At 45.2% G+C, this 60,948-nt stretch overlaps 2 protein-coding genes across 15 annotated transcripts in view; both read right to left on the bottom strand.

The window, feature by feature from the left end:
- Nucleotides 1–6,377: 6,377 nt before the first annotated feature.
- On the bottom strand, nt 6,378–50,256 carry HGSNAT (heparan-alpha-glucosaminide N-acetyltransferase). 2 transcript variants are annotated; one of them, XM_059049123.2, is made up of 18 exons: nt 50,055–50,256; nt 42,836–42,951; nt 38,119–38,255; nt 37,783–37,904; nt 35,171–35,240; nt 19,586–19,655; nt 18,574–18,671; nt 17,034–17,110; nt 16,403–16,433; nt 14,774–14,934; nt 13,844–13,959; nt 11,557–11,678; nt 11,066–11,192; nt 9,862–9,948; nt 8,146–8,223; nt 7,482–7,552; nt 7,280–7,392; nt 6,378–6,633 (listed from the first exon to the last, which is right to left on the bottom strand). In XM_059049123.2, exons 1-18 carry the CDS (start codon nt 50,254–50,256, stop codon nt 6,452–6,454), a joined length of 1,980 nt encoding a protein of 659 aa, XP_058905106.1. In that variant the 3' UTR covers nt 6,378–6,451. The 2 variants fall into 2 exon arrangements, with proteins under 2 accessions (XP_058905106.1, XP_066878620.1); XM_067022519.1 differs by lacking the exon at nt 38,119–38,255 and having other exon boundaries at nt 50,055–50,137.
- Nucleotides 50,257–57,431: 7,175 nt separating this feature from the next.
- The window catches only part of POMK (protein O-mannose kinase), an 18,615-nt gene continuing 15,098 nt past the window's right edge, over nt 57,432–60,948 (bottom strand). For all 13 annotated transcript variants that reach the window (XM_067022507.1, XM_067022512.1, XM_067022513.1 and 10 more), the window contains one exon: nt 57,432–60,948. This exon is cut by the window's right edge and continues 333 nt beyond it. In XM_067022507.1, the coding sequence (XP_066878608.1) occupies nt 60,511–60,948 (438 nt within the window). In that variant the 3' untranslated portion in view covers nt 57,432–60,510.

Here is a 60,948-nt window from a genome sequence, read left to right as displayed (position 1 = left end):
AAAACAGGATGGTACTGGCACAAAAACAGACACATAGTTCAGTGGAACAGGATAGGAAGCTGAGAAATAAGTCCATGCACCTATGGTCAATTAATCATGACAAAGGAGGCAAGAACATGCAATGGAGAAAAGACAGTCTCTTCAATAAGTGGTGCTGGGAAAACTGGACAGCTACATGTAAAAGAAAGAAATTAGAACGTTCTCTAACATCATATACAAAAATAAACTCAAATGGATTAAAGACCTAAATGTAAGACTGGATAGTATAAAACTGCTAGAGGAAAATGTAGGTAGAACACTATTTGACATAAATCACAGCAATATCTTTTTGGATCCATCTGCTAGAGTAATGGAAATGAAAACAAAAATAAATAAATGAGACCTAATTAAACTTAAAAGCTTTTACACAGCAAAGGAAACCATATGCAAGATGAAAAGACAACCCCCAAAATGGGAGAAAATATTTGCAAACAATACAACTGACAAGGGATTAATGTCCAAAAGATACAGACAGCTCATACAACTCAATATCAAAAAACCAAATGACCCAGTCCAAAAAATGCACAGAAGACCGAAATGAAAAAATGCAAAAATGCTCAATATCACTCATTATTAGAGAATGCAAATCAAAATTACATGGAGGTATCACCTCACACAAGTCAGAATGGCCATCATCGAAAAGTCCACAAATAATAAATGCTGGAGAGGGTGTGGAGAAAAGGGAACCCTCTTGCACTGTTGGTGGGAATGCAAATTGGTGCAGCTACTGTGGAGAACAGTATGGAAGTGCCTTAAAAAACTAAAAATAGAACAACCATATGATCCAGCAATCCCATTACTGGGCATATATCCAGAGAAAACCATAATTTGAAGAGTTACATGCACCCCAAATTTCATAGCAGCACTATTCACAATAGTCAAGACCTAGAAGCAACCTAAGTGTCCATCAACAGAGGAATGGATAAAGAAGATGTGGTACATATGTAAAATGTACCAGCCATAACAAAGAATGAAATAATGCCATTTTCAGCAACAGGACCTAGAGATGATCATACTAAGTGAAATAAGTCAGAGAAAGAGAAATATCAAATGGTATCACTTATATGTGGAGTCTAAAAAATAAAAGATACAAATGAATTTATCTACAAAACAGAAATAGACCCATAGACAGAAATAGACCCATAGACAGAAAAAAAACTTATGGCTTCTAAAGGGGAAAGGAAGGGGGAGGGATAAATTAGGAGTTTGGGATTAACATATATACATCCTATATGTAAAACAGATAGTCAACAAGGACCTACTGTATAGCACAGGGAACTATACTCAATATTTTGTAATAACCTAAGGGAAAAGAATCTGAAAAAGAATTATATAACTGGATCACTGTGCTGTACACCTGAAACTAACATGACATTGTAAATCGACTCCACTTCAATAAAATTTTAAAAAATAAAATTAGATCAATAACGTGGTTTAAGGAATAGACATCCGGTTTCAGAAAATATTTCAACTAGCTCATTTTAAAGTGCTTATCACTGTGATATGAGTGGATTACAAATATTAAACCATCTGTTGTTTTCACAAACATGGCGTACATTGCCCGTAGCAACTTCCAAAGTAAACACTCTGGCACCTTTTGGTTTCACAAGCCCTTCCCCAGATCGGCCTCTTGGGGGGGGGGGGGGCAGCACACATCAAAACAAGACTGTCTCACACCCACATGTGTAGGGGCCAGATAGAAAGGAACCAATCATCTTTTTTTGTTTTAATTTGGTGTTGCGTTGCTATGCAGAGTTACAGGAAAAGGGCCACAGGATAGAATGGAAACTCAGACCCAGTGTGCAGACGAGGAAGGGCTCGCACCACTGGCGCAGGAGGGTCCGTCCAAGCCCTGCACTCAGAGACTCAACCAAAGGGCAGCCGCCTTCCAGCAGCTTAAGGAGTGTCCCGGGATGACCCCAGCGCCCTTAAAACGTCTGCCTGAGAAAGCTGCCACTGCCAGAATTTACTCTTTGCTCCTTCAGAAAGCTTGCGGTGTTCTCAACCCTCCCTCTGTTCTCTGAGATGTGAGACTGCCACCCAGAACTCTTTCCTCCAGGAGCTCTCTGAAATGTAAACATCTGGGGAGGATGGGGACTAATTCCGTGGGTACCTTGCTTCAGGTGGCACCACCGCCTCCTGCCATAAGGATAGAAGTTTCTTTCTCCTCTGTGAAAGCGCCAGTGAACAAACCCCGGTGGCCCGGTCACGTGGGCCAAGCCCGTCCCAGCTCTCAGTGCCTTTCCAAAGCCAGTCAGCCTTTCACACTCCAGCCTTTTGTTTCAGGAAACCAGTTGCGATCACGCTGGACCCTCTTTCCATTGCCATCACCGCTTTAGCAGCCTCTGGCTTTGTTCATCTTTGACAAGGGCCGGCTTTGCCTGCGATTTGTTAAACTGATGTGAGCTGTCTCCTGGGCAGAGCTCTTAACAGGCAGGATTTGGATGGAGGTACCACTTTACAAGCCAAATGACGTACAGAGTTGAATCAAATAGAAGAAAAACGATTTATCGAAGTGGAAGGGTGTGGCCTCTACTAAGATAAAATGCAAGAACGAACAGCCATGAAAGGTGGGAAAATCAGAAAAAGAACTGACCTCTGTAGAGAAAATCCAGCAGTCAGGACAGAATCCCACCAGGCCCGAGATGGTAATGGACACCGTGGGAAGCCGTGGGCTCGGCCCTGCGGGGAGTGACGCCAGCTGTCCTTACAGCTGCGTTTGGGATGGATTCTGCAAAGGAAAGCTAGCGGGATGCTGGCATCTTTTATCTGGCGCAGTGTCTGCACACACATAATTAGATAAGGGGGTTACAGCGTCTGGAGCATCTTAGGACATGACGCAAGCATCTAGCCTTTCTATCAACTTTGAAATTGGAAATGCATGTAGCCTGAAGAAAAACAATGTTTTGGAACTAATGCCCAATAAAAACTGATTACGGGGAGAAAAATGGCGGCTTGCTACACCAGTGAAAACAGATCACCCAGATAGGCCGCTGAAGACAACCGCTGGTGGTGCGTTTTCCCGCCTAATTTCAAAGTTTAAACAAAAGGTGTGTTTAAAACCTCAGAAGCTGCATCGTTCATAGGGCCATGGCTGCTACAGCGTACTGATTAGGATTTTTAAAGATCTACCCCTAGTTTTTTACAATTGATGGAAATCTTTCTGAAAGGCAGTTTGATCTGTTGAGAAAATTTCTCAAAGTCCATTTGTCGCCCCCATTTATTTGAAAAACAGGACTACATTAAAGGAGAAATGAAGAGTAGTATGTTGACTTTCATTAAGCTGATACTGTCTGATACAAACCAGATTACTGTGCATTTATGAAAGAGGCCCGTTATGGGCCAGAATGAAGTGAGGTGAAGTGTAAGAGGAGCAGTTTATTCACCTAATTATAAAGCGGGATTAGGAATATAAGTGCAAAAAAATGAATAAACAATGTCAATTACATGCCCACTCCAGGACAGTACCTTCTGCTTTGTGACGCAAGGACTCCCCCCTTCTTCCCCACAGGACGCACTGTGACATGGGTTTTCTGCAGCCACCGCCGCACGGGGTTGTCCGCGCCGCCGTGTCCCACTCCACCACTCACCCCGCACACTCCCTGCCCTCCCCTGGGAGGTGCCCGCTGTGCCCGCTCAGCCCCGGGCCAAGCCCCCTTGTCACGGTTGGCTTTGCACAGTCTGGGGAGCGTTTTCCGGCCAGTAACATCACGAGGCACAGAGGGGATGCCCGCTCCCTCCCGGGTGGCGCTGGCTAAGTGTCTCTGTCGTGATGGCAATAGGGGCGGGCATCTCGGCCGTGAAGCGACCCGGCTAAGCTGGAGCCCACCCGCTGCGGGGCTACTCATGTGCGACGCTCTCCTTATAACCCAGCTGGACGGGGAGTTCCTGCTCCGTCCGGCTCAAGACATCCTAACCGACGGACACCCCGACTTGAGAACTGCTTCTGGAGACGCCCAGCTCAGCCTCACCTGCTGAGGTTCGGGATGACATAGCCATGACCACCCACAAAGGTGCACCGCGAGAGGGGTTTCCTCAAAGATGACAGCTCTCCCCACGCACGCGTGCACGCACGCACACACATTAGCTCCAGATACAAAGTTTTACCTATGAAAAGCAAACCCACCACCCCGTTTTGCTTTCGCACGTTTACGTAGCGCCTGCTCCGCACGGGCCACGGCGCCTGCGCGTGAAGAACGTGCCTCATCCTCCACAAGCTCACAGGCCAGCGTGGGAAACTGGTCACGTACCCAAATCACTGTCATACAAGGCAGAGAGCAACAAGTGCCACGAGATTGAGCCCAACCAGATATTACGAGAGAGAACCCAGAGGAAGAAAATATTACTCAGGGACAAGACTAAGAGATTAGAGAAGGTGCCTTAGAAGCAGGGGGCGAATGTGATCGGTCAAGGGCCGACGGGAGAAAATCCAGGGGACTAATCAAAGTCAGGGGCAGGGGGCAGCTGATGGGGCTGCAAGTGGCAGGCTGGGTCCAGGGGGCTGGCAGGGAGCCGAGCAGGTGTGCTGGGCTCAACGGAGGACGGCTCTACCTGCCAGCAAAGCTGTTCCAACTTCAGTGCAAGCGCTTATAAGGAGGTGATGTGAGTCAAGCTCTGTTTATGAAGTGTAATCTGGGGCAGTGGACAGTGACTTTACAGAAGGAGGGACTGCGGGAAGGAGGCCGGTTGAAAGATGATTCCTCTTGGCACCTGGGCAAGAGTAACAGGCAGTGCCCGTGAGAACTGAGACGACTTGGCAATGACTAAACATGGGAGAGGGGGACAGAGGAGGTAAAGCGGGTGAAAGACAGTTTTATCCGAGAGACAGAGGGTCACCTGTCCGCAGAGCTGGGACAATCCAAGCCAGAAAGGCTTGTGTTTGAGAAGAGAGAGCGGGGAGCGGGGAGCCTGAATGCTGGCGGACACCCAGGTGGACGGGTACACGTTGGGATGAGAGTTCGGGTAGAGACGGGGTAGCTGGAAACTCACTATCCATGCAGGGTGATAGCTGACATCGGGGGACGGGTCGAAGTGACTCCGTCTCACCAGGCAAGGATGCTCCAAAGTACAATCTATTGGGCTTCCCTGGTGGCGCAGTGGTTGAGGGTCCGCCTGCCGATGCGGGGGACGCGGGTTCGTGCCCCGGTCGGGGAGGATCCCACGTGCCGCGGAGCGGCTGGGCCCGTGAGCCGTGGCCGCTGAGCCTGCGCGTCCGGAGCCTGTGCTCCGCAGCGGGAGAGGCCACAGCAGTGAGAGGCCCGCGCACCGCAGAAAACAAGAAAGAAAAAAAGTACAACCTGCGGCCCCATCTTCCTTCAGCGTGGAATTCTCACAGAAAATCCCTAAGTAGGATGCTGCAAAACGGGAGTGCTGGTCCCCTGTGTTCTCCTTCACTCCCGAGAAACAATTCTGCAGTCGGGTGATTCCAGACAGGAAAGCTGCCTCCACTGTGGAGGGAGGGTCATTCTGCAGAGTTACTCTGATGAGAGTTTTTTAAACTTCTCATTTATTTTGAAGGGTTTTCTGTAACAAAATTATTTTTCTAAGGATTTCAGAAATGCCACCGATGTCTCCCACCCCAACTGGGTCTCAGAGCTGGAGGGGAGCCGAGCGGGCAGCACCGTGTCCCTCGTTGTGAGGGGACCTGCCTCGCGTCTGACCCGGCAAGGACGCCACAGCAGGAGCCCGGCCGAGACCGTGAGCTTCTCTGTCTTCCTAGAGACAGAGGATGGCCCGGGGGACCAGCTACCACCCAGACACACACAGACAGATAGACAGGCAGGAGGTGGGTGGGTAGAGAGATGGGTATACGCAAGGGCGGCTGGGAATAACACGTCGCCTGTTTCACTTGTTTTTCAAGTGAGGAAAAGGAGAAAATGGCTTCTGATAGAAAGGTTTTTTTTGGGACCCACCAGTTACTTACAGATCTGAAAGGAGATTACTTGGACTTTCTTGAAATACTAAACTGTACGTAACCGAAATATCTTATTAGACTATGTTACTACACACTGTACCCAAGGAGCTTCACAGTCAGGCACAAGAGAAGCGCCGGTATCTTGGTCGGCGTGGACCAGCACAGAAAGACAGTCTGCAGGAAAGAAAATCAGTAAGATCAGACCTTAGGTGGTCACAGAAGCAAAACGGCCTAGTTAACTCCCTTGTGAAAAATTAAAGGAGAAATCCTTAGGATGAAGTTGCAGAGGCATCCGTTTCTACAGAAGATGGAGAGAAAAGACAATTACGTGTCTGAGTCTCACGAACACGGGGTCAGATGAGCCACGTCCAATCACCTAGCCTGAGCACGTCCGCATCTCCCCCAGTAACCTGGAAATACGCGGTTTTATGACGAATGGCTCCTTTTAATGATGCCCCAGGCCCTGTCGTCTGCCAGCAGCACATCTCAGCTGGGGCCTCAGATTTTCCAAAACACCTTCTTCTTGTAGAGAGCGTAAGCGATGAGCACCCAGAGGGCAGTGGCGACTGTGTTCTGAACGAGGTGCTCCTTGTGTGACTGGCTGTTCCCCAGCCGCCACTGGAAGGGGAAGTAGTTGGCAAAGACCTCGTGGCCCACGTACACCAAGATCGAGTTCATCCCTGCGGGAACACAGCTGGTTATCGACTTAACTCTTGAAATTTGCCTTTAGTTCAGTGAAAAAAAGAGGAAGTGCCCACTTGTTATTGCCTACGCCAAAAATAAGTGACGCGAATCTTAGAGAGTTGAGTGTAAACCTTATCCAAAACTTATTAGCAAACGTTCCTCTGGTAAGTGTAATTCTGGAATACCAAATCTGACAGGCAAGCCAGAATTATTAGCTGATATTCTCTACACAGAACACCTGAGGACCCACGGGCGTAACTGTTACTGGACTCGGGGCTGAAACGAGTCACTGAAGTCATCTGCTGTCTCTCGTCTCGGGCAGAACCCGTGCATCTCCGCGTGGTGTCTCTTAGGCACCGCCTGTAGGGCAGGGGGTTTACATGAGAAAGCACGGCCCTGCTTCTGAAGCTCGAGGGACTGGATGGCGTGCCTGAAGCGGCCGGAGGGGTGCATTTATGATCCCACCACCTAAATGGTAAAACGGGGTGGGGCTGCTCGGGAACAGGCCCAGCGACGCCCTGCGTGGACCCCCTCGGACCCCCTCGGCCGGCACCTTGGACACACCCGGCACCCGCGGCCTCTGGCCCGTCCGCCGGGTCCCCTCCTCCGTGAGGCCTGGGGCCCGTTGGTGGGGGGACTCACCCGGGTAGAAGAACGGGGTTCCCGTCCACAGCCCCTTCACGTCCACAACGGGGTACAGGACCAGCAGGATGAAGAAGGCGAAGGAGCTCAGCGTGGTGACATAGGAGATGGACCTGGGGGACAGCGGGCGTCTCAGGGCTCCCGAGAGCACAGCCAATGCCAGCCCGACCGGATGTGACAACGACAGGCTTTCTGTACTTACCAGAGGTTTTTGTTTACTGGAATAAAGCCTTCATTTTCGGAAGCCTTAGTCAAAGCAACAGAAATAAACCCCTAGAAGCGGGGAGAAAGATGTTAAGGTTTCTTACATCATCTCAAGAAACAACTGTGGTTCAAAACTGAAAAACAGGAGTGACTTAACTGCTTAGGAAAGGCTGAAAACCGCACCCTCCGTTTTATTCTTTTAACTGGAAAAACATTTTTAAGATGTGCAACTAAAAGTGTTCTCAAAAAACCCTCTTTTCAGCATTACTCCGAGTTGAAATGAAGGTAAACGAACTGATCAACGGCAGTGGATCCGTGGGGGAAACGTGACTGCCAGGTCGGGGGTGAAAGGAACAGCCGAGCTTATCTTTTGCCCCCAGTGAACCTGTTATCATTGGCCTGTTCCTTCTGGCGAAGGTCCCCACCGGAACCCACACCTCCGCTCCATTTCCCCATATCTTCATTGACTTGTTTATAAAGACATTTTCCTAAGAAAATCACCCTGAGAACTTAGGTGTCGGGACTTTTCCTCTCTGATATTCAAGGGAAGAATGTTACCGACGCGAAGTGACAGCTTGCTGTCTATCCCACGGCCGGCGACTAAACATTTTCTGTTGAGTGTTGTTTTATGTTTTCTGTTATGAGGACCATCCGCTACTTACAAGGAAACAACCCCAGGCAGTGAATCTGATCAGGATGTCTTTGGTCTGATCCTTGTAATACAGGAGTATTTTCCCTGCCTGGGGAAGAAAACGCACAGTATGACCGAGAGAATCTCCTACGACGTGTTCTTACTTCATACTCATCCACTGTCCTAACGGCTCAGCAGGCAGAGTCACCTGCAGGCACTGGGGTTACAAGGGGATGAACGGTTCCCCTGCCCTTGGCTAGTGGAGGCCTAGAGGCACAGGGACCACTGGGGGGGGAGGGAGGGGATGTGTGCAGAGGAGGTACCGCCAGGCTGAGGATGTGAGTGCAAAGCAGAACAGCATGCACAGGAGTATGTCACACGGGTGAAAACGTACCGCCTCCCCGAGGCGCTGAAGGTGATCGGAAAGGCCGGGGGTAGGCAGAGGCGGGAAGGTGGGAGCAGCTAGGCACGAGCTTTCTCCCACAGGTGAGGGGAGCCAAGGAAAGTCACTTTTGCCCCCCCGAAGTGACAAGGGACCAGCTCAGGCTGGCCTGCTAGATGGCCCAGTCTGGCAGGGGTACAGAAGAGGGACAGAACAGGGTGGACCCAGAGGCAGGGAAACACTTTAAAAACAGAAAAACCTGGACTTTGCATAGCCACGCCCCCCTGCAAATTAGGAATTTCTGAAAACATCAGAGAAAGTGTTCATAATAACTTACAATAATTAAAATTTATGAATGTCCCGGTCTTAGGACCTTATGTGAATTAACTTATTTTAAGTGCAACTACTTCTTTAGGTGCCGCTGAATCACAGAGGGTGCAGTAACACTCCTGGGGGTTACTAGCTAGGAAGCGGGGTCAAGTCCAGGCACCGGCGCGGGTCTGTACTCCTCACCACCCGCCCCCGGCTGCTCCCGCAGGAGCAGATTTACCTGGAGAGCATAGCGGGGGATGAAATGCATTTATGAATAAAAGCACCCAATGTAAACACTCTAAAGTGCTGCAGAGAGAAAGGCAGTATCTCTAAATAGGAAATTATTTAATCACCAAAATGTATATGCTGTAGACCTGCACTGTCCCACATGGGAGCCACTGGCCACCTGTGACAATTTCCGTTTAAATGTAAATGACATAAAATTAAAAACCAGTTCCTCCGTCAGACCAGCCACGTCTGAGGACTCAGCGGCCACGTGGACAGCGGGCGCGGAGCATTTTTACCGTTGCAGAGGCCCCCCCAGGAGGCTGGATCCGCTCTTTCCCCTCCCCGTCATCTCCCCTCAAAAAATAGTTTCAAACACCAATAAGGAGAACGTCAGCAAGGAAAATCTAGACTGCTCAGAATCCTGACAAAACCGCATGTGAGAGAAACCAAGAACAACCCGTACTGACTTCGGCATAAAATAGGCATAAGCTGAAACTGTGTCAACTGTACACATGAGGTGACAGATGACCTTCCAAAGACTGCCAGCCCAGCAGGGACCCCTCTCAGCCAGGGGCTGCTGTGCACCCACTGCCAAGATGAGCCATATGAATAACTTCTTTGGAGAATGTAGGAATTATACGAATGTGCTAAATTTTGGCAACCTCTGGTTTTGACAACCTGTCAAATATAAACAGAATTGATTAGGTCTGAAACACAGAAGACGTGCTCCCACTTACTTACTTTAATCAAATGGTTTTTGGATTCGTAATGAATCAATAATCACGAACTGTCAGAAACACGCATTCTCATGAAATGAACAAATACCTGAACTCCTAAAAACGCCATCACGATGGAGTTGATGGTCCCCAGGATGCCCTCTGGGTCGTAGGCCACCTCGGTGTGATAAAGCACCTGACAGGGCAGGACGAGAAGGGGGCACTCACGGAAGGATCACAAAAACCACACAGCAACTCGTCGACAAAATGCAAACTTGGAAACACCCCAGTATTCAACATTTTTGGTTTTGCTGCGGAAATGCACGGCTGACTTATGCGGATGGCGGGCAGAATACTTCTGGCCAAGAAAGCGTGTGGCATGTGACACCCTGGAAGGGAACACAGACGTGAGCCCCGGCGCAGGGCAGCTGCCTGGACCTCAGGCGGCCCGGGGGGCCGTGCTGGTGGGCCCTGTGGCTGGGACACTACGCGTCCCTAAGCAGCTTCAAACACCACACGTGACACCTTCTGACTTTCAGGTTTACTCTTGGCGGCCGATCCTACTGTAACATCGACAGCTTCCTTTCTGCTTTTAAGGCAAATAACGATACGAAAAATGCCTCTGTATTATTTCGTTATAAAAGAAATCGTTACTGTAGAAGTGGCAGAAAGTTGGAAGCAGTCATTGCGGTGGGTGCTGGAAGGCACCGCCCAGCTATCTGGCCCCCGCCTGCCTATCCCACCCCTTTTGCAACTAAAGCGTCCACTCCCCCCGGCTGCTAGATGTGTTCATGGCCCAAAGCTCTCGGCCGCCTCTGGAGTTGTCCCCGAAGAGAGCTGCCCCTCAGGAGTCGCCCCCTGGCCGGGCCATCACATCCCACCAGGGATGTCTAGGGCCTGGTCCCTCACCCCACTGAGAACGACCCCGAGGGGCCGCCCCAGCCCCCAGGAGACCAGCGGGGGCCTGCGCGTGGCTGTGCCCACTGCCCCGTCCTGCTTCCTCCAGCCCCACGCGCGCTGAGCCCCAAAGCACTGCCAGACAGACCTCCCGCAGGGGAAGCTGTCCCCGTACCCGAGATGTACAAGGAGGCACCTCGCTGCACACCTGACACCAGGCGGTCTCACTTTAACAGCCAAAGAAATGTCTACACGCCGCCCACAACCAACATTAAGCCGAAGTCTGTGAAGTCAGCCAACTTTTCAGATAAAAACTTCGTTCCACCCCAGTCTATTTCATGGACACAGTTCGGAGTTGGCCCTTTCCCTTCCTTCCCCTCAGTGTCCCGTTCCAAGTCGGGGCCGGCCTCACTCACGGCCGAGGAAGGATGCTGGTAAAGGTGATGGTCTCCCAGGAGCCGGCGGTCAATGTAGCCAGCAGCGCCTCCCGTGCAATTCGGATACTTGCCCCAGTCTCCGAGGCCCCCGGGGCCCAGATAGCCGCTGGGGAGGCGAGAACATGCACTTCACCCACCAGACTTGGGAGCGGGGGGACGTACACTGGTGATGTGCGTGCCCACAAAGAGCCGCAAACACCCACCAGCCCGCCGACCCCGGGGCGCCACGCGCGTCCGCTGCGGGGCCCCTGACTCGACGGCCGCCCGGGGGGTAAGGTGGGGGCCCAACGCCTGTCCCACCGACCCTGGAAAACCTCACGGAGACAGGCCTCTGGACACGCGCCCAAACCCCCTCCCACACAAGGGGAGAAGAGAGAGAGGAGGAAGAGAGGTCCCAGTGTGGGAAATCCGACAGCTGTAACGCAGGGGCTCGGACTTGGCAAAAAGGGGTTTCCGCAGGGCTGGCTCACGTAGGGCATCCGGGAACAGGTAAGAAGAAGGTCAAGGCCAGCCAAACACCTTCCAGCATCAGGATGAAGAGCCACTGGGGCCAGCTGGATGTGATGTCCAGCAGAGAAAAGCAGCTTCTCTCCTGCAGGGGCAGGGCATAAAAAACGTGAACTAAATGCAAGTGGAATGGGAAACAACGCACAGTGCAGTACACGTGCTCAGAAAATTCTCAGTGACGCTCCTCTTGGACTTTATGGTAGTAACATAAAATAGATGCGTGTTTATTCCATATGTGGTATGTGGTCTAGATGCTTCATCTCTATGATATAGCACAGTAAAACGCCAGTTAAGAAGAAATCAGTGGACAATTCCACTCCTATACCGAAGAGATCTGAAAAGAGATGTTCATACAAAAACTTGCACACAAATGGACATGGAATCATGCGTAATAGCCAGAAAGTGGAAACAGGTCAAATATCCATCACCTGATGACTGGATACAAAATGCGGTACGTTCATAAAATGGAATATTATTCAGAAGTAACAAGGAATCAAGTACTGATGGTATAACATGGATAAACCTCAAAAAACATTCTGCTACACGAAAGAAGCCAGACACAAAAAGCCACATATTCTATAATTCCACGTCTATGACATGTCCAGAACAGGCAGATCTATATAGACAGAGAGTAGATTAGGGGTTGCCTAGGGCTGGGGGACCTGGGGTTGGAGAGTGGCTGGTCGTGAGGACAGGGTGTTTTGGGAGATAACGAAATTGTTCTAGAATTAGACAGCGGTGACGACTGCACGACTCTGTGAATATACTAAATATCCCTCAACTCTACGCCTCAAATGTGTAAGCTTTATGGTATGTGAGTTATTTCTCAATAAAGCTATTATTTTAAAAAGGAATAAAGGGACTTCCCTGGTGGCACAGTGGTTAAGAATCCACCTGCCAATGCCGGGGACACGGGTTCGAGCCCTGGTCCGGGAAGATCCCACATGCGGCGGAGCGGCTAAGCCCGTGCGCCCCAACTACTGAGCCTGCTCTCTAGAGCCCACGAGCCACAGCTACTGGGCCCGCGAGCCACAACTACTGAAGCCCGCACACCTACAGCCCGTGCTCCGCAACAAGAGAAGCCACCGCAATGAGAAGCCCACGTGCAGCAACGAAGAGTAGCCCCCGCTCGCCGCAACTAGAGACAGCCTGCACGCGGCAACAAAGACCCAGCACAGCCAAAATTAATTAAATTAAATTGAAAGAAAGAAATACAGCCATATTTTTAAAAAGGAAAATAAAATTTAAGCTTTTGGAGCTCTTCTGGTTGAGGGAAGGAGAGGTGCAGCCCACCACTCCTGGTGTCCCCCCAGCCCTGGGCTCCACTGTGGAACCCGGACGAGCCTCACAGACCCTCCGGCCCCCCACAGCCAGCAAGGTCAGGTTCACATGTGCATGTGGAGTCCCCGCGTGCCTTCCGTAGCCTACAGCAGAGGGCACGGGTGCACCAGCGGGGTCGGGGGGCGCGGTGTGAAGGAATGAAGTGTAAATGCGCTCCAAGCGCGTAAAACCGAGGGATTGTTACAGGAAAAACCAAGAGAACCTGGGATTCAGTGATGAATTTGCTAGTTACCCACACAGGAAGGAGCTAGACAACAAATACAGCTTTATTAACTTACTGTGAAGTAGGACCCCAAGTGGAAGAATTTAAACATTTCCACCTTGAGTTTTACTTCCGTTGGGGGAAAAAAAATAGCTGTCATCTGAGTAAACTCAACTCAGCAATTTATAATAAGACGGAAAGTAATTACAAACGAGGTGAGATGCTCACATACTTCTTACAAAGAAGAAACAGGAAGCGGCCCAGGGCGGAACTGTCATCTCCTGGCCCGACCTTGGCACTGTCCAAGTTGAACCTCTGCAGCATGTGTACAGACACTGAAATGTTCTGTGAGGTTTTTGTGTATCTTTACCACCAGGAAATTGAAAAACTGGCAGTAAATTCCCCCAAAAGGCTGGACCAGCCATCTAGAAGATGGTGATGTCATTTAACGCCATCACATTCATTTGATTAATGGAAACTGAAATATGTGTTAAGAGGGTAGATCTCATGTTACATGTTTTTTACCACAATTTTTAAAAAGATTGATATAAAGACTAAATAAAAATAACTAATTGAAGAGAAAAAAGAATGTTTTTGACTAACTGAGTTAAAGAGTCTTGTAGTCTCTGGTACTGCACTCAAAACTAAAGAAAGTTCTAGCACCTAAACAGGGACCTCTCCCCCTTCTTTAATGCAGGGTTTCTCACCGAGGTGCAGATCTCAGGCACGGGCTTGGCAAAGAGCAGCTCCAACCCAGCGACCACAAAGTAGGTGCCCCCGAGCCGCTGGAGCACGCCGGGGATGCGCGCCTTCTCCCAGGACACTGCGGGACGCACAGGGTACGGGGGTGTCAGCCGGCACCGCTCACTTCACCCCAAGACGACACCACTGTTTCCTGAGGGGGGAGACAGACTTCCACTGCACCTGAGGAAGTTAAGCTCTTGGAGATGGAAACACGTGTGGTCAAGGGCCTGGCTCACACACAGCAGTGAGGCTGGGCTAAGAGCAAGGGTCCGGCTCTCGGTGTGTGGATAAAGTGCGGACGCCCTCGGCCCTGACGCCCTGCCCTGCCCCGCCCCGGTCTTTCCCATCAGGAGTGTGGATTCAACTCACATCCAGCAGGAACCTGCAGACCCAGCGCAGGCCATGGACTGCCCCTGCCCTGCAGGCTGCGTGACTGTATCGCTGCCCGAGGGTAACCGTGTAAGGACCCCCGCAGTGTGTCCTCCTGGGAGCAGCGGCCCTCTGTTGGGTGACCCATCGAATGGACTTTTCTGTGACACCTTCCCTGAGCACCCCACCTCCTCCCGTTGCCCGAAGCCTTTAGTGCTTCTTGCCTGAGGGGTTCACCCGGCACCTGCCTGGATAAGCAGACCCAGCACCTCACTCTCCCGGCCCCAGGGTCTACCTTCGTACAGAAGGGTTTGACTGGACTTGGTGGCACCTCCCAGGCCTAAAATTCCAAGATAGTAATAATAATAATGCCCGAAGTCATACAAGCATTAGATACGCTTTTCCAGTAACTGTTCTTTTGTGCAGGTACATGAGATGGAGAAACTGCATTTCTTTCAAATTATAACACCTCGTTTCCCTATTTCAACCTGAATACATTCTAACAGAGGGGAAAAAGTACTTACGTGGACCAAGGCAATAATTGGGGTTCACAATGACAATTCCTATGCAGATTAACAGGAAACTCCTCCATGCAATTTTCCCCAGCAATCTGAATTTTGAGCATCCCCGCTGCAGAACGGAAGTCATTGACAGAAACATCGAAGATCCCATAATAAACACAAACCTAAAAAAACAACAGCTATTACTAGGTGGCCACTTCCAACTTTTTTTGTCTCTATGTCATTCGTGTTTTATAACCTACATACATAAGTATTTTATAACCTACTACATAGTATTTTATAACCTACGACAACGCGTGATTTTTGAAAGAAACCGACGATTGAAACCACATCCGGGTTAGTGGTAGAGAAGAAGCAGAATGTTGGGGTGGAAAGACTGTGCACCTTCTCATCCTGTCTTGGGGGGAGATCCTTCGGGACTGACTGCAGCTGCCATGGACAAGCCTTCCATCAAAGACACACAAACCACTAGGTATAAGATAAGCTACAAGAACGTACTGTACAACATAAGGAATACCGATACTTTACAATAACTATAAATGGAGTGTACCCTTTAAAACTTGTGAATCCCTGTATTGTACACCTGTAACTTATATAATGTTGTACATCAGCTGTACGTCAATTAAGACAAAAGGAACTCCTCCCCCACTCAGATAAACCCGAGTTCACATTAGCAGTGAAACACTGGGGACCAAAGACGCAAACCAGTGGCTGGTCCTGCCTATAAATGATGGAGGCAAGTTGCTCAAAGCAGCTCAGCGAAGACACAAGAGCCACGTTGTGCAGGGGCCAGAGTCCCTCAACAGGGGAATGCTCCGGGCAGAGCTGGGTACTCCACTATTATTTTATTTAATTAATTAATTTATTTATTTATTTTTGGCTGCGTTGGGTCTTTGTTGCTACACACGGGCTTCCTCTAGTTGTGGTGAGCGGGGGGTTACCCTTCGTCGCGGTGCGCGGGCTTCTCATTGCGGTGGCTTCTCTTGTTGCGGAGCACGGGCTCTAGGCACTCGGGCTTCAGTAGTTGTGGCACGTGGGCTCAGCAGTTGTGGCTCACGGGCTCTAGAGCGCAGGCTCAGCAGTTGCGGCACACGGGCTCAGTTGCTCCGTGGCATGTGGCATCTTCCTGGACCGGGGCTTGAACCCGTGCCCCCTGCATTGGCAGGCGGGTTCTTAACCACTGCACTACCAGGGAAGCCCTCCACTATTATTTTAAAGTGTACCTTATCACTATCCTTAACTGCCACATACTTATCAGAATTCCCTGATACTGATATCCTGCATACGTTTCAGGAACTAAGATGTTTAAATTTATTTTCAGGATAAGTGGAATATTCAGAATTTATGATTTCCTACGAGATTCCAGGATCTTGTACATCATATGCACACTAATAAAATGTTCCCTCTGAAATCAGCAGTCGTTTATTCTCACGTGTCCTAGATAAGCACGAGGCCAAGTGTCAGAACGGTTCTGGAACCCAGCTTTCAAAAGGACCTCATCACGCCATCACCTGTGGGCAGCACAGGCCCGCAGCCCGGAACTCAAGGCCGGTGCTGGGAAGGTCCAGCATCCACTGAAAACAAAACTCTGCGGATGGGCTACGAAGAGCGGATGGCGGATTTGCAACTCACCACGGGAACACCAGGTCAGCCACCGTCAGGCCTGCAGAAGAACACAAGCACGACAGTGAGGAAAGGACCTGGAACGTCGGCGCTTCCCGACCCGGGACGGCTTCCACCTCACACTGACGGGGCGAGTCCTGGGACAACCTTGTGAAGCGGCACCGAGCTCCGCGGACCCTGCGGCCCGGGGCCAGCCCGGGCGCTACCTGAGAGCACCGCTGCTGCGGGAGCAGCACAGAGAAGTATGCGGACAATCGGGGACCTCAGGCTGGTCTTACTCAAAACCCACCCTAAACCAACCCCCCAGCCAGATTCACAGCCACTATTCAGCGCCGCTCAGACCACCCCCAGCGCCACGGCATCCCCAGGAGGACCGCGAGTCTCGGGGACAGGACGCCCGTGCGGCTGAGGCACAAGGCACACCTAGACGGGGACGAGGATCGTTTACAGCGCGACGGCGGCGAAGCAGCCCGGAACCGGAGCTCAAGAAAGGAAGGACGGAGCTGAAGGCTGACAGAGTGACCTAAGGGGCCTCTGGGGGGCTCGCCTACTGGAACCCCTGGGGGGCGCCGAAGAGCCCTCCCACCTGCGGCTCTCAGAGGGCCCGCGTCAGCAAGGCGACCTCTGGGCGGTGTCTTACCGTTCCAACTCGCGTGCCGGAAGTACCAGTATCTCCCGCCTCCGTAGTTCACGAAGACCATGAGGATGAGCGCGATCCTGCAACGCCACAGAGAGGCGCCCTCAGGGCCTGGGCACGTGACGAGGGTGGCCCGGCCGCAGGACACAGGCGCCGGCGTGATACCGGCAGACACGTAAAGAGCAGGAACCTCCCACTTCCAACCATCACGCTTAGGACCCTGCGCTAAAGTCCTCTCGGCCAACATTTCCAACGTGATGTCTGAAGAAAAACTTGCACCAACACGGAACTGTGCGACTTGAAAATGGTGCAGAACGTTCCCGATCACTCCACTTTGTGCTAAGTACTTAGATGTCTCAGGTTAAAGAACTGTAGTGGGAGGGGACCGTCCTTAGGGTCAAGCCCTGGGTCCCTCTCTCTTAGGAGCCACTGGACCTCAGGCGAGCCCCTCATCAGTTCTCTGTGAAGGAGGGACACCCCTGACCCGGGGACCATGGCACCACAGTGGAGAGTGACGTACATCGTGGCGCCTAAATGGCGCTGGAAACATCTTAGCACTTAATCAACTTAATCAACTCCTGTCCACCTGTGAACATGTCCGAAAGAAAGAGAAATACAATAAAACGGATTCTGCGTGTGCTGTTGTTTGCTGCTGATTTCTCAGAGTGTGGGGAATACAAACGTTAGTATGTCAGTGGGTGATTTGTGGGCACTCTGGAGTCCAACTTACTCAACTCTGTGGCTCAATTTCTTTATCTGTGAAACAGGCGTATTATTACAAGTATATACTTCATAGGATTGCTAAGAGATTAAAGAAATTAAGACAAGTTGGGACAGTGCTGGGCATACCATGAGGACTCCAAACTGTTAGCGGTGCTTATTATTAGTATCGTTACTGTTAGCACTGCCTGGCTTTGGATACACACACAGGAGCACGCAGAGCTCAGGCAGCTGGTCAGAGTTACCAGGTTATCACTGGAGTTTGAAAGGCCTCAGTGGGGGAAATGGAAGACCTGACACCGAGAGACTGCTTTTCAGCCGTACAGTTTTAGACTCTATTTTCAGAGTTTGGTCCTGGCCTTCGTTCTTTTCCCAGAACTGGAAAATAACAATGTACTGCGGGACTCTGAGGATTTGCTATCGGTTGATATCCGAGCTGCTGGGCGGATGGTGGAGGCGGCCGAGGGCTGCCCCGGGTTCCGTTTCCAGACGGGGGCGACGGCCCATCGGTCCAGGGCTGAGTGGACACGGGGCCCTCGGGCAGCTGCTCACACGCGTGAGTGGCTTTCTCAGCAGCGCCTGTGCACCGGGGAGGCGGGCTCCGGCCTCTCCCACCATTGCTCTCCAGTGACACGTCCCCCTGGCTCTCGTGACACTTTTCAAGTCAGGAGAGGCTGCCGATTTCTCTTTAGGGCAGGAAATCCTTTCTAGCCTAGAGAGTAAAAGGCACGTGAAACGCCTCCCGCTGCAAGTGGGTAGACTTGTGAACGTGCCACCCGAGGCCACCTGTGCCCACATGTCACCAGGGAGCCCACGTACGTACCCACGGAACGTGTCCACGCAGCGGAGGCGCGGGGGGGCCGCCGACTGACGCCAGGCCTCTGGTGGGGGGTCGTCCGCCCTGCTCGGAGACCCCAGCTCCTGCCGGAAAAGAGGAGAAAAATGCAAACAGTTCAGAATACAAAAGAGTAAACTACACTTTCCTGTGTTCGAGGGAAGAAATTAGCAGAGTGAAAGCCAACGATCATTGTTCTGGATAATACTTTAATTTGCTTTTGTAAAGACCCCACCTAGAGGTGAGGTTTTTCACTTTATTTGGTTGACGTGCCTCCTGCGGAGCTCCGGTGGCCATGCTGATAAACGACCACAAAGGAGCCAGAGTACCAGCAGGTGTGTCTGTGAGTGGACACAGATACGTCCCTAGTTAATCAATTAACACAGACAGTACGTATAGTCGTCACAGCAGGCCATCCCATGTATAGACTTAATACTGATGTGTCTCTCACTCTTTTGTCTTCATCTTGATACTCTCTACGTAACGCACTGATTCAACACTGCTGGGGCTTCCCTGGTGGCGCAGTGGTTGAGAATCCGCCTGCCGATGCAGGGGACACGGGTTCGTGCCCCGGTCCGGGAAGATCCCACGTGCCGTGGAGCGGCTGGGCCCGTGAGCCGTGGCCGCTGCGCCTGCGCGTCCGGAGCCTGTGCTCCGCAACGGGAGAGGCCACAGCAGTGAGAGGCCCACCTCGCACACACACACACACACACAAACAAACAAACAAACAAACAAACAAACAACACTGCTGCCTGAGGAGTGAAAACCATCTCCACACCCGGCATCACAAAGCAGCTCAAACTCCAGCCTCACAAAGATGGGGTTGGTGGCAGGGGGGGGGTGTCACCCTTCACGGGGCCAGCGAGGACTGTTTACCAAGAAGGCAGGACACATGACCTGGCCTTGCACAGCATGAGATAATTAAGATTACTAAATAGTGGACTGTAAATCTGAATCTAGGAAAACACCCAGAGCACCACGATGTGTTTTAACAACTCACAGAACTGATGAGGCCATCAGTTTCCTGAGAATTTATGGCTTTAGAAATCCAACCATGAAAGTCTTCCAAGCTGTAAATAAATAAAACGCCTGGTTAATTTGTTTTCCTCGGCACAATTTTCAGAATGGTGTCATACTGAAAGGAAATTAATTTAAAGTTCACATTCTATACAAGTCAAAGAATTAAACATTTTAAAGTGTTTTAACGAAACAGAAGTAGAAATCCAAGTACTTTCAAATGCTTCACCCTGACAGCATGGTCTCCTGATGGATGAGACAGAAATAAAGACAGAGCTTTCGTTCAAGGGTGTTGTGAGGAAGATGGCAGAGTACAAGGACGTGCGCTCACGCCCTCTTGCGAGAACACCAGAATCACAACTAACTGCTGAACAATCATCGACAGGAAGACACTGGAACTCACCAGAAAAGATACCCCACATCCAAAGACAAAGGAGAAGCCACACTGAGACGGTAGGAGGGGCACAATCACCGTCTAATCAAATCCCATAACTGCTGGGTGGGTGACTCACAAACTGGAAAACACTTGTGCCACAGAAGTCCACCCACTGGAGTGAAGGTTCTGAGCCTCATGTCAGGCTTCCCAACCTGGGGGTCTGGCAACGGGAGGAGGAATTCCTAGAGAATCAGACTTTGAAGGCTAGTGGGATTTGATTGCAAGACTTCAGCAGGACTGGGGGAAACAGAGACTCCACTCTTGGAGGGCACACACAAAGCAGTGTGCACATCGGGACCCAGGGGAAGGAGCAGTGACCCCGGGGGGGACTGAACCAGACCTACCTGCTAGTGTTGGAGGGTCTCCTGCAGAGGCAGGGAGTGGCTGTGTCTCACCATGGGGATAAGGACACAGGCAGCAGAAGTTCTGGGAAGTACTCTTTGGCGTGAGCCCTCCCAGAGTCTGCCATTAGCCCCACCAAAGAGCCCAGGTAGGCTCCAGGGTTGGATTGCCTCAGGCCAAACAACCAACAGGGAGGAAACCCAAGCCCACCCATCAGCAGTCAAGCGGATTAAAGTTTTACTGAGCTCTGCCCACCAGAACAACACCCAGCTCTACCCACCACCAGTCCCTCCCAACAGGAAACGTGCACAAGCCTCTTAGATAGCCTCATCCACCAGAGGGCAGACAGCAGAAGCAAGAAGAACTACAGTCCTGCAGCCTGTGGAACAAAAACCACATTCACAAAAAGACAGACAAGACGAAAAGGCAGAGGGCTATGTAGTAGATGAAGGACCAAGATAAAACCCCAGAAAAACAAGTAAATGAAGTGGAGAGAGGAAACCTTCCAGAAAAAGAATTCAGAATAATGATAGTGAAGATGATCCAAGACCTTGGAAAAAGATTGGAGGCAAAGATCGAGAAGATGGAAGAAATATTTCACAAAGACCTAGAAGAACTGAATAAAAACACCTAAAAGAATTAAAGAACAAACAGATGAACAATACAATAACTGAAATGAAAAATACACTAGAAGGAATCAATAGCAGAATAACTGAAGCAGAAGAACAGATAAGTGACCTGGAAGACAGAATGGTGGAATTCACTGCTGCAGAACAGAATAAAGAAAAAAGAATGAAAAGAAATGAAGACAGCCTAAGAGACCTCTGGGACAACATTAAACAGAACAACATTGACGTTACAGGGGTCCCAAAAGGAGAAGAGAGAGAAAGAACACAAGAAACTATTTGTAGAGATTATAGTCGAAAACTTCCCTAACACGGAAAAGGAAATAGCCACCCAAGTCCAGGAAGCGCAAAGAGTCCCAGGCAGGGTAAACCCAAGGAGAAACACGCCAATACATGGTAATCAAACTAACAAAAACTAAAGACAAAGAAAAATTATTGAAAGGAACAAGGGAAAAATGACAAATAACATACAAGTGAACTCCCGTAAGGTTAACCGCTGATTTCTCAGAAGAAACTCTACAAGCCAGAAGGAAGTGGCATGATATACTTAAAGGGATGAAAGGGAAGAACCTACAACCAAGATTACTCTACCCAGCAAGGATCTCATTCAGATTAGATGGAGAAATCAAAAGCTTTATAGACAAGCAAAAGTTAAGAGAATTCAGCACCACAAAACCAGCTCTACAACAAATGCTAAAGAAACTTCTCTAAGAGGGAAACACAAGAGAAGAAAAGAACTTACAAAAACAAACCCATAACAAATAAGAAAATGGTATTAGGAACATACATATCAATAATTACCTTAAACGTGAATGGATTAAACACTCCAACCAAAAGATACAGGCTCGCTGAATGGATAAAAAAAAAGACCCATATATATGCTGTCTACAAGACACCCACTTCAGACCTAGGGACACATACAGCCTGAAAGTGAGGGGATGGAAAAAGATAGTCCATGCAGATGGAAATCAAAAGAAAGCTGGAGTAGCAATACTAATATCAGATAAAATAGACTTTAAAATAAAGACTGTTTCAAGAGACAAGGAAGGACACTACATAATGATCAAGGGATCAATCCAAGAAGAAGATAGAACAATTATAAATATATATGCACCCCAACATAGGAGCACCTCAATACATAAGGCAAATGCTAACAGCTATAAAAGAGGAAATAGACAGTAACACAATAACAGTGGGGACTTAACATCTCACTTACACCAACGGACAGATCATCCAGACAGAAAATTAATAAGGAAACACAAGGTTTAAATGACACAATAGACCAGAGAGATTTAATTGATATTTATAGGACATTGCATCCAAAAACAGCAGATTACACTTTCTTCTCAAGTGCACACAGAACATTCTCCAGGATAGATCACACCTTGGGTCACTAAACAAGCCTCAGTAAATTCAAGAAAACTGAAATCATATCAAGCATCTTTTCTGACCAAAACACTATGAGATTAGAAATCAATGGCAGGGGAAAAAAACATTAAAAACACAAACACATGGAGGCTCAACAATACGTTACTAAATCACCAAGAAATCACTGAAGAAATCAAAGTGGAAATTAGACAATACCTAGAGACAAATTACAACAAAAACACAACGATCCAAAACCTATGGGATGCAGTAAACGTAGTTCTAAGAGGAAAGTTTATAGCAATATAAGCCTACCTCAAGAAAAAAAAATCTCAAATAAAGAATCTAACCTACACCTAAGGAAACTAGAGATAGAACAAATAACAGCCAAAGTTAGTAGAAGGAAGGAAATTATAAAGATCAGAGCAGAAATAAATGAAATAGAAACAAAGAAAACAATAGAAAAGATCAATAAAACTAAAAGCTGCTTCTTTGAGAAGATAAAATTTATAAACCATTAGCCATACTCATCCAGAAGAGAGAGAGGACTCAAATCAATAAAATTAGAAATGAAAAAGGAGAAGTTACAACAGAAAAGGCAAATATACAAAGCATCCTAAGAGACTAATAAAACCAACACTATGCCAATGAAATGGACAACCTGGAAGAAATGGACCTATTCGTAGAAAGGTATAACCTTCCAAGACTGAACCAGGAAGAAACAGAAAATATGAACAGATGGATTATAAGTAATGAAATTGAAACTGTGATCAAACATCTTCCAACAAAGAAGTCCAGGACCAGATGGCTTCACAGGTGAATTCTATCAACCATTTAGAGAAGAGCTAACACCCATCCTTCTGAAACTCTTCCAAAAAAATTGCAGAGGAAGGAACACTCCCAAACTCATTCTATGAGGCCACCATCACCCTGATACCAAAACCAGACAAAGATACTACAAAAAAAGAAAATTACAGACCAATATCATTGATGAATAATATAGATGCAAAAATCCTCAACAAAATACTAGCAAACAGAATCCAACAACACATTAAAAGGATCATACACCATGATCAAGTGGCAATTTATCCCAGGGATGCAAGGATTCTTCAATATACGCAAATCAATCAATGTGATACACCATATTAACAAACTGAAGAAGGAAAACTGTATGATTATCTCAATAGATGCAGAAAAAGCTTCTGACAAAATTCAACACCCATTTATGATAAAAACTCCCCCGAAAGAGAGCATAGAGGGAACCTACCTCAACATAATAAAGGCTATATACTACAAACCCACAGCAAACATCATTCTCAATGGTGAAAAACTGAAAGCATTTCCTGTAAGGTCAGGAGCAAGACAAGGATGTCCACTCTTGCCAATATTCAACATAGTTTTGGAAGTCCTAGCGATGGCAATCAGAGAAGAAAAAGAAATAAAAGGAATACAAATTGGAAAAGAAGTAAAACTGTCACTGTTTGCAGATGACATGATATTCTACATAGAAATCCTTAAAGATGCCACCAGAAAACTACTAGAACCAATCAATGAATTTGGTAAGGTTGCAGGATACAAAAATAATGCACAGAAACCTCTTGCATTCCTATACACTAACAATGAAAACTCAGAGAGAGAAATTAAGGAAACAATCCCATTTACCACTGCAACAAAAAGAATAAAATACCTAAGAATAAACCTACTTAGGGAGACAAAATACCTGTATGCAGAAGACTAGAAGACACTGATGAAAGAAATTAAAGATGGTACAAACAGATCGAGAGATATACCATGTTCTTAGATTGGATGAATCAATATTGTGGAAATGACTATACTACCCAAAGCAATCTACAGATTCTATGCAATCCCTATCAAATTACCAATGGCATTTTTTTTACAGAACTACAACAAAAAAATCTGAAAATTTGTATGGAGACACAAAAGACCCTGAATAGCCAAAGCAGTCTTGAGGGGAAAAAACGGAGCTGGAGGAATCAGACGCCCTGACTTCAGACTATACTACAAAGCTACAGTAATCAAGACAATATGGAACTGGCACAAAAATGAAAATATAGATCAATGGAACAGGATAGAAAGCCCAAAGATAAACCCATACATCTATGATCAACTAATCTATGACAAAGGAGGCAAGGATATACAATGGAGAAAAGACAGTCTCTTCAATAAATGGTGCTGGGAAAACTGGACAGCTACATGTAAAAGAATGAAATTAGAACACTCCCTAATACCATACACAAAAATAAACTTAAAATGGATTAGAGACCTAAATATAAGACCAGACACTATAAAAGTCTTGGAGGAAAACATAGGAAGAACACTCTTTGACATAAATCACAGCAAGATCTTTTTTGATCCACCTCCTAGAGTAATGGAAATAAAAGCAAAAATAAACAAATGGGACCTAATGAAACTTAAAAGCTTTTGCAAAGCAAAGGAAACTACAAACAAGATGAAAAGACAACCCTCAGAATGGGGAAAATTATTTGCAAATGAATCAACAGACAAAGGATTAATCTCCAAAATATATACAGTTCATGAAGCTTAAATTGAAAAAACAAACAACCTCATCCAAAAGTGGGCAGAAGACCTAAACAGACATTTCCCCAAAGAAGACATACAAATGGCCAAGAAGCACATGAAAAGCTGCTCAATAGCACTAATTATTAGAGAAATGCAAATCAAAACTACAATGAGGTATCACCTCACACCAGTTAGAATGGGCAGCATCAGAAAATCTACAAACAACAAATGCTGGATTGGGTGGGGACAAAAAGGAACCCTCTTGCACTGTTGGTGGGAATGTAAATTGATACAGCCATTATGGAGAACAGTATGGAGGTTCCTTAAAAAACTAAAAATAGTATTACCATATGACCCAACAATCCTATTACTGGGCATATACCCAGAGAAAACCAAATGCAAAAAGACACATGCACCCCACTGTTCATCGCAGCACTATTTACAATAGCCAGGTCATGGAAGCAACCTAAATGCCCATCGACAGACGAATGGATAAAGAAGTTGTGGTGCATATATACAATGGAATATTACTCAGCCATAAAAAGGAATGAAATTGGGTCATTTGTAGCGACGTGGATGGATCTAGAAACTGTCATACAGAGTGAAGTAAGTCAGAAAGAGAAAAACAAATATTGTATATTAATGCATATATGTGGAACCTAGAAAAATGGTACAGATGAACCAGTTTGCAGGGCAGAAAGAGAGACACAGATGCAGAGAACAAACATATGGACACCAAGGGGGGGAAAGTGCTGGTGGGGTGGTGGTGTGATGAATTGGGAGATTGGAATTGACATATATATACTAATATGTATAAAATGGGTAACTAATAAGAACCTGCTGTATAAAACCATACACAAAATTCAAAAAACAAACAAAAAAAAGTGTTGTGAGGGTGAAATGAAATCATTATTCCCCATTGCTGGAATTCTGATTAACAACACTATTAAAGTTAGAATAGCAGAAGCCTGCAACAACCAAACGTGCTCAATGCAGCAATGACTAATCTCAGTGTCTGCATCTGTGGGAGGATGACCTATGGCTATTAAAACAGCAGGAACAGTGCAGCAACAGGATGGACCCAGAGACCATCATACTAAGTGAAGTCAGATAGAGAAAGACAAATACCATGTGATATCACTTATATGTGGAATCTAAAAATATAACACAAATGAACTTATCGACGAAACAGAAACAGACTCACAGACATAGACAACAGACTTGTGGTTGCCAAGGGGGATGCGAGTGGGAGAGGGATGGAGTGGGAGGTTGGGATTAGCAGATGCAAACTATTTTATAGAGAATGGATAAACAACAAGGTCCTACTATACAGTACAGGGAACTGTATTCAATATCCTATGATGAACCATAATGGAAAAGAATATTTTAAAAAAAGAATGTATATACATGTATAACTGAATCACTTTGCTGTACAGTAGAAATTAACACAGCATTGTAAATCAACTATACTTCAATAAGACAAATGTTTAAAAAAGACAGACCAAAGAAACAAAAATTGTCCACCCTGGAAAAAAAAGAATGTCTGTACAGAGAAATATAAAAACAAACTATTAAATACAAAAAGCAAATCATAGTATTCAGACTCAATTACAACTAAATAAAAATGCACGGATGTAGGACTTCCCTGGCCATCCAGTGGTTGGGATTTCATGCTTCCACTGCAGGGGGCACGGGTTTGATCCCTGGTTGGGGAACCAAGATCCCACATGCCATGTGGCACGGCCCCAAAAAAAAAATGCACAGATGCAAACTGAGAAAGTTTGACAGTGACCTTGGAGTGACTCACAGTTAATGTACTGAGTTCTTTCTCCTAGATGGTGCTTTAGTGGAACAAGATATCCAGAGGATATTAAGTTGATTTACATGATTAACAAAAGATAAATATCTTAACTGGTTTTCTTTGAAATGAGAGTTCTTAGTTGGAAAAAATGTTTCAAAAAGTATATTTAGCTCTTTCACAAAATGTTTACATTCTGATTTAGTTTACTTCCCCTTTTCTTTTTTTTAAACTTTGGAGTGGAAATGAATCCTGATTTCCAATACACTAAAGATTGCTTAGTGACTTGATGGGGTAATATCGTTTGTTATTTACAATTTCTGAAATTTTCTGGGACGATTTCACTTTATTTAGTTTGTGCCCATAAGGACATGAACTTTCCATTTTATGTCCCCACATCTGATTATTAAAGTCCACACAGAATCCTTTCTCAACCCAACAACTGTAGCAAACTCAGAGCTAATAGGCCAATTTGTTATTTTTCAAATAATAATGAATACTTAGCATTTTTAACTTGGTATATAAGAACAATTAAATTTGCCCATTTAGTAAGTACAATTCTTTGATTAAAAAATCAAGAGAAGACAAGTCTTTGTCTTTAAATCATTGAGGGTTTTCTTATAGAAATTATATATAACGTTTCTAATATTACAAGCCCTTATAGGTACTGTGCTTCCAGCTCTCTTGATACTGAAAAGTGTAATAAACTTCATACTCATACAGGTTTTGCATAAAATCTGCATATTTGAACATTTGAAATATTCAATGCATAGGATTTTTCCTCTTCTTTTTTTTTTTTCTGGTCATAGAAAGTTTCAAACATATACATACATATAAGTAGACAAACCAGTATAATGAACTGCCATGGACCCATTACCCACCTTCAACAAGTATCTATGAAGCATGGTCAATCTTACTTCATCTATACTCCCACCCACTGCCCCTTTTCCCTGACTTGGCTTGATCATTTTAAAGAAAATCATAGAGGACTTCCCTGGTGGCACAGTGGATAAGACTCCATGCTCCCAAGCAGGAGGCCTGGGTTGGATCCATGGTCAGGGAACTAGATCCCACATGCCTGCCACAACTAAGGAGCCCATAAGCTGCAACTAAGAAGCCTGTGTGTCACAACTAAGGAGTCCGCCTGCCTCAACTAAAACCCAGTGCAACCAAATTATTTAATTAATTTTTAAAAAGAATATATTTTTTAAAAATAAAGAAAGAAAATCATAGATATCATGTCATTTCATCCATAAATACTTCAGTATGTACTGTTAAAAGATAAGGACTTGGGGGGCAGAGTCAAGATGGCGGACTAGGAGGATGTGAAATTCGTGTCTCTGCACAACTAGGGCACCTACCAGGTACTGGTGGGGGACCACGGACGGCTAACGGGATGGTAGGAACCTCAAGCGACCAGCTTGCAGGATCTTGGTTCCCAGGCCAGAGGTCGGGCCTGAGCTCCTGTGGTAGGAGCTCCGAGTCCAAACCACTGGACTAACAGAGAACCTCAGACCCCAGGGAATATTCATTGGAGTGAGGCCTCCTGGAGGTCCTCATCTCAACACCAAGACCTGGCTCTAACCAACTGCCTGCAAATGCCAGTGCTGGAAACCTCAGGCAAAGCAACCAGTAAGATAGAAATACAGCACCACCTATCAAAAAAAAAAAAAAAAAAAAAAGAAAAAGAAAAAGAAACGACAAAAAAAATGTTACAGATGAAAGAGGAAGGTAAAAACCTAAAAGATGAAATAAATGAAGACAAATTAGGCAACCTGCCTGAAAAAGAATTCAGAGTAATGACAGTAAAGATGATCCAAAATCTCGGAAACAGAATGGAGAAAACACAAGAAACATTTAAGAAGGGTCTAGAAGAACTAAAGAGCAAACAAACAATGATGAACAACAAAATTACTGAAACTAAAAATACTCTAGAAGAAACCAATAACTGAATAACTGAGGCAGAAGAATGGATAAGTGAACTGGAAGATAAAATGGTGGCTATAACTGCCAGGGAGCAGAATAAAGAAAAAAGAATGAAAAGAATTGAGGACAGTCTCAGAGACTTCTGGGACAACATTAAACATACCAACATTCAAATTACTGGGGTCACAGAAGAAGAGAAAGAGAAAGGGTCTGAGAAAATATTTGAAGAGATTATAGTCGAAAACTTCCCTAACATGGGAAAGGAAATAGTCAATCAAGTCCAGGAAGCACAGAGAGTCCCATACAGGATAAACCAAAAGAGAAACACGCCAAGACACATATTAATCAAACTATCAAAAATTAAATACAAAGAAAAAAATATTAAAAGCGGCAAGGGAAAAGCAACAAATAACATACAGGGAATCCCCATAAGGTTAACAGCTGATTTTTCAGCAGAAACTCTGCAAGCCAGAAGGGAGTGGCAGCACATATTCAAAGTGATGAAAGGGAAAAACCTACAACCAGTATTACTCTACCCAGCAAGGATCTCATTCAGATTCAATGGAGAAATTAAAATCTTTACAGACACGCAAAAGCTAAGAGAATTCAATACCACCAAACCAGCTTTACAACAAATGATAAAGGAACTTCTCTAGGCAGGAAACACAGAGAAGGAAAAGACCTACCAAAACAAACCTAAAACAATTAAGAAAATGGTAATAGGAACATACATATCGATAATTACCTTAAATGTAAATGGATTAAATGCTCCAACCAAAAGACACAGACTGGCTGAATGGATACAAGAACAAGACCCGTATATATGCTGTCTACAAGAGACCCCCTTCAGACCTAGGGGCACAAACAGACTGAAAGTGAGGGGATGGAAAAAGATTTCCATGCAAATGGAAATCAAAAGAAAGCTGGAGTAGCAATTCTCATATCAGATAAAATAGACTTTAAAATAAAGACTATTACAAGAGACACAGAAGGACACTACATAATGATCAAGGGATCAATCCAAGAAGAAGATATAACAATTGTAAATATTTATGCACCCAACAGAGGAGCACCTCAATACATAAGGCAACTGCTAACAGCTATAAAAGAGGAAATCGACAGTAACACAATCATAGTAGGGGACTGTAACACCCCACTTTCACCAATGGACAGATCATCCAAAATGAAAATAAATAAGGAAACACAAGATTTAAATGACACATTAAACAAGATGGACTTAATTGATATTTATAGGACATTCCATCCAAAAACAGAGTACACTTTCTTCCCAAGTGCTCATGGAACATTCTCCAGGATAGACCATATCTTGGGTCACAAATCAAGTCTTGGTAAATTTAAGAAAACTGAAATAGTATCAAGTATCTTTTCTGACCACAACACTATGAGACTAGATGTCAATTACAGGAAAAAAAAACCTAAAAAATACAAACACATGGAGAGTAAACAATATGTTACTAAATAACCAAGAGATCACTGAAGAAATAAAAGAGGAAATAAAAATATATCTAGGGCTTCCCTGGTGGCGCAGTGGTCGAGAGTCTGCCTGCTGATGCAGGAGACACGGGTTCGTGCCCTGGTCCAGGAAGATCCCACATGCCACGGAGCGGCTGGGTCCGTAAGCCATGGCCGCTGAGCCTGTGCATCCAGAGCCTGTGCTCCGCAACGGGAGAGGCCACAACAGTGAGAGGACCGCATACGGCAAAAAAAAAAAAAAAAATCTAGAAACAAATGACAACGAGAACACGATGATACAAAACCTATGGGATGCAGCAAAAGCAGTTCTAAGAAGGAATTTTAGAGCAATACAATCCTACCTGAAGAAACAAGAAATATCTCAAATAAACAACCTAACCTTACACATAAAGCAAATAGAGAAAGAACAAAAAAAAGAAGACCCCAAAGTTAGCAGAAGGAAAGAAATCATAAAGATCAGATCAGAAATAAATGAAAAAGAAATGAAGGAAACAATAGCAAATATCAATAAAACTAAAAGCTGGTTCTTTGAGAAGATAAACAAAATTGATAAACCATTAGCCAGACTCATCAAGAAAAAAACGGAGAAGACTCAAATCAACAGAATTAGAAATGAAAAAGGAGAACTAACACTGCAGAAATACAATGGCTCATGAGATTACTACAAGCAACTATATACCAGTGAAATGGACAACCTGGAGGAAATGGACAAATTCTTAAAAAGCACGACCTTTCGAGACTGAACCAGGAAGAAATAGAAAATATAAACAGACAAATCACAAGCACTGAAATTGAAACTGTGATTAAAAATCTTCCAAAAAACAAAAGTCCAGGACCAGATGGCTTCACAGGTGAATTCTATCAAACATTTAGAGAAGAGCTAACATCTATCCTTCTCAAACTCTTCCAAAATATAGCAGAGGCAGGAACACTCCCAAACTCATTCTACGAGGCAACCATCACCCTGATACCAAAACCAGGCACAGATATCACAAAAAAAGAAAACTACAGGCCAATATCACTGATGAACATAGATGCAAAAATCCTCAACAAAATACTAGTAAACAGAATCCAACAGCACATGAAAAGGATAATACACCATGATCAAGTAGGGTTTATCCCAGGAATGCAAGGATTCTTCAATATATGCAAATCAATCAATGTGATACACCATATTAACAAATTGAAGAAGGAAAACTGTATGATCATCTCAATAGATGCAGAAAAAGCTTTTGACAAAGTTCATCATCCATTTATGATAAAAACTCTCCAGAAAGTAGGCATAGAGGGAACCTACCTCAACATAATAAAGGCCATATATGACAAACCCACAGCCAATATTGTTCTCAATGGTGAAAAACTGAAACCATTTCCTCTAAGATCAGAAAGAAGACAAGGTTGCCCACTCTCACCACTATTATTCAACATAGTTTTGGAAGTTTTAGCCACAGCAATCAGAGAAGAAAAAGAAATAAAAGGAAACCAAATCAGAAAACAAGAAGTAAAACTGTCACTGTTTGCAGATGTCATGATACTATACATAGAGAATCCTAAAGGTGCCACCAGAAAACTGCTAGAGCTACTCAATGGATACAAAAGTAATGTACAGAAATCACTTGCATTCCTATATGCTAATGATGAAAAATCTGAAAGAGAAAATTAAGGAAACACTTCCATTTACCACTGCAAGGAAAAGAATAAAATACCTAGGAATAAACCTACCTAAGGAGACAAAAAAACCTGTATGCAGAAAACTATAAGACACTGATGAAAGAAATTAAAGATGATACAAACGGAGAGATATACCATTGTCTTGGATTGGAAGAATCAACATTGTGAAAATGACTATACTACCCAAAGCAACCTACAGATTCAATGAAATCCCTATCAAACTACCAATTGCATTTTTCACAGAACTAGAACAAAAAATTTCACAATTTGTATGGAAACACAAAAGACGAATAACCAAAGCAATCTTGAGAAAGAAAAACAGAGCTGGAGGAATGAGGCTCCCTGATTTCAGGCTATACTACAAAGCTACAGTAATCAAGACAGTGTGGTACTGGCACAAAAACAGAAATACAGATCAGTGGAACAGGATAGAAAGCCCAGAAATAAACCCATGCACATATGGTCACCCTATCTTTTATAAAGGCTGCAAGGATATAAAATGGAGAAAAGACAGCCTCTTCAATACGTGGTGCTGGGAAAATTGCTCAGCTACATGTAAAAGAATGAAATTAGAACAATCCCTAACACCATACACAAAAATAAACTCAAAATGGATTAAAGACCTAAATGTAAGGACAGACACTATCAAACTCTTAGAGGAAAGCATAGGCAGAACAATCTATGACATAAATCACAGCAAGATCCTTTTTGACCCACCTCCTAGAGAAATGGAAATAAAAATAAACAAATGGGACCTAATGAAACTTAAAAGCTTTTGCACAGCAAAGGAAACCATAATCAAGATGAAAAGACAACCCTCAGAATGGGAGAAAATATTTGCATACAAAGCAACTGACAAAAGATTAATCTCCAAAATTTACAAGCAGCGCATGCAGCTCAATATCAAAAAAACAAACAACCCAATCCAAAAATGGGCAGAAGACCTAAAGAGACATTTCTCCAAAGAAGATATACAGGTGGCCAACAAACACATGAAAGGATGCTCAACATCACTAACCATTAGAGAAATGCAAATCAAAACTACAATAAGGTATCACCTTACATCAATCAGAATGGCCATCATCAAAAAATCTACAAACAATAAATGCTGGAGAGGGTGTGGAGAAAAGGGAACCCTCTTGCACTGTTGGTGGGAATGTAAATTGATACAGCCACTATGGAGAACAGTATGGAGGTTCCTTAAAAAACTAAAAACAGAATTACCATATGACCCAGCAATCCCACTACTGGACATATATCCTGAGAAAACCATAATTCAAAAAGAGTCATGTACCAAAATGTTCACTGCAGCTCTATTTACAATAGCCAGGACATGGAAGCAACCTAAGTGTCCATCAACAGATGAATGGATAAAGAAGATGTGGCACATATATACAATGGAATATTACTCAGCCATAAAAAGAAACGAATTTGAGCTATTTGTAGTGAGGTGGATGGACCTAGAGTCTGTCATACAGAGTGAAGTAAGTCAGAAAGAGAAAAACAAATACCGTATGCTAACACATATATACGGAATATTAAAAAAATAGGTTCTGAAGAACCTAGGGGCAGGACAGGAATAAAGATGCAGATGTAGAGATTGGACTTGAGGACACGGGGAGTGGGAAGGGTAAGCTGGGACGAAGTGAGAGAGTGGCATGGACATATATATACACTACCAAGTATAAAATAGATAGCTAGTGGAAAGCAGCAGCATAGCACAGGGAGATCAGCTCGGTGCTTTGTGACCACCTAGAGGGGTGGGAGGGCAACACAAGAGGGAGGAGATATGTATATGTGTAGCTGATTCACTTAGTTATAAAGCAGAAACTAACACACCATTGTAAAGCAATTATACTCCAATAAAGATGTTAATAAAAAGAAAACGATAAGGACTCTATTTTTAAACATACCTCAGTTCTATTACCTCATTTAAGAATATTATCAACAATTCCTCAATATTATCAAGTAGCAAGTTCAATTTTCCTTTCTTTTTTACAGTTTTATTGCTCAAGTCAGTATCCAAACATGTTCCATATACCCAATTGCTTATATGTTTAATTTCTTTTTTCCCTTATAACTCAACTCCCATTTCTAGTTTATCCAGCACTAATAACATCACCATCACATGAAAAAGTTGAAAACAGAACCATCTAAGGAAAGGTAAAAGAAGATATTTAAAAATTTAAATTAAAAAAAAGCACTTATTTTCTTGTACATGCTTGTTCCTCAAGTGAAAAGGAGAAAGATGCTGTATTCTTACTAGTTTTTCAGATTCTTCCCTGGTTCAGACCAATCTGAACTTCCCCGGGCTTCCATGGGCACACTGGAAAGTGATGGGGAAAGGTACAAGGCACTCTTGCTTTCCCCACAAGAGCTCTGTGCCCACAGGCTGCAAAGGGAGAATCACATGTAAAAGGAGTTTCAATTCCACATTGGGGCAAGGTGAGGTTCTTCTCTTTGCAAGAGTTTGATATCAGCTATCTACCACTTTAAACATCATGTAATAGATACATTCACATCCAAAGCACCAAATGAAAACACTCTAATAAACTGGAAGACCATTTACCTCTTATCACCAAAGTAATGCAACTCCTCTTTGCGGACTGCACTCCGCTCCTAAAGGGTCAGAGTGATAAGCTCCCCAAAGGTGCAGGATTTCCCCAGGCTAGCAGGTTTTTTCTTCCAATTTGGATCCGGCTCACCAATAAAATCTCACGGTCTTTCCTGAGACCGTAACCAGCTGAGCATGTGAAAATTCACTCTTATCCCTTTGAAGAGGAAAGACCTTCCCTTGGCAAGGTGATGTGCCAGGCCTGGGTCGATTTCACTTTCTTTTCCTTCTGCAATCCGCAAATCCACTCACCAGAATCGTTGTTCACCAGGAAGGAGAAGGAATCCCCTCTCCAAGCTGGCCGACCCTAACCAAGGGAGAGTCCACCCTGAAGCCGGAGGTCCCCACCGCAGGAGCTGGGAAGCTGGACCAGAGGCGTGGCCTCTGGGTTCAGAGCCAAGAGGAAGACAGTCAGTGGGGCAGCACCTCCCAAGACCATCACAGGCCTCTTCCATGCGCTACGTGGCAGGATGTGAGAGTCTGTCAGGAAATAATGATCGCTCAAGTATTTTCTTCTACACCTTCAGCCACATGGGAGAATTGAAGGCAGAGAGCCATTCGCACTAGGTTATTATTTCCCTGAAGTCGGGGACCATCTCTTATTCGACACTGAATCCCTAATGCCTAGGGCTACAATGGGCGTGGTGGACACAGTACGTTTTCATTTAATCCAGGAATAATGGTCCAACTACCCTTTCTGAACACAGTTATTCTGTATTCTACTTTCCCCAGTGTGCCCCCCAACGCCTGCTTACCTCAGCAAGAACCTTAGAAAGGACACCACGATGATGAGCACCAGGCCCACAAGGGCTGCGAGACTCACAGCTGCAAAAATAAAGAAAACACGTCATCACCCAAAGCTGTCGCGTCATTACAGCGACTCTGTAAATGAAAAATGCAAACAGAATATGAAAAAGAATGCACATATATGTATAACGGAATCACTCTGCCGTATAGGAGAGATGAACACAACACTGTAAATCAACTCTACTTCAATAAAACACATTTTAAAATTAAAAAAAGAAAAAGGCAAACAAGTAAAAATGGAAATGTATGAAGGAAAAGCCTATATCCTTATGTGAAATCTCTCATTAACAGCTGAGAAGACTCTTCGTGAGGGAAGTGCTAATTTTCATCCTGAAAAATATCGAACATACACAGAAGTACAGAGAACTGTACAATAAACCCACATATAGCCGTCACCTAGACTCTAGAATATCAAACACTGTCACGCTTGCTTCATCTACTACTACTACTCACCCTTCTTTTCTTTTTTCCACCTGAAGTCTTTTAAGCAAATCCCAGACATCAAGCTATTTCATTCCCACATCTTCGGGATGTATGTCTACGTACGTCATGCAATTCTTACGTGACCCCCCTGAGGAGGACACTGCATCGCTTCCGCAGGACGCTACTGAAGACACACGGCCTCTTCTGGGTCACAAGAAGGCAGCAAGCAAACCAAAGTAACAAAATAACGGGCCAGTCCTCTTCAAAAGTGTCAAGGTCGTGAAAGACCAAGAAAGGCTGATTAGAGGCCATGAGGTTAGATTAGAGGAGGACTGGGAGCCCTGATCCCTAAATGCTCTGTGGGACCCTGGACACAAAATGGACACGAGGAGGACAACTGGAGACATGTGAGAAGCTCAGTTAACAGCATGTGTGCATGAAGTTACTGGTTTCAATCACTGTGCATGGAATCACTGTACTGTGATTAGATAGTTTAGGGGCTTAGGGGAAGCTGAATGAAGGGTATACGGAAACCCTGTTTTGCAACGTTTCTGTGAGTCTAAAACTATTGCAAAATTAAGTTTCTTAAGAATGGACCTTTTGCTGTATAAGCACAATGTCATACAAAATTAGTAATTCCCTGGCTAACACTGAGTCCATATACAAATTTTTCTAGTTGCCTCGAAAACGCGTGTTGTAGTTCATGTGTTCAAATCAGGATCCAAGCAAGACTCGCATCTTGCCTGCATTGTTAACGAGCCTTAGGCTCCATGCATTGGTCCACAGCCACTGACTTCATTTACACGAGGCTGGCTGTCTCCGATCAGGGCATCTCATTCGGGGTCTAGATCTGCCAGGGCCCCTCGCCTGGTGTCACTGAACTTGTTCTTCTATCCTCCGTGCGTTCTGTAAATGGGAAGTTAGCTGTAAAGCCTTGGCCGAGAAGTCCCACGTCTCCAGCAGGAACGCTTCGCAGGTGCTGTGTCTTTCCCACCACGTCCCATCAGGAGCACCTCTTGCTTCAGACCTTGTGCTCGATGCCCGCGTTCAGCTGGTGAAGGCCTGTCCCCTCCCGTGTAAAGCTCCCCTTTCATTGGACGGTTCCATCCACTCATGGCTTTTGCCTAAATCAGTAACTTCAATGGGAGTTGCAAAATATTCCTTCTCTAAAGAATTTACCCTCATCATCTAGGACTAAGATATAGTCAAAACAGGAAAGGCAGGAGAGATGATCCTGCCTTTACCAGGATCATCAGTTAACACCAGGTGTCCTTGTTACCCACAAAGGCAACCAAAATATTGTTTTTTGGGGGAAGGGGGCCTTGTGCTTTTTAGCTTCATAGTGAACTCACGGGTTTTTGTATGTGCAACGTGTTTCCATCAATTACATTCATTATTCTTTTAATAATTAAATCATCCCGCGTTGGCTCTTTCACATTGGCTCTTACCAGTGTTCTTCTGACCGTCTCCAACAGCGTCACTGTGAATAGTACTTCCTGTTGGAACAGCCCCAGGGATTCCTGATACTACCTATTGGGGGCTTAGAGGGACAGATTTTTCTCCAGTGGAGTTATTAGAGAATGAACGATCCCTCCTGAACCCAAGGGGACCTCTGGACAGTCAGAGACACATACAGGAGACACTGTACCCTAAATCCTAAAACACAGAAAGACACCTGACAGTCAACTGTCTTATTTCTAGTTTCTTTCCACTGCATTAATTTTTTTGGCTTATTTATACTTCATAATACAGTGAATAACAACTATGAGAATATGGTGATACATCAAATAATTTTTTGTATGTCACATAATTCTCTTAGTCTACACCAATGACACAATAAATACAATATAAATATGCCATAACTGAGATAGACAACCTATAATCCAGGATTTAAACTACCCGAAATGTCGCAAACGGTACTCAAAAACTAAAACCGTTGAAAATGCAGGTTTACCAAGAGGGACTTCCCTGGTGGTCCAGTGGTTGAGACTCTGCGCTCCCAGTGCAGGGGGCCCAGGTTCGATCCCTGGTCAGAGAACTAGATCCCACAATGCTACAACTAAGACCTGGAGCAGTCACATAAATACATAAATAAATATTTTTTAAAAATAGAAATCAACCAAGAGCATGTACGTACGAAGGTTACTGTCAACTGGCTTCTCATTAACGACCAGGTCACACGCAATTTCATTGACTCCGTCATGGGTGTGCTTTACCAAGAGAGAATAGTTTCCAAATTCTCCAAATTTGTATTCCAGCCTACAAAGATCAGGTAAAATGAAGAAACATCTTTAGGTTAGGAAATAAGCAGTTGGATGTTGGTTATGTCACCCAGGCAGAGTGGTAGGCATTCCTGGGTGCAGACCAGGGAAGACACAGAAAGACATTTTGAAAGGAGAAGCTAAAACCCAAACAAAAAAATAGTAGACAGAAAGTACAGGTGTCAGTAGGTCACATCATAGCAGGTACGAACCTACAGACTTGCTTCTCCTCCGCAGTGTCATTAAGCTGAAGGATGGATCCGTGCTGGGTGCCCACAGCCACAGCCTCGATGCTGGGCTCCCCGGGTTTCCTGCTCTGGGAGACGTCGACCAGGACCTGGAGCAGGCACTACACGATCCAAGCACAGGCCAGGTGTTAGGGGGTTGACAGTCTCTGGTTGTTGGGTATCCAACTGAAGACCTGAGATAACTTTTCCTTCATGCTTATAGAAAGCTTTTACACTTCAATAGTTTAGGTAAATTTTGCCTACATAACTAGGTGTTGCCATGGAACTACATCATCTTTGTTAATAGGTAAATTCTTGACATAATTAACAAATAAAGCATCCCTTTAATCTTGCATTCTACGGTTTTACTTAATATTATTTAACAAACAAACTTCCATGATTCTACCCAATTTGCATATTTATAATTTTTAATGGTTGCATTATATTCCATCAAATACTATCGCTGTGAATACTTAGGCTGCTTTCAAAGCTCGTTTTATTTTATCTTTTTGTGTGTAACATATAAATTATATTGTTTTGGAAGATATATAATAATATGAATCTACTTATATTTATAATTTATATAAATTATATTGTTTTAAAAGATCTACACATGATGTTCTTATTCCTTTAAATTCTTTCCCTAAGACGAATTTCCAAAAATGAGATTACTGGATTTAAAAAATAATCATTTTAATGGTTCTTGTTACACGTGGCCAGATAGCACTCACATAAGAAAAATTACAACAGATTTCTTTCTCATCAGCCTTACCAGGACTTCATATAATTCTTCCTTTTGTTCAGATACTAGGTGTTTATGATACCACAGCATTAAGATTACATTTTAAATTATAAGTAGATTAAATAGTTCAATTTTCTTTTGCTCTTTTATGTTCCTTATGGTGTGAAACACCTGGTAGACACTCAATTCCCTCAAACAGAATCTTAGAAATCTGTCCTCGTACACTGTAACATTAAACTTCTAACTCTCTCAAACACTTCCCCACTCTAGTGCTTTTATCTTATTATGTTCTGTTGTTTTTAAAGTTTAACAGTCATACTACTCTGGTTTGTTGTTTCTTCTATTGCTTCATGAGTTTAACAATGTATTCTGCATTTTTTAATATTTGTTAAATTTGTGGGTTTTTTTTTTTTTTACTTGAATCCACTTGGGGTATTTGATAGATGGTATCCCATAATTCTAAATACCTTTCCCACGGTTTTAGCTGTTAAATTCTTATGTAAATTAGATTCTACTTCTTATACTTCGTTTGGCCCGTTGATCTTCATTTCTCTTTTTTGGCTACGTTCACGACTGTGCTCTGTGATACTTCTTATCTGGTACAGCAAGTCTCCGTACCGCCCGTTCTCCTTCTGGGCCATCCTCTGAGTCTCTTGCACACTTACTTTTTCATAGACATTTTGGAATTATTTTTATGCAGCTTCTATAAAGTACCCACAAGCAATTGTGTTGAATGTATAAACTAATTTGGGAAGTATTGCCATTTTTCCTATGTTTAGGTGTCACATCAGCGTGCATTGGCTATTTATTTCTCCATTTAGCCTATAATTTTCCCATTAAAATTTTATCATGGGCTTCCCTGATGGTGCAGTGGTTGAGAATCCGCCTGCCGATGCAGGAGACACGGGTTCGTGCCCTGGTCCGGGAGGATCCCACATGCCGCGAAGCGGCTGGGCCCGTGAGCCATGGCCGCTGAGCCCGCGTGTCCGGAGCCTGTGCTCCGCAACGGGAGAGGCCACAACAGTGAGAGGCCCGCATACCGCAAAAAAAAAAAAAAAAAAAAAAAAAAAAATTTATCATTATCCATATATATGACCTCTTATAGATTCCTCAAGATGAAAATATAAGTCATCATAAATCTCTCAATATGCCAACTTATTCTACCTGATAATTTATTTAAGATTTTTACACCCACATTAATTAGAAAGATTGACCTGCATTTTCTGTCATATCTTGGCTAGATTTTAAGATCAACACCCTGCAGAAAGAATCAGATACCAGGCCATCATTTTTTTTATTGTTGTTATATTTAGGGTCAGTTTATATAGATTAAGAATTACTTATTATTTGAAAATGCAGGAAAAAAATGACCTATTTTTAGGTAGAGAAATTCATTACAACTCTCCAGATTTCTTAATCAGTTGCTGATCTATTTATGTCCTCAATTTCTTTTTTTTTTTCTTTTTTTTTCTTTTTTTTTGTGGTACGCGGGCCTCTCACTGCTGTGGCCTCTCCCGTTGCGGAGCACAGGCTCCAGACGTGCAGGCTAAGCAGCTGTGGCTCACGGGCCCAGCCGCTCCACAGCACGTGGGATCTTCCCGGACCAGGGCACGAACCCGTGTCCCCTGCACCGGCAGGCGGACTCTCAACCACTGCGCCATCAGGGAAGCCCTGTCCTCAGTTTCTTGAATCAATCTTCATATTATATTTTTTGAAGGAAATCAATCAATTTTTGTACTTTAAATTGATCAGTCTTAACTGTTCATTGGACCATAATTATTTTAATTTCTGTTGACATATAATTTCTAATTTTATTAATTTCCATTGTTCCCTTAAATGTATCAATAATTTATCAATTGTGACTTTTTTTTTTTAAATTTTTAAATTTTTATTGGAGTATTGTTGATTTACAATGCTGTGTTAGTTTCAGGTGTACTGCAAAGTGAATCAGTTATACGTATACATATATCCACTCTTTTTCATTGTTTCAGATTCTTTTCCCATATAGGCCATTACAGAGTACGTGTGACTTTTATTTTAGAAAACCATCTCTTGGCTCATTCTTATTCCCATTTTTTTTCTCATTTTGCAGTTTCCATAGTTACTGCTTTTATTGCTTCCTTTTTTCTTGTTTGGATGATGACACTGCTTTCCAAAGCCTTGAGATCCTTACTCAGTAGCTTTTCATTTCCCCCTTTCTTCCTGATTAACATAAAGCAGGATCCGGAAAGGAAAGTGGACACACTCTGAAGCTAGAGCGAGGGGTGAGTTCCCCAGTGCTGCCACGTGAGAGCGGGGGGGACCCAGGATAAAGTCACTTTCCTGCTCTTAATCTCAGCATCACCATCTGCAGAATCCAGGTATTTCCTGGATTGCTGTGAGGATTAAATGAGCTATAACGTATCTAAAACACAGAGTAGGCTCTCAGTAAACAGCAGCTGCAGCTTGTATTAACATCATCTTTATTGTTAGAAACATTTAGACACAAATTTTCATAAGAATTGCTTTGGCCAGGTCAAAGATTTTTCTATGACATTTACGTCTGTATTCTCTCTCTCCTATTAGTTTGTTTTTGTTACGCAGAGATAAGAAATTGCAGAAAGTATAATCTCTGCCGTTTGTGTTTAGTCTTGCTTGACAACACGATTGATGTTTTGTTAAATACATTACGGATATTTTTCAAGTTATCGATTTTTTTCTACTTAATGTAAGGTCCTTTTAGGTCCCTCTTGTGATAAGCCTTTTCTTGGTCTTGACCTACCTTTTTCATATTACCGACGTTCTGTGTTTCACTTAACTTTACAGGAGGTGTCCTGTACTGCTCCATCATCTTCTAGCTGATACCCACACCGGGGACTTTTTACATTTGTTTTCTTTTTTAAAAAGCTATTTACACTAAACAGGTCACTGTCCATTAAAATTCCTCCTCTGAAGGTGGTACACTGAAGCTCTTCATTTGGAAGTAAAGACTATTTCATTTTACATGGAAGAAGAGCCCTGTCCTTAAAAAGCAACGAGGTGGGCTTCCCTGGTGGCGCAGTGGTTGAGAATCCGCCTGCCGATGCAGGAGACACGGGTTCGTGCCCTGGTCCGGGAAGATCCCACATGCCGCGGAGCAACTAAGCCCGTGAGCCATGGCCGCTGAGCCTGTGCGTCCGGAGCCTGTGCTCCGCAACGGGAGAGGCCACAACAGTGAGAGGCCCGCATAACGAAAAAAAAAAAAAAAAAAAAAAAAAAAAAAGCAACGAGGTCTAGCACAGAAGCAACACCTTCAGGTAAAATCCTTTATCGTCAGAAGGGCCTCAGCGTAAGCCTCCCATGGCCCTCGCCAGCCCGCCCTGCCCCGCCGGTGTCTCACTCCTTCCTTCTCTGGTCCAGCAGGACGGTTATGCGGTGGGCAGAGGAGTCAAAACACGTCTATTACTTCAGGCTTCATAAGGCATCAAACTGAATGGACTCCAAAAGGGAGTGTGAATATCTTGCTTAGACCCCATCCTAGTGCGTCACCACCGCTCTGCAACCGGAAAACCAGTGGTGTGGCTGCCCTGTCACACTCTAGGCCCCTTGGTTAATGGCTCTGAGGGTACAGGCTATAAGAGGTGGCAGAAATGAGCAGGGGGCCCGGATCTGGTTTATGCTCTTATTGTGGAATGAAAGAATGCTTGTCACATTTAAAAAAAAAAAAACGAAAAACAAAAAAAAAAAAACCATGCCTATCAATTTTGCTCATCACAGAAACTGGTCTGAAACAGATGGGCAGGGAAAAGATAAAAAAATGATGCTGCCCATTGCTAGGCATCCTCCGTGATGGAATTTCTTCTTGTGTCTTTGTCTAGCCTGTGTGTCCCCTCACCTGTAAAGCTGAGGCTAACAGGTGAAGGGCTTTAGGTCTGACAGCACCGGGGCCATTCAAACCGGCCCCAAAGCAAACACAACCGTGAGCGAGCTCGCGGCACCTACATGATAACAGCGATCAAAATTCCAGTAGACGGTCAAGTTTGTCCCAGGCAGTTCATTATGGATGAGCAGCAAAGCCTGGTCCATCTTCAGCTCCAAGCGCCTCTTTTTTTCTACGTCTGGTGAGAATTAGAAAAGAAAGAGAAAAAGAAGGCACCTGAAAGATGTGTCAGAGACAAAGTGCATCAGAGTGGAAAGTGGCTTCCCAGGAGCGCTTCTCAAATGCCTGGGGTCTCTCGTCCCTCACGCCGTGTCCACACGGATGTGCACACGCACACACGCACCCAGTTCCCTTCCACACACACGCCTCCGCTACAAACGAGCATTCAATCAACACCATTTACATCTTACAATCACCGGTACTAAGGCGTGAGGGGCACCGAGTTTCGTTGTTTCCATGCAACTGCTATTTGATAATATGACAACCTCACGAGCTAGGTATTTTCTCCATCCTATGGATGAAGAAATTAAGGTTCACAAAAATTACATAACTGCCCACGGTCCCAGAGTTTTCCAGTGAAATCACTGACGTGAACCCGATCTGCGTGATTCCAAAGCTCCAACTTTCCTGGCCCACATCACTCAGCTCTGAGCCGGGATGGGCAGCTCTTAAGACCTGCAGGACCCCAGACTAGGGAGTCAGGAGGCGCGGAGCAGCAGTGTTCCTGGGGGATCTGCACGCCCTTTACAGTCCGAGAAGCTCTGCCTGATGTCACTTTTGTTTGGAGTTCTGCATCTGCTGGTCTCCATGGCAGACGTGAGGCAGGGAAGGAGAGAGGGTAAGTCTGAAGGGCAGAAAGAGCCGCCGCTCTACATTCCCTGGGCTTAGAGCTCATCACTTTAGCAGATGCTCTGAGGGTACCATAAGAATGATGCATCTTCTACCTTTCAGTCTGCCCGTTTGGTAGGAAAACAGTGAACTATTGTTGGCTAAAGTTAAAGCAAAGTGTTTCATCCAGATCAGCCGGGCCATTTATATCTGTCTTATGAAAGAGAAATTACCATCTAGCTTCTAGGCAAAAGAAAAAAAGGGAAACTTTCTTTAATTTATTTTTTTATTTTTATATTGGAGTCTAGTTGATTTACAATGTTGTGTTAGTTTCAGGTGTAGAGCAAAGTGATTCCATTATACATATACATATATCCATTCTTTTTTTAAAATTAATTAATTTGGTTGCACCGGGTCTTAGTTGTGGCAGGCGGCCTCCTTAGTTGCAGCTCGCCAGCTCCTTGGTTGCAGCACGTGGGCTCATTAGTTGCGGCAGGCGGGCTCCTTAGTTGTGGCATGTGAACTCTTAAGTTGAGGCATGCACGTGGGATCTAGTTCCCTGACCAGGGATCGAACCCAGGCCCCCTGCATTGGGAGCACAGGGTCTTATCCACTAGGCCACTAGGGAAGTCCCCATATATCCATTCTTTTCCAGATTCTTTTCCCATTTACCTTATTACCGAATACTAAGTCCCCCGTGCTATACAGTAGGGCCTTGTTAATTATCTTTTATATATACATATATATAGTAGTGTATATATGTTAATCCCAAACTGCTAATTTATTCCTCCCCCCACACATTTCCCCTTTGGTAACCATAAGTTTGTTTTCAACATTTGTGAGTCTATTTCTGTTTTGTAAATAAGTTCATTTGTATCATTTATTTTTAGATTACACATATAAGGGATATCATATGATATTTGTCTTTGTCTGACTTACTTCACTTAGTATGACAGTCTCTAGCTGCATCCATGTTGCTGCAAATGGCATGATTTCATTCTTTTTTATGACTGAGTAATACTCCACTGTATATATGTACCACATCTTCTTTATCCATTCCTCTGTCGATGGGCATTTGGGTTGCTTCCATGTCCTGGCTATTGTAAACAGTGCTGCAATGAACACTGGGGTGCACGTGTCTTTTCAAATTATGGTTTTTTCCAGATATATGCCCAGGAGTGGGATTGCTGGATCGCATGGGAGCTCTATTTTTAGTTTTTGAAGGAACCTCCATACTGTTCTCCACGGTGGTTTTAACAATCTACATTCCCACCAGCAGTGTAAGGGTTAAGGGAAACTATTTAATAACACAACCAGAAAGGTGATCATCTAGCCTCTTTCATTTGGTAATATGAAAGCTTAATTCAGGGCTCCCCAGTACCTCACCTGCTTGATTCAGAAGATTCTTCACTGCAGCCTAAATCCCTCACTGTTAGCGTTTATCCTAATTTACCCTTATTTAGATCTCAGTGAAGACAACGCACACAGAGCATATAACTTTTAATAATCTACTGAAGCATTTTTGCCCCTCCAGGCTAAGCAAAGCTTTATCAATCACTTTTTCGGCTCTTTGGTCACCCTATGGCGAGCGGCCGGCAGAGGCAGCGTTTGAGACCAGGAGTATAAAATGGCGGGTTAAGTGTGTGGACTCCACGTTGGGCCAACTTGAATCTGGACCCCACCCTGCCTCAGCGTCCTCCTCAATAAATTAGGGGTCATAACAGTGTGTGCTTCAGAGGATCGCTGGGCAGGCTAAAATTGATAACACAAGCACAGTGCTTGACACAGAACCTCGAACAAAATAAGTGTTCGACAGATGATGATTATAAAGATCTGGGCCAAATCCAACCAACGCAGGGGACAAACAGAGGCTTCGTCAGAATCAGGAACGTGTGGTTAAATATTTTGAAAAGCTGTTTCTTCTCTTTTCATTTAACCTTATTTCCAATTTCCCCCCATTCCCCTTTTTTCCAATTATAAGAAATGATGCTATACCCTATATAAAAATGGCGCTATAGACATCTGAAAATCAACATGCTCTTCTTTCAACATAGTTCCTTGAGAATGAACTTCCAGGAGTGAAGTTTTCAACCAAAAATAGCTTTCTAAATAGTTTTTGATATGTTTAGCCAAATTCCTCTCCCAATTTAGCTGTGCCGGTTTATAAAGACAACTGTGGTGTTCATCGGCTCCCAGGACACACCCAAAACGACACACTTACTGTGCTCCAGGTCCCGACAGCCTTGTGAAACAGCTGCTGGTGTCTCCAACCTCCGGATGAGGTGTGGGAGGCCTGGAGAGGTCACCCACCAGCCTGGCCCGCACCTCACCTCTATGCTCCCAGTCTCCTGAGACTGAGCAGATCTGTTTCCCAGCAGCTGGGCCAGTTTAAGTTATTCCCTTGCTTTTTAGCCTGATGTATAGAAAATATCATTTCCTTATTATTTTCGTTCTGAGCTAACAATTAGCAAGTTTGAACATGTTTTCCAAATGTTGACTATCAGTACTTTCCTTTCCTGTAAATTGCTGGAATGTTTATTTAACCACTTAGCCCCTGTGATATTAAATCCTTTGTCATACTTGTCATGATGTTTTCAAGTATTTCTCTTTTTCACTTCCCTTGGTCAGGTTTGAGAGCTTCCATTTGCAAATTTACAGTCACTAGCTGTTGACCTTTTCCTCCGTAATTGTCCTATACAGCATCACCCCTCCGGAGCTGTAGTAACTACTGTTTTTATTCATACCTCTATGAGTCTTCAGTGGTGGGTGGAATATGGTTCTTGTTTCATGCTTAATTTTTCCCTGTGAATTTCAGACTTTGAAAGCTCTTAACTGTCATCAATATCATTTTATATAAGGTTGTATGAAGGGTTAATGCTAGCTGAACATCAGAATTACCTGGCAAGCTAAAAAAAAAAAAAAACAACACAAAACCAGACTTCCCTGGTGGTGCAGTGGTTAAGAATCCGCCTGCCAACGCAGGGGACATGGGTTCGAGCCCTGGTCCAGGAAGATCCCACATGCCGTGGAGCAACTAAGCCCATGTGCCACAACTGCTGAGCCTGTGCTCTAGAGTCCGGGAGCCACAACTACTGAGCCCACATGCCACAGCTACTGAAGCCCGTGTGCCTAGAGCCCGTGCTCTGCAACAAGAGAAGCCACCGCGATGAGAAGCCCGCACATTGCAATGAAGAGTAGCCCCCGCTCGCCGCAACTAGAGAAAGCCCACATGCAGCAACAAAGACCCAACGTGGCCAAAAATAAAATATAAATAAATTGATTAAATAATAACATAAACAAATAAATAATAAATAATTTTAAAACAAAACATAAAAATACCAGTGCCCTGGCTCCACCCCAGACCTATTAAATCAGAATCTCTGCCCAACCAGTATGATTTTTTTTTGTATGTTTTAAATTGAGGTATAGCTGATTTACAATATATTAGTTTCAGGTGTACTACATAGTGATTCAAAATTTTTACAGATTATACTCCATTTAAAGTTACTATAAAATATTGGCCATATTCCTCACGCCATACAATATATCCTTGTAGTTTATTTATTTTATACATAGTAGTTTGTACCTCTTAATCCTCTACCTTCATTCTTGCCCCTCCCCCTTTCCTTTCCCCACTGATAACCACTAGTTTGTTTTCTATATCTGTGAGTCTATTTCTGTTTTGTTATATTCATTCGTTTTATTTTTAGATTCCACATATAAATTAAACCATACAGTATTTGCCTTTCTCTGACTTATTTCACTTAGCATAATACCCTCTAGTTCCATCCATGTTGCTGCAAATGGCATTATTTCATTCTTTTTTATGGCTGAGTAACAGTCCATTGTATATATGTACCACATCTTTATCCATTCATCTGCTGATGGGCACTTAGGTTGCTTCCGTATCTTGCCTATTGTAAACAGTGCTGCTATGAACATTGGGTGCACGTATCTTTTTGAATTAATGTTTTCATTTTCTTCAGTTATATACCCAGGAGTGGAATTGCTGGATCATATGGCAGTTCTATTTTTAGTTTTTTGAGGAACCTCCAAACTGTTCTCCGTAGTGGCTGTACCAATTTACATTCCCACCAACAGTGTAGGAGGGTTCCCTTTTCTCCACACCCTCATCAACACTTATTATCCTCCCCAAAACAACAGCAACAGACACTGTGAGTGTAAGGCCAGGGGATTCTGACAACTTTGTACCTTTTTGCATTATTTGAGCATTTTTTTAAAAAAACCAATGAGTCTGTGGGATTAGCAGATGCAAACTATTATATATAGAATGGATAAGCAACAAGGTCCTACGATAGAGCACAGGGAACTATATTCAGTATCCTGTGATAAACCACAATGGAAAAGAATATGAAAAAGAACGTATATATACGTATAACTGAATCATTTTGCCATACAGCAGAAATTAACACATTATAAATCAGCTATAGTTCAATACAATAAATTTTTTTAAAACCCAATGAGTCTGGAGTCTGTATCACTCACACACACACACACACACACAAACACAAACGACGAAATTCCTAAGCCATCAAATAGGACGCCGAAATTGAAACTGATGCTCAGTTTCTAGAAAAAGCTGCCAACAGCTGAATTTACAAATACCAGGGCAGGAACTTCCCTCGTGGCGCAGTGATTAAGACTCTGCGCTCCCAATGCAGGGGGCCTGGGGTTCGATCCCTGGTCAGGGAACTAGATCCCACATGCATACTGCAACTAAGAGTTTGCATGCCACAACTAAGGAGCCCGCCTGCCGCAACTCGCCCAGCGCAACCAAATAAATATTAAAAAAAAAAAATACCAGGGCAGCCTCAAGGAGCATTACATACAACAGACAATTCCCTCTTCCTGTCTACAATGTCTTGATGAGGAAATAAACCAAACAAAGTCACGTTTCAATAGTGCCCAAGTAACTGTACTGCTCGCATATTAGGCTTTTACTTCATTTCCAAATATTTAATTTCTGGTTCTATCTCCCTGCTCGTATCTTTGATGAGCATATTTTAAAAAACATAGTCTACTTAATTTTTTTTTTCTTTTCAGGTAAACTTGAGTCCACAAATCATATAAAGGTGGAGTTCTTAGTAGGAATCTGTCCCGCCCAAAGCTGGCCTCCAGGTGGCACTAAAAGCCTGGCTGACCTGGCAACATTGCTCTGTGAAGGTTCTGGAGTGGATGGCTTCAGGACGCTACTAGTACGCTCTCCCTCACTACACAGAATCACTGCTTAGAAACTTACCTTTTTCCTACAATAATTACCATTATTAACTGACGCTAAAGCACAAAAATAGAGCGTTGTACGGGATCTGTCCTTGACAAGTTGTGACAGGGCAGATTATGTAACCCCTTGAGGTCTGTTCCTCGATTATAAAAGGGAGGGAGTGATGAGACTGAGCTCGGGGGCGGGGGAGACACTGTATTAAACGTAATCAGCTAAGATGCTGTTTCAAAATTGATTTTGTCTTCTCCCTACAACATTTTGATTGAGGAGGAGGGGGCAGTTTGAACCACACACGCTGACACCAAAACCCCCGCGTTCTGATACAAAGGTGATGGGATGAAGGGAGCAGAGGCAAGTGGCCCCCAGCTACGCAGGTGATAAGGAGATCTTCCCCAACACTGACCGAACCGGGTTTGCTGCCCTTGGCTGATCCCACCACCTCCGACCACAGCATCCCCTGGGGAGGGGCTTGGGACTGAGATCTTCTAGGGCCCTGGGTCCCCGTCCAGGGGGGTCTAGCGGGAGGCTCTGGAATTTGATTTTCTTTTCCACTTCCCTGGCGAGCTCGGAGACCAGGCAAGCTGGGGAAACGCATGCTGAGCCGAGGTTCAGCTCTCCTCTCCTCCCGGGCATGAGCACCACCCCCGCCGAGCCCTCACGGGCCGTCGACCTCGCCCGGGGCCCCCCTGCAGACCGCGGCCCCGGCGCTCCGCCCGTCACCATGGAAGCGGAACCGCCCAGCGGGCCGGGGAGGCTCGCTCGAGATCCGACCCCGCGCCTCGGCCGCCAGCTCCCGCGCCCGCCGCCTCCCGCGCGCTCCCGCTGCGCCCCCGGCCCGGGCCGCGGTGACCCCGGAGCCCAGCGCAGCCGACCCGGCCTCTCCGTCCCGCCGCGCACGGGGCTGCGCGCTCGGGCCGCGGCTCCGGCGGGTCCCCCGCAAACCCTCCGTGCGGCGGACGGAGCGGGGCGCGCCTGGCGGGGCGACAGGTTTCCGGGTCAAAGGCACTCCATGAAGCCCGAGGAGCGCCGCTCCCGCCCTCCTGCGTCCTCCCGCGCGTCGGCCTCCGTGCACGAGCCCCGGCCCCGCCACGACAGCGCGGCGGAAAAGACACGGGAGTTCCGGGCGCTGCTCCTCCCGAGCTGTCCCGCGCGCCGCCCCGGGGGGAGGGGACAGTCGCCGCCCAGCGGGCCCGGCCGGAGGGCGCACTCACCTGGCGTCGGGGAGCCGCCGGGGGCCAGCAGCGCGGCGCTCAACACGGACGCGGCCAGCAGTAGCGCGGCCAGCGCCTGGCCCGCGCCCTCCGCCCCGCTCATGCCGCCGGCCGCCCCCGCGCCGCCGCCGCCGCCGCCGCCGCCGCCGCCGCGCTCCCGGGACCCGCGCAGCTCAGCCGCATACGGCCGCGCGCCCGTCATCGCCCGGCGCTCGGCCCCGGGGGCGGCGCGCGAGCTACCGCGGGGGCGGGGCGGGGGCGGGTCTTCCGGGGGAGGAGGAGATTACAGCGCCCGGATCCGCCGCGCAGGGTTTTGCTTTTTTTTGTTTTTTTCTTTTTTCGTCCTGGGGTGAGACGCGTCGCGTCGGGAAGAGAGGGCCCCGCAGGCCCCGAGCCGCCGCTCTGCGGTTCCTCACCACCCGCGGAGCGACATTCCGCTGAATCCCTGCATTCAACCATTCGCCATACAAACGGGTGTTGATGTCCTCTGTCCACTGTTCTGAGTCCCAGCCCCCAAGGCGTTTGCTATCCAGAGGGGGAGTTGCGACATAAAAGCCATAAAAGCCACCGTGTGTTACCACCACTTGGAAGGGCTGGTTGCCAGTCCCGGATGAAGTTAAAGGCGCGCAGGCACGATGACCCTGCGGTTACACTCCTAGCTTTGCGCCCGGGGAAACTATCATACGTATGAAGGGCAGATCCAGTGATGCTTGAGGCAGAGTGGTTTGAAACTGCAAAAACCTGTAAATGATTTAAATGTCCATCAGTGGAGAAAATGCATGAATTGTGGTGTAATGCATACAGCAGTAGAAATGATCTAGACTTACCTGTGTCCACACGAATGAATCTCAAAAATAAGGCTGAGGGGGAAATGCAAGTTGCAGAAATATCTTTGTAATATCACACATAAAGTGTAAAGCCAAGCAAAACAGATATTTAGGCTTATATGCATGTGTAATAAAAGTATATAGATACATGTGGAAAGTTAAACACTGAATTTAAGCCGTGGTTGGGAATAGGGAGGAGGCACAATGTTGAGGGCCAGCTTCACGGTGGGCTTCAGCCAGCGAAGTTATTGCTTAGGTAGGGTGATAGATTTATGCGTGCTCTCTATATTATTTTTTATACTTCTCTGTGTATTGAATGACTTGATAACTTTGTGAAGCTACAATACAGTGTGATGAGTGCTATGTTCATAGAAGGACAAGACGCTAAGATAGCATTTGATGGAAGCACCTAAGCTAGTCTGGGAAGCCTCCCAGGAGGACTGACATTTAAAGTTGTGAGCCAGGAGAAGGGAGGAAGAGCGTTCCTAACAGAAAGAACAGCCTTTGCAAAGGCTCAGAGAAAGCACGTCTCAGTGCAGGAACTGAAAGAGACCCAGTGTGACTGAAGCAGAATTCTGCGAGGGGAAGGAGGAGACAGGAGGTGAGCCTGACAATAGAGTTGAGTTTAGGCTTCTTCTTAAGGACAGTAGCAGGCTGTTGAAGAGTTTTAGGGTGGAGATAACTTTCAGGAAAGTCATGGTCATGAACTATCTAATAAAGGTCAGTCACATGGGTTTTCTCAGAGAAAACAAATCTCTGTGCCTGAAGGTCAGGAAGGAGTTCAGTGACTCCTTTTCCTCCTTGCCCGGCCCCACTGTTCAAAATCCCAGGAGTTGAGGAACACTGGTGTGTATAAGTAGTATGACAAGACCATCTCCAACTAGACATCTGCTGTCCAACAGCTTCTCTGGTCCCCACAAAACCGGAATGGGCCACAGGGCCCCTTGGGTGGATGTGCCCTTCTCTGCTTCCTCTTCGAGGATGGCTCTTTCAGCTCTGTCACAATCCTCCGTGCCCAGAAGAACATGGAATTCCTGTCTTAGGGCTGAGCATTGCTGGTCCCTCTACCTACAACACCCTTCCCCCGACACCTCACAGACCCTCCCTCACTTCATTCAGGTCTCAGCTCACCTGTTACCTTTTTCCCAATACCCCTATTTAAAACGAAAACATTCTCTATCCCTGTGTCCTGCTATATCTGCTTTTTTTTCATTCTGCTCATCTCTACCTGACATTATAATGTGTATTTGTTTTTCTGCTTCCATTGCACTAGAATTTTAAGATCCATGAAGGCAAAGAGTTTGTCCTGAGGGCAAGAACCTTCTCTCTTAAGCTATAATGCACAATAAACAGACACCAGTCTTGGGGCTTGTTTCAGCAAAAGTTCACGTCTTGCTCACATTCATGTCCCGTGCTTCATCTCAGCAGGAGCTTCTACCATGACTGCAGCCGTGTTGAAATGATGTAGCAAATCCTACACTGGCTCCTGCCCAGCAGAGATGCCTGTGACTGGCATTCCCTGGCCAAAGCAGGTCATATGATTCCAATGTGACAAACACATGCAGAAATAAACCACCAGATACAGTATCAGAATATTTTGAATTTGATTATGTACGTACCTTTACCAGGGTGATTTATATTTTCATATGCTTTCATGTCACTAATGTGCATCCTTTAATTTCAGCTTGAAGAGCTCCTTTCTGCATTTCTTGTGAGGCATGTCTAGTGGTGATGACCTCCCTCAGCTTTTGTTTGTCTGGGAACGTGTTTATCTCTCCTTCATTTCTGGAGGACAGCTTTGCTAGGTAAAGTATTCTAGGTTGGCAGTTTTTTCCGTTCAACACTTTGAATATATCATTCCACTCTCTCCTGGCCTGCAAGATTTCTGTTGGGAAATTCTCTGATAGCTTTACGGGGGTTCCCTTGTATGTGAGGACTTTCTGTTTGTTTTTTTTTTCTCTTGCTGCATTAAACATTCTCTCTTTATCCTTGATTTTCGACAGCTTTATTTTAATGTCTTAGAGAAGATTCAAAACAAAAAGATTCAATAATCTTTTAGGGGACCTATTCGTGAACCTGAATGTCCAAATCTCTCCCCAGATTTGTGGAGTTCTAAGCCATTACTTTTTTTTTTTTTTTAACATCTTTATTTGAGTATAACTGTTTTACAATAGTGTGTTAGTTTCTCCTTTACAACAAAGTGAATCAGTTATACATATACATATGTTCCCATATCTCTTCCCTCTTGCATCACCCTCTCTCCCACCCTCCCTATCCCACCCCTCTAGGTGGTCACAAAGCACAGAGGTGAACTCCCTGTGCTATGCTGCAGCTTCCCACTAGCTATCTAATTTACATTTGGTAGTGTATATATGTCCCTGCCCCTCTCTCATTTCGTCACAGCTTACCCTTCCCGCTCCCCATATCCTCAAGTCCATGCTCTAGTAGGTCTGTGTTTTATTCCCGTCCTACCACTAATCTCTTCATGACATTTCTTTTTTCTTAGAGTCCATATATATGTGTTAGCATACGGTATTTGTTTTTATCCTTCTGACTTACTTCACTCTGTATGACAGACTCCAGGTCTATCCACCTCATTACAAATAACTCAGTTTCATTTCTTTTTATGGCTGAGTAATATTCCATTGTATATATGTGCCACATCTTCTTTATCCATTCATCTGTTGACGGACACTTAGGTTGCTTCCATGTCCTGGCTATTGTAAATAGAGCTGCACTGAACATTTTGGTACATGACTCTTTTTGAATTCTGGTTTTCTCAGGGCATATGCCCAGTAGTGGGATTGCTGGGTCATATGGTAGTTCTATTTGTAGTTTTTTAAGGAATGTAAAATGATACAGCCACTATGGAGAACAGTATGGAGGTTCCTTTAAAAATTACTTTTTAAAGTAAACTTTCGGCCTCCTTTTCCCTTTCTTCTTCTTCTGGGACTCCAATAGTGCCTAGACTGTCTCTTTTGATGGTATCCATAATTCACGCAGGCTTTCTTCACTCGTTTTCATTCCTTTTACTTTGTTCTTCCCTGAGTGAATAATTTCAAATGACATGTCTTCAACTTGCTGTATTACTGAGATTCTTCTGCTTGATCAACTATGCTGTTGCTCTCTATTGCATTTTTCATGTCATTCGTTGTAGAACTCAGCCCCAGAATTTGCTTGGCTCTCTTTTATGAGTTCTAGCTCTCTGTTAAACTTCCTGTTTTATTATTTTTCTTATTTCATTGAATTGTCTTCATGTTTTCTTGTAGCCTGCTGAGCTTCTTTATATCAACTAATTTGAATTCCTTATCTGGCAAATCACAGAGCTCCACTCCTTTGGGATCAGTTACTGAAAAATTATCATGTTCCTTTATTTTTCATGTCCCATGAAGTGTTGAACGGCCATCTTCACACGTGAAGAGGCAGCCATCTCTTCCAGTCTGTAGTGACTGGCTTTGGAGAAGAAATAGCTTCTGTCAGTTCTGCCAGGAATTCTGAGGCTCTTCCAGAACTTTTCTATGGATATGCCTGTTTCATATTTCTTGATCCCTCCTAGGGGGGAATTCTTAAGATTCTCTGCCTTCTCTTTATCCTACAAAGCTAGGCTGAGTGCTGACAGCCTCCTGTTTGCTTTCCCCTGGGCACTGCTGAATGTTCAAATCTGTGTACTTTCTCCCAATCCTGCAGTCAGGATTTCTGCACGTGCTCACCAGGCATCTGCAAAGATTCACTCTCACCACCCTCTGGGGTGTACACAGGGATCCAGCCATGGGTTAGGTGTGTGTGTAGGTGAGTTATACAGAACACTGGGGATGCCTTGGTTTCACATTTTAAATCACCATTAAATCACCAGTCCCCAACCTCTTTGGCACCAGGGACTGGTTTCATACAAGACAATTTTTCCACAGACCGGGGCCGGGGGGATGGTTTTGGGATGTTTCAAGAACACTACATTTATTGTGCACTTTATTTCTATTATTATTACATTGTAATATATAATGAAATAATTATACAACTCACCATAATGCAGAATCAGTGCAAGCTCTGAGCTTGTTTTTCTGCATCTAGATGGTCCCATCTGGGGGTGATGGGAGACAGTGACACTTGAAGTGTGTTGCTTATGTCCAGTCTACTCCATAATGTCGTTTTGGTTGCTGTCACTGCAGAAAACCCCGCTTCACAAAGAAAGGACGTTGGAAATGGAAACAGGCTTTTCAGTGCTTCTGTGGCCATCTCAGGATATTCCGCCTTGACTTTAATCCAGAACGCATGAAGATTTGAAGTTGTCTCAAACATACTTTTAAGGCCACCATCGTTTGTGATCTCAAGCGGCTGATCCTCTTCTAGCAGCAACAAAGTCGATTCATCTGGTTTACTCACGAATGGGACGCGGATCCATTCCTTCCCAGTTCGGGGGTCTTTTGTGGCTGGGAAGCGATGCTCAAACCCTTTTGAAAGCTGAGACAGGTGATCATGCACCAGCTGGGAGAAAGAAGGCCCTGGCTCAGTCTCTTTCAAAGTCTCTGCTAATGTTTGAAACGTCAAAGATCCCAATGTTCACTCGTCGCCCCCATAACTCCAGTTTGGCTTTGAATGTCAACTTGAACACAGTTGTCATTCTCCCCTGAAGTGACAGACTGAGTTCTTTGAGTAGGGTGAATACGTCACACAAGTAAGCACGTTTTGCGACCCATTCTGTGTCACCGAAATGTGCTGCCAGTGGTGACTGTTTTTTTAAAAGAAATCTCTGGAGCGGCTCTCATAACTCAAAAGCTCTGGCCAATGATCTACCCTTAGAAAGCCATCTCACTTCTGTGTATAAGAAAAGAATGTGTGCTCTGTGTCCATCTCACAGAGCTGCACCAACAGATGTGAGTTAAGGGCATGTACTTTAATGTGGTCGATAATTTTAATCACATCCTTCAAAATGTTAAGTTCAGGTGACATTTTTCGACTAGCCAGCATTTCTCTAAGTGCTCAGACTCACATTCAGAAGTGACCTCTTTGACCTGGGTAGTGAAACCAGAAAGCCGTCCAGTCATGGAAGCCACTCTGTCCATGCATATACCGACACAAAATAACCAATTCAGTTTGCCTGATATATAATCATTCAAAGACTTGAATAGTTCTGCAGCTGTTCTGTTGGCTGGCAACAAAAGTGCACATAACATATCTTCATACACATCGTCCTCAAAAATATATTACACAAAGACAAGCATTGTTGCCTTATTGTCAACATTGATAGACTTGTCAACCTGGATTGTGTACCATGGTGACTCACTCATCCTAACAATTGTGCCTCAATATCCTCTGCTATTTCATCAACTCTTCTAGTTACGGTGCCAGCCAAAAGAGGAACACGTGCCACCTTTTGAACTGCAGCCTCTCCTAAAAGTTCACGACCAATGTCCTTAGCAGCAGGCAGGATCAACTCTTCACCAATAGTAAAGGGCTTAGCTTCAGCAATGCAGTTAGCCACTAAGCATGATGCTGTCAGTGCAGACGCATTTGATGAAGTGGTGGCCTTCAATAATCGAACTTCTGTTCTTTGTATTCATTTTTTTTTTTCTTTTGAAAAACCCCAAAGGCTTGTCTTTTAATGCAGGGTGCATGGTCTCCATGTGGTGAAGCTGTTTTGAAGCTTTCATGCTTTCCTTGGATAGCCGATCGCCACGTATTACACAAAGCAGGCTTGGAGAATGTGAATCACCTGTTGCAATGAACCCGTAATTTAAGTAGGACTCCTGGTATTTTCTTCTAAATGCAGCTTTCTTTTTGTTGGCAGTCTTAGAGTCCTCTGTTGTCTCATCATTGGGTCTTTCCGCCTTTTCAAAGAAGCTCTCCAGCTATGTTTGTTTTTTACTCATTTTGGCTAGGGTTAGCTTGTGGGCTTCCCAAAACTGTGACTGAGACAAGTGCGCAGTGCGGGAAAGAGGCGCGGATGGAAGAGGTAAATAAAATAATGGGCGGGCCACACACAGACTAAAATAAGTGTCAGATTCTGACTTAAAGCCCGCCATCAGATGCAGCTGTACAAGTGAAGTACCATCAACTCACTTGCCACTATAAAGCCTGCCACCAAAAGCAGCGTACTTTTCACTCGCCACTCACTGATAGGGCTTTGATATGAGTCTGCAAGCAGTTGATTTATGATGGTCTCTGGGCCGTCAAACCTCTCTGCTAATGATGATCTGTATTTGCAGCCGCTCCCCAGCGCCAGCATCACCGCCTCAGCTCCACCTGTGATCATCAGGCATCAGATTCTCATAAGGAGCGCGCAGCCTGGATCCCTCGCATGCGCAGTTCACAGCAGGGTTCGCGCTCCTATGAGAATCTAACGCCGCCGCTGATCTCACGGGAGGCGGAGCTCAGGCGGTAACGCGAGCGATGGGGAGCGGCTGTAAATACAGATGGAGCTTCGCTCACTCGCCCGCCGCTCACCTCCTGCTGTGCGGCCCACTTCCTAACAGGCCACAGACTGGTACTGGCCTGTGGCCCCAGGGTTGGGGACCCCTGTGTTAAATGATTAAAAGTCATATGAGAATAGTGATTACTGAAACTGAGCAACATTTATTTTTAAAGTAATGGGGGGGGGTGGATACATAGAGGACCTCTTTAACACATCCTGCGTGAGCTAAGCTTTCCACCCCACTCCCACCTCATGTGCCTCGTTTTAAGAACACTCATATATCCTGTCTCTGCTGAACGATTTACAATCCCTAGAGGCCCTCTGAAGCTTGGAGTGTTTGTAGCATCATATGAGATAAAGAGAAAGCACACTGTAAACCACATGGTAGTGATGATTTTTTTCTTTTTTTTTTGCCACACCACACGGCATGCGGGATCTTAGTTCCCTGACCAGGGATCAAACCCTTGCCCCTTGCAGTGGAAGTGAAGAGTCTTAACCACTGGACCTCCAGTGATGTCCCCGTGGTGATTTATTTTTAAAAATTCTTGGAATAAGGTTAGTACAGGGACCACGAAGTCCCGGGCTGTCCTTTGAGAATGGCTCACCTCATCTGCCTCTTCTCCTGATTATACTTTTTTTTTTTTTTTTAATTTATTTATTTATTTTTTATTTTTGGCTGTGTTGGGTCTTCATTGCTGCGCATGGGCTTCTTCTAGTTGCTTAGTTGCTCTGTGGCATGTGGGATCTTCCCGGACCAGGGCTTGAACCGGTGTCCCCTGCATTGGCAGGTGGATTCTTAACCACTGCGCCACCAGGGAAGCCCCTCCTGATTATACTTTTGCTGAATATGTGGGCAATGAACTCACCTAGGTTTTAGTGAGAATGTAAGTTCCTCTTACGATTTTGCAGTTCTGTTGGTACTGAAGATTGAACCTGAAGGGCCAGGGCCGGTTTGGTGTCTGGCAATGGCAATGAGAAAGCATCAGGGAGAACTCAGAGGCGGAGCAGAAGTTGGAAATGCCTCTCACCAACTCTCCCATTTAGAAATGGGTTTGTCTCAGGCCACACGTGAGTCAGAGACAGAGCTGGGACTATAACTCGGGTCTTCGGATGCTGACAGCGTCCCCTCCCCCACACCATGCTGTTCATTTTAGCTCTCTATCATCAGTATTTAAAAACAAATTCATTTGAAACAAAGTTTTGCTCCCAATGCAAAGTCCCCAAACCAAGAAAACCCTCAAACCAGAATGACAACACGAATAGGGTAATTTCAAATCGGCAATTCCACACAGTAACTACTACGTCAAGTGAAAAGGGTCCTAAAAGGTACATGGTCTTGTGGCAGAGGTGGGGGGGCTTCCAGCTTTATTGAGATGTAATTCACATACCATAGAATTTTCCCTTTTTGTACAATTCAGTGTTACTTAGTATGTTCAGAGCTGTGCAACCATCACCACTGCATAATTTCTGGACATTTTCGTCACCCCCAAAGAAACCCTGTACCCATAAGCAAGCACTCCCCATTCTTCAACCCCAAGCCCCTGCCGGCTGCTAGAAACTACTAACTTACTTTCTACGTCTATGGGTTTGTCGATTCTGGACATTTCATATAAACGGAACCATACAAATGTGGTCTTTTGGGACAGCTGCTTTCACGTAGCATATTCACCCATGTCGGAGCAAGTATCAGTACTTCTTTCCTTTTTATGGCTGAACGACACCTCACTGAATGGATGGACCACACTTCCTTCGTTTTCTTTATCTATTCACCAGTGGATGGACATTTGGGTTATTTTCATCTTTTGTCTATCACGAATAATGCTGCCATGAACGTTCACGTACAAGTTCTTTTACGGCCATGTTTTCCATTCTCTCAGGTAAATACTGGGGAGTGGAACTGCTGGGTCCTGGTAGCTCTATTTTTAACTTTTTGAGGAACTGCCAGACTGTTTTCCAAGGCAGCCGGAACACGTGACGTTCCCACCAGCAGTGTACGATGGTTCCGGTTCTCTGCATCCTCACCAACACTTGTTATTGTCCATCCTTCTGATGACAGCCATCCTGGTGGGTTCTGGCAGCATTTTTATAACAAAGAGTAGCAGTTAATATACTCGGGGCAAGCGTATTCTCTGACGAACCATAGGACCCACAGGACCCGATCAACCACAGGCAGTAGAATACGGATAACACTGACAATTCTCCCTATCCTGCTGTCTGGGTTGCCCTCCCTGACAGTTAAGGACAGCGTTTCTCGAAATGTGGTCCCCAGACTGGCACCACCAGCATCACCTGGAAACCAGTGAGAAATGCGAACTCTCGGACTCCAGCCAGACAGACTGAGTCAGAGCCCGTGGGTCGGGGCCCAGCTCCCTGTGGCTCCAGTGACGGTGAGGCCTGTGCGAGCCAGGGGCAGGCGGTCGGCTGCTCAGCGTCTCTGCCCCTCAGTGCCAGCTTTAACCCCTTACTGCTGCTGATGACTTGCACCAGGCCCATCGTCCCCTGCAAACAAGGATGACGGTGACCAAGGGAAGAGCTGCTGCTTGAAGGATTCAATCATGTGACTCAAGTGGGAGGGCCTGACGCCATCCAGTAATGAGTGACAGATACTGTTGATATAACATGTTCACAATAATTAGCTTTGGACCCAGAAAATCCAGCTGGAAGGTAAATAGGAATTTCACAAGCATAATCTCCATCGTACTTGATATTTTAAATGTGCCTTATCCACTCAAAATTTCAAAGAGCGTGCAAGCTCGCTGGGAAGGGAACGGCACAGGAACTTCACAGAGCAATCATTTGAAACGGTAGAGATGCCTCATCAGTACCAGTGAAATACACCGCAAATACCTAAAAAAGCGAGTGCTACTGCTTGTTTCCTCTGTACACTGCAATTTAAAAACCTCTCTACACACGTTTCTTACGAGCTTACACATTTAGGTGTTCGGGAAGCCTCTCTGTAGCTCCATTTTCGTTACTTCCTTCAGATACCGGCCAGACTCGCTGCTTCTCTGCGCCTTCGCCTGAAGCCAGGCTCCCATCAAGCCCGGTTTGCTCTGGCTTAGTAACTCCTGCCAGGCGACCAGGATAGGGAGCCGCTCACTTGTGCACGCGGACGGAAGAACCACGGGTCAAAGCAGCAAAAACCTCACCATCAGAGCGGAACCACCGTGACTCTTCCATCCCATCCCTGACTCCCATGCCTCACCGGCTGCACTGGTCTTTACAGCATCTCCCTTGTCTGAGACGTCGCGGTGTCTCTGAGGAGATGCAAAACCTTCTGGTAAGTGTCCAGCACGTCCTGAGCGGTGGGTCTCTCTGCAGGCGTCTGGCTCTTACACGCCTTGTGAATATCAAACAAGTGGAATCGGACCATGTCGCTCCCTTCTACGTGCCCCAGAAGGAAACTGGAGACGTCTGGAATCTTCCAGATGTCGATCTTCTCGTCATAGGCGGGCATGAGGTCGTCGTGAAAAGGCACGTCCTCTCCGTAGGGCCACAGCTGCTCTGGGGCCACGAAGTCCCCGCGAAGCTCCCGGTGGCCGCACTTCACCAGGGCCCCGGTGCTGCGGTTCACCAGGGGCAGGGCGTCCAGGTCGTTGAGCACGATACTGAAGTTGGCGGTCAGCAGGTACTGGGACAGCGTCTTGGGCAGGTCGCT

This window comes from Kogia breviceps, chromosome 20 (genome assembly GCF_026419965.1).
Source record: "Kogia breviceps isolate mKogBre1 chromosome 20, mKogBre1 haplotype 1, whole genome shotgun sequence".
Taxonomy (NCBI): Eukaryota; Metazoa; Chordata; class Mammalia; order Artiodactyla; family Physeteridae; genus Kogia; species Kogia breviceps.
The sequence above is the reverse complement of the archived record's forward strand: the minus strand, read 5'-3'. Positions and strand labels throughout refer to the sequence as shown.

Excerpts from the sequence above, each read along its gene's own strand:
- HGSNAT (XM_059049123.2), bottom strand. The coding sequence starts at position 50,256 with ATGACGGGCGCGCGGCCGTATGCGGCTGAGCTGCGCGGGTCCCGGGAG. Across the intron at positions 37,905-38,118 it reads GAGGAGAAGCAAGTCTGTAG|GCTGGAATACAAATTTGGAG; the intron begins GTTCGTACCTGC and ends TGATCTTTGTAG. Across the intron at positions 35,241-37,782 it reads GCCAGTTGACAGTAACCTTC|CTGTGAGTCTCGCAGCCCTT; the intron begins GTACGTACATGC and ends TTATTTTTGCAG.